General features: G+C 49.2%; 1 protein-coding gene across 1 annotated transcript; it reads right to left on the bottom strand.

The window, feature by feature from the left end:
• Window positions 1-487: 487 nt before the first annotated feature.
• MKI67 (marker of proliferation Ki-67) lies at window positions 488-27,414 on the bottom strand. Its single transcript, XM_080823431.1, has 14 exons — window positions 27,170-27,414; window positions 26,583-26,762; window positions 23,304-23,382; window positions 23,082-23,197; window positions 20,360-20,426; window positions 18,446-18,491; window positions 15,082-15,251; window positions 13,660-13,981; window positions 13,452-13,570; window positions 13,182-13,353; window positions 11,240-11,395; window positions 4,416-10,096; window positions 3,147-3,587; window positions 488-1,760 (listed from the first exon to the last, which is right to left on the bottom strand). The coding sequence occupies exons 2-14, from the start codon at window positions 26,672-26,674 to the stop codon at window positions 1,695-1,697; spliced, it is 7,527 nt and encodes a 2,508-aa protein (XP_080679557.1). The 5' UTR covers window positions 26,675-26,762; window positions 27,170-27,414; the 3' UTR covers window positions 488-1,694.
• Between the last annotated feature and the right edge of the window lie 33,534 nt (window positions 27,415-60,948).

Below are 60,948 nucleotides of genomic sequence, written 5' to 3'. Positions count from 1 at the left end.
GGCGAGGAGATGAGCCGGTGTACCGCAGTGAGGTTTTGGTTAGAACTGAACCCTAAAGGGTTTTTTAATTAACCAGTACGTCCCATTCCCCAGGCATGTGGCTAATTGAAATTTTTCTCTATGCAAGGTTCATAATTACTACGGAATCTGGAGTACTGGCAGAACGGCTTAATCATAGAAAAATCCCATTATTTTACGTTTTCTTGTATTTTGCTGCCACAAGGACACACTCGTGACTCACACCTTCACATAAAGAGCCTCTCCTCAGGGCTGCGCTTCCTCAACTCCCCTGCCCCTTCTGCTGCTGCCCAAGATCCCCCACCCTCCAGCCCGGCTCAGCCACCACCCGCCCCGCGGAGCCTGCCCCAGCGTCCTCCCCCCAGCCCCCCCGTGTGACCCCCGACAACGCTCTTCGGAACGTGATCGTGGCAGCCGGGTGGGCAAGGGCAACATCTGGGGACCCAGAGAAGCGCCTAGACTGAGGCATTCATCCAGCAGACATTTATTACGAGCACCTGGCTCCACACCACATACAACGGTGTCAGAGTGGACAGACGGGGACGCTGTAGGGGACAGCTCCCCTCCCTGGTCTTCCAACCCCACTTCGACCTGGTTGGACAGGGCGCCGGAGGGACGGCGTGCTGTCTTCTCATCCAGGGAACACGAGAGGAACAGGACAGTGGAACGTGGAGGTGGAGATGCCCGGCACGTGGCTGTCTGGGTCTGAGACCGAAGGGGCCGTGGCTCGCGTGGACGGCACAGGAATCACGGCCCTTCTTTTGGAAGAGGGTTTTGGTCATTTCCTGAACAAGGGGACGTGCTGGGAAGGCAGGTGGCCAGCAGGGGTAGTCCGAGAAAGCACTGGTAGGCGCAGATTCGGGAGAGCTCAGAAAACATAAAAGGAAAATGCAAGAAGCTAGGAGAGCTATGGCCGTTCAGAGCTGAGGGGCACCCTGGCCCACGGCCCTGGGACTCAGCCCCGGGTGCCTTCTCGGGTGTGAGCAGTCCCAGGTCGGACAGAGATGCTTGAAGCGGAAAAGGTAAGATGCCAGTGACCCCTACACCCTGCAGCTGGGGCCACCAGCCTCCTCCAGGCCCCACGTGTGTTCCCTTCCATGGCAAGAACCCTGAGAATGGGGCTGTCCCATACAGGGGACCAACAGCCCTTGTGAGTGGACCCAGTGTGTCCCTCCCCCACCGCCCGGTAAAAAAAAAAATAGCCGAGGAGTTTGTTCATCGGCCCATTCATTTGCATTTCCTGAGTGCCTGCCCAGGGCTGGGGACTAGGGACAGAAGCCCCTGCTTTCACATTCTGATGCGGGACATGGGCCAACAGAAAGCATTTGCGGAGCAGCGCGGCAAGTGCTGGCGTGTGGGGCCGACAAGGACGGGCGGGGGTGACAAACATCACAACTTCATTTCGCTGTATTATTCTGGGTCCCAACCCCCGCCCCCACCCGACCCCAAGCCGAGTTTGATATTTTTGTCACTTTATGAGACCAGCAGTCCTCTTCGTGACCTCCAGGTGGCCTTTATGAACGGACCACTCGGAAACAGAAAATTCTACGTTTTCTTTCCTTAAACACCCGAATAGCAATATTTACAAAATTCCCTTTCAAATTTACCCAAGTATTGTACTAGAATATATCACCGGACTGAACTTATTAGTTTTTTTTCCCTTTTCAACTTCTCAGCTAAATATGTTCATTGTCCCGACGACTTCTGGTTCTTAATTTCTTGATACACACATTATCATCATCCTGTTTGGGAAGAAAATAGAGCTCTTAAGTAATTGAAAAGAACAATTTTTCATAACCAACTCTGTGAAAACTCAAACCCTTACTAGGTGTGATGCAGGCTTTTAGTTTGAGGAAATTAATTTTAAGGCTGGAAATGAGTTTTGAGATGTGTCATGTGAAAGGTGCTTTGGTTCTTTAAAATGTTACTATTTGTTTTTTTTTTAATTTAAATAGGAAGCTTTGTAACTTACTTTTAAGTTAATACATAAGAAAAAAGAAAGAAAACTTCTACATAAATATATGCATTTTTTTCACTAATTAAAAAATACCACTCAAAAAAGTGAATTCAAATGTATAAACAGGACAGGACATTTTGGGTCTTCTAAAATAATCCGTGTGTGAAGTGGACAATCTGTCCATACTCGGTGGGTGTAGCCACCTGCTGGGCCTGTTCCAGAAGGAGCCTGGAGGAGGCTCACCCCTCTGGACAGTCAGGTAAAACGAGACCATCTGCTTTCTCAGAACCAGGGGGGCATCGGCTTCTACTTCAGCCCCTCCCCCAACCCAACAGCCCATCAGAGGCGGACCCCACCAGCGACTGCACCAACGATCTTCAACACCTGCTCTGTCCCTGCTCCCTCACAGGTTAAAAGGGGGTAGGGGAGCCCAAAGACACCCCAGACAGTGGCGTCACCCCCATTCCGGCACGCAGGAAACAGATCCCTTCTGCCTTCGCAGCCGACCCCAAACCAGATGTTGGAACAGAGCCGTGGCCCACAGCACTGGCCTCTCGGCTCGAAATGCGCGCTGAGAAATTTATACCACTAGGGAGCTGCAGAACCCCCTTCTTTTAAACTAAGAAAATCGAGTATTCCCCAGAAGAACCCCGACTGGATTTAATCTTGCTGTGGATTTATTCCGGTGGCAGACGGATTACGTGCTGCTCAAGGCGACAGGACATGAACAGGCCTGGCGTTCCACTTGCCGTGTAGACACTCGGCTTCCCTCCCTTCTAGCTTTTTCCACAGGAAATCCTGGGGAAGCCGGACAGGACCGCCTTTCTGCTTTAGGAAGTTTCGCTGAACTAACGGGGAGACTGAAGACCGCTATCTAGAATTTTCTTACTCGGTATGTTGTATGCAGCCAGAAAGTACTGACTACGTACGTTCCCTGCTCTTCCTGGATGGTGACTTCACAAGGTCAAGTTTCTACTGGAAGTAGAATTCCCAAGACAGAGACAGCTGAATACAGCTACGACAAAATACACGGTTTAGACTTACGCTTCCTACGCTAATATAACTAGGAGCCGACAATGTGTTATATTTTCTTTGCTTTGGCACATGGGGCAAAAATTAGATTGCAATACTCGTTGCTCATAAAAAAAAAGGAAAACAGTGAATTACTTGCCTTTTTAATATTTTCTGCACATCTCTTGGCATTCCGAGTTACCCTCTGCTGGGGTTCACTCTCCAAAGCCTTTCCTCGGGGAGGGACCGTGATTTTTCTAGATCTCAAACACATGGGGTCTGAAGGTTGCCTTACTTCTTCCTCCTGCTTCTTCTCCTGGACACCCAGTCTTTTCTCCCTTTGCTTCTCCTCGGCTACGTCCGGCGACGGCATCTTACTGGGTCTCGCAGACCTCAGACACATTCTGCTTTCCCGGGCTTTGCCCCGTGACGCCGCATGCTTGGCCCCGTCTTCTGGGCTTTGTAACGCTGTCTCTTGGGATGTCTTCAAGGGCTTGTCACTGCTTTTTGTTTTCGGCTTTTCTGCGGCTGTTACAACAGGCTCGGGGCTTTGCTCTTCTGCCTCGGTTTTATTTGGACGTCTAGAGCGCAGGGACCTTCCCTAAAAATGTCAAGACATCCGCAACGTGCCACTCATGAATAATGCAATTCTCATAATTCAGCATGGAGAGAGACACTCTCAAAGTGAGCTAAGAATCTGCCTGAAACGTTAACGGTTGTTTTCGAAGATGCCAGGAAGCACTTCGTCCCAGTGAGAAATCCTCTCCACTGGTAAACTGAGTAAGGAAGTCGGCCTCAGTTTCTATCACCGTATGTGAGTGTTGTGTATGTCAGATTGGATTAAAACAAGCACTGACAGCGCATTCTAGAAAAGTGCCCCTTTTTCAAGCTATAAACGATTTCCCAGTCCTTTACCAACCGTTGCTGGAGCAGGATGGGGGAATCGCAATTTCTGGAACCAAATTTACCAGCTTCGCTCCAAGCGGGAGTGTCCCTCCCCCGCCTCAGAAGCCTGACAGGTGGGCTGTTGTCAGGACGCAAATCCCTACGCAGATCGTCTGAGTCAAGACTGGGGCAGACACCACCCTAACCCAGGGCTCCTGCCTGTGGGGTCTGGAGTGACAACACGGGACTGAGCTGCCACCTTCTCTCGGCACCTCTCCCACCTCTGCAGAGGGGCATAACTCAGCCAGGTTCCGAGAAACTTGTCAAAATTCGCTGTGATAATTTTGACCACTTTTTCTCCCCAATTTCTCTATTCTCTCTGTATGTCCCCAAAGGATCCTTTACCTCGGTCTGCAGGTACTCAGTGTGGAATGCAGACCCCTTTGGGAAAAGATACTCATCTACATCTTCAAGGCGTGAACAGTTGATACCAGACATTAGCCCCACGAGCACCCGCCCAAGATGACACGTGCCCCAGCATCACCTGATGGCCCGAGGTCATGCCCGCCGCTTCTCCCGCCCGTGGCGTAGCCTCCCTGCTGCTCCTTGGCGGGTCTCCCGGGAGTCGCATCCGCTCTGCCACGACCCTCAGCCTCTTCTTCAGTGTCAGGGGCTCAGGTGGGTCACAGCCTTCGCGGGGAGCTGCCCTCCTCCTCTTCTGGGGCGGCTTCTCCTCCGCCGGGTCCTGGGCAGGGGTCGCGGAGCGCAGCCTCTTTGCTCCCGTTGAGACTTCCTTGGTTCCTCGTTCCCTCTTGGAGGGCGGGGAAGCGCCGCCTTCCCTCCCAGACCCGAGGGGCTCTCCGCGGCGCCCCGGGTCTTCCTCGGCTGCTGCCCGACGGGCCCTGAGGCTTCTCTGCAGGTTCACCGCTTTCCTCCCGCCCGGAGACTGCACGGGAGCCGCCTTACCGCCACCCCTGTCCTCTCCCGCTTCCTCGCTGTCATGGGGCACTGGGTACGGCTCCGGGGAACGGGCCAGGTCTTCCAAGGGTGGGGCCTTTTCCTTAGGCGCTCTTAGCCGACTTTTCCGGAGCAATCCGTTCTCTGCGGGGCTCAGGGTCTGCTTTGCGGTGTCACTCACGCATCTGACGTCTCCGTCGCTACCGGCGGGTTCTGGGCCGGAGCGGGCGCCTGCCCCCCGCCGTCGGGTGGACGTCCGCAGCGCTGACGGCTCTCGCCCCACGTCGGCCTGCTGGGGAAGGGTCTTGACTTGCCTCCTTCTACTTGGCTTGTGGACTGGATCGGCTAGTGGCGATTTGCTGGGGAGTGTGGCGGTTTTGTCGTCAGTCACTGGGTCCTGGGGGTGCTCCGTGAGGCCGGCCAGGTCTAAGGACGGGGCATTTCTCTTGGACGTTCTTGACATCCTCGACAGCCTCTTGCTTCGGGTTCCACTCTCGGCAGAGCGCACTTCCTGCCTCGCAGCCGGACCCAACAGTTCGACGTCTTCCTCAGGGCCTCCCGCTTCTCGGCCTGAGAGCGCCTTTGCCCCCCGCGTTCGGGTGGACTTCCTGGGAGCTGACGGCTCTGGCTTCATGTCCACTTTCCGGGGAGAGGTCTTGAGTCGCCTCCTTCTACTCATCGGCTTGTGGGCTGGGTCTGCTAGTGGCGACTTGCAGGGGGCTGTGGTTTTGTCGTCAGTCACTGGGTGCCGGGGGGGCTCTGGGCTTTGGAAGAGCTCCCTGAGGCCCGCCAGGTCTTCCAAGGACGGGGCATTTCTCTTGGGGGTTCTTGGCCGCCTCTTGCTTGCAGTGACATTTTCTGCAGCGGTCGTCTTCCGCGTTGGGGTTTCCTCGAAGGAGCGGATGCCTTCTTCACCCCCTCCCCGCTCTCCGTGCGTGCGCGTGGCTTCCGCTGGCGTTTGGATGGGCTCCCGGAGGGGTGCGAGCTCTCCCTCGGAGTCCGCCGTCCCCTGCGGCCTCTTCAGACACGTCTTCCTCTGGATTGCTGTGTTGACTGTCTCTGCCAGCGGAGATCTGCCCGGCGTCACTGTGCTTTTGACAAGAGCTGTTGGTGCCCGGGTGTGCTCCGGGGTTTGGAAGAGCTCTTCGAAACCAACCAGGTCTTCTAGGAACTGGGCCTTTGCCTCACCGGTTCTCCTCCACTTCTTGTTTCTGCCTACATTTTCTACGCGGTCGAGCTTCTTCCTTGGAGTTTCCTTAGACAACCTGATGTCTTCACCACCACCTCCCGGTTCTCCGTGGGAAGGAACGCTGTCCTCTGGCGCTCGGGTGGGCTTCCTGAGAGCTGAGGGCTCTTCGTCCACGTCCACTTTCTGGGGAGGGGTCCTGAGCCGACTCCTTTTACTCATTGGTGTGCTGACTGGATCTGCTAGTGGAGACTTGCCGGGGACTGTGGTGGTTCTGTCATCAGCCATTGGTTTAACTGTGTGGTTTGGTGTTTGGAAGAGCTCCCTGAGGCCGGCCAGGTCTTCTAAGGATGGGGCATTTCTCTTGGGGGTTCCTGGCCGACTCTTGCTTCCAGTGACATTTTCTGCAGGGGTCGTCTTCTGCTTCGGGGTTCTGTTAAACAACTTGATGTCTTCATCACCACCTCCTGGTTCTCCGTGCACAGGGATGTTTTCCCTTGGCGTTTGCGTGGACGTCCTAAGAGCTGAGGGCTCTTCGTCCAGGTCCACTTTCTGGGGAGGGGTCTTGAGCTGCCTCCTACTTGTTGGCTTGTGGACTGGATCTGCTAGTGGAGATTTGCCAGGGACTGTGGTGGTTCTGTCATCCGCCATTGGTTTTTCTGTGTGGTTTGGTGTTTGGAAGAGCTCTCTGAGGCCAGCCAGGTCTTCTAACGACGGGGCATTTCTCTTGGATGTTCCTGACCGCCTCTTCTTTCCAGTGACGTTTTCTGCAGGGGTCACCTTCTGCTTTGGGGTTTCCTTGAACAATCTGATGTCTTCATCACCACCTCCCGGTTCTCGCTGTGTGTGTGCGCTTTCCCCAGGTGTTTGGGTGGACTTCCTCAGATCTTTCTCTAGGTCTCCTTTCCGGGGAGGGGTCTCGAGCCGCCTCCTTTTACTTGTTGGTGTGTTGACTGGATCTGCTAGTGGAGATTTGCCGGGGACTGTGGTGGTCCTGTCATCAGCCATTGGTTTAACTGTGTGGTTTGGTGTTTGGAAGAGCTCCCTGAGGCCGGCCAGGTCTTCTAAGGACGGGGCATTTCTCTTGGGGGTTCCTGGCCGACTCTTGCTTCCAGTGACATTTTCTGCAGGGGTCGTCTTCTGCTTCGGGGTTCTGTTAAACAACTTGATGTCTTCATCACCACCTCCTGGTTCTCCGTGCACAGGGATGTTTTCCCTTGGCGTTTGCGTGGACGTCCTAAGAGCTGAGGGCTCTTCGTCCAGGTCCACTTTCTGGGGAGGGGTCTTGAGCAGCCTCCTACTTGTTGGCTTGTGGACTGGATCTGCTAGTGGAGATTTGCCAGGGACTGTGGTGGTTCTGTCATCCGCCATTGGTTTTTCTGTGTGGTTTGGTGTTTGGAAGAGCTCTCTGAGGCCAGCCAGGTCTTCTAACGACGGGGCATTTCTCTTGGATGTTCCTGACCGCCTCTTCTTTCCAGTGACATTTTCTGCAGGGGTCACCTTCTGCTTTGGGGTTTCCTTGAACAATCTGATGTCTTCATCACCACCTCCCGGTTCTCGCTGTGTGTGTGCGCTTTCCCCAGGTGTTTGGGTGGACTTCCTCAGATCTTTCTCTAGGTCTCCTTTCCGGGGAGGGGTCTTGAGCCGTCTCCTTTTACTTGTTGGTGTGTTGACTGGATCTGCTAGTGGAGATTTGCTGGGGACTGTGGTGGTCCTGTCATCAGCCATTGGTTTAACTGTGTGGTTTGGTGTTTGGAAGAGCTCCCTGAGGCCGGCCAGGTCTTCTAAGGATGGGGCATTTCTCTTGGGGGTTCCTGGCCGACTCTTGCTTCCAGTGACATTTTCTGCAGGGGTCGTCTTCTGCTTCGGGGTTCTGTTAAACAACTTGATGTCTTCATCACCACCTCCTGGTTCTCCGTGCACAGGGATGTTTTCCCTTGGCGTTTGCGTGGACGTCCTAAGAGCTGAGGGCTCTTCGTCCAGGTCCACTTTCTGGGGAGGGGTCTTGAGCTGCCTCCTACTTGTTGGCTTGTGGACTGGATCTGCTAGTGGAGATTTGCCAGGGACTGTGGTGGTTCTGTCATCCGCCATTGGTTTTTCTGTGTGGTTTGGTGTTTGGAAGAGCTCTCTGAGGCCAGCCAGGTCTTCTAACGACGGGGCATTTCTCTTGGATATTCCTGACCGCCTCTTCTTTCCAGTGATGTTTTCTGCAGGGGTCACCTTCTGCTTTGGGGTTTCCTTGAACAATCTGATGTCTTCATCACCACCTCCCGGTTCTCGCTGTGTGTGTGCGCTTTCCCCAGGTGTTTGGGTGGACTTCCTCAGATCTTTCTCTAGGTCTCCTTTCCGGGGAGGGGTCTCGAGCTGCCTCCTTTTACTTGTTGGTGTGTTGACTGGATCTGCTAGTGGAGATTTGCAGGGGACTTTGGTGGTTCTGTCATTAGTCATTGGTTTATCTGTGTGGTTTGGTGTTTGGAAGAGCTCTCTGAGGCCGGCCAGGTCTTCTAAGGACTGGACCATTTTCTTGGGGGTTCCTGACCGCCTCTTGTTTCCAGTGACATTTTCTGCAGAGCGCACTTCCTGCTTCGGGGTTCTGATAAACAATTTGATGTCTTCACCACCACCTTCTGGTTCTCCGTGGGAAGGAACGCTTTCCCCTGGCGCTCGGGTGGGCTTCCTGAGAGCTGAGGGCTCCTCCTCTAGGTCCACTTTCCGGGGAGGGGTCTTGAGCTGTCTTCTTCTACTTGTTGGTGTGTTGACTGGATCTGCTAGTGGAGATTTGCAGGGGAGTGTGGCGGTTCTGTCATCAGTCACTGGGTCCTGGGTGTGCTCTGGGGTTTGGAAGAGCTCTTGGAAGCCAACCAGGTCTTCTAAGGACTGGACCATTTTCTTGGGGGTTCTTGACCGCCTCTTGTTTCCAGTGACATTTTCTGCAGGGGTCATTTTCTGCTTCAGAGTTTCCTTGAGCAAGCAGATGTCTTCATCACCACCTCCCGGCTCTCCGTGCGAGGGCATGGCTTTCCTTGGCGCTCGGGTGGGCTTCCTGAGAGCTGAGGGCTCCTCCTCTAGGTCCACTTTCCGGGGAGGGGTCTCGAGCTGTCTTCTTCTACTTGTTGGTGTGTTGACTGGATCTGCTAGTGGAGATTTGCAGGGGACTTTGGTGGTTTTGCTGTCAGTCCTTGGTTTTTCTGTGTGGTTTGGTGTTTGGAAGAGCTCTCTGAGGCCAGCCAGGTCTTCTAACGACGGGGCATTTCTCTTGGGGGTTCTTGACCGCCTCTTGCTTCCAGCGACATTTTCTGCGGAGCGCACTTCCTGCTTCGGGGTTCTGTTAAACAACTTGATGTCTTCACCACCACCTCCTGGTTCTCCGTGGGAAGGAACGCTTTCCCCTGCTGCTCGGGTGGGCTTCCTGAGAGCTAAGGGCTCCTCCTCTAGGGGCACTTTCTGGGGAGGGGTCTTCAGCTCTATGTTCATCCTGGTTGGCACACCAACTAGTTCTGGTTTTGAAGATTTCTGGCACTTTCCTGCGGTTTCATTTCCCACGTCCACTGGTTCCTGGGCGTGAGTGGGGGCTTGGGGGAGATTTTGGATGCCCCCTTGGTCTTCCTTGGGTTCTGTGTCCCGCTGTCTCTTGACGGTGGTCAAGTTGGCTATTGGATCCCATCTTTGCTCTGAATATCTTCTCGATCTCCTCACAGCCACCATCTTTTCAGAACTATCTTCTGATTTGATAGCTTTCTCACATGTGTCCGAACAGCTCTCTCGTTCCTCAGTCGCTCCCTCTGGTTTCTGTCCTTGTTGTGGAGTTTTCCTCAGACGTCGCCCTGACGTGTTCTCAGCAGTGTCTGTGTTTGCTTCTTCGTCGCTGTACCCTGGGCCTGGCGTCTGTGTGTATCTGAGCTCCGTGGACCTTTGAAACCTGTTTGCGCTTGACGCCGCCTTCAGAGGCTCTGCCTCCGACCCTGGAGTCTTCTCGATGTTTGCGTTTACTCTAATAGCCGGTCTTCTGAGGGCAGGGCTGGCAGGACTGTGATCGGATGGCTCTTGCGGTTTACTCTGAGTCATGGGGAATACATTTTCTCCTACGGGAAACAAAAACAAACATAAGAAATAGATTCTCTTCCCCACATTGTGCCGATCTGGTATTTTATGTTTATCAGAACAATGTTATCTGGTGACCAACAGTAGGGTCGTACTGAGGTGATGATTCTACAGGGATCAGATATAAGAAAAAAAATCCTTTAGAAGGGTCTCCCGTAGGGGACCGCACCGCGTCTCGGGCACCGGAACATGGTCGTTCTTTTCCTCAAACATGAGAAGCAAACAGCTGTGTCACCTGACGCCATAACATGGTTTCCGTTCAGTGGGCTTGGGGTCCATACCGCCCAGGAAACACCTGCTTCTCAGCGGGGCAGGCACCGTTAAGGTGAGCTGTTCCCTCTCCCACAGGCGGTGGGTGCCCAGTATACCCAGTACTCAAGTGAGAGTGCAACATGGGCTCATTTCTCCCACCAGGGGCTCACAGTGCCCCACGGACCACCGAGAACAGCAGCAGCGATAATCACACAATGAGCACATTCTCTTTCCCTTTCGTTATTTACACTTATTTTGAGTTTGAGAAATTGACGTAACTATGACGAGAGGTCATTCTACTTCTGTGCTGCTTAACCTCTTTAAATTAAAAGAAGGCAGAAGCTGGGGTGCCTGGGGGCGTCTGCCTTCAGCTCAGGTTATGATCCCAGGGTCCTGGGATGAAGCCCCGCATCGGGCTCCCTGTTTGGCAGGAAGCCTGCTTCTTCCTCTCCCACTCCCCTGGCTTGTGTTCCCTCTCTTGCTGTCTCTCCCTCTGTCAAATAAATAAATAAATAAAAATGTTAAAAAAAAAAAAAGGCAGAAGTGCACACAGGTAGTTTATAATCGTTATACTACTGTATTAAAATTATTAATGCAATTATCAATTATAATTATTAAAAATTATTATTAAAATTATTCCTTTTTATGCCACTCGCTAAATACCAACATTAGTTCAATTGCTAATAGGAATTTCCCCTGAACATGATAGAATGGAGAAGCTACAAATGGTATTTTTTTGGGGAGTATCTATTGTAGAGAAGTAATGTAGCATCTGTTGTAAACCAAAAAAAAACCAAAAAAACCCCCAAATCTTTAATTCCTACTGAAAACATCAAAGTGCAAGGAAAAAAAAACAAAAAGCAGTAACCAACCAAAATTTGCTGAAGTGCACAGCGGAGGTTTTTCTCCTGAATTAGGTACTTGAAACTCCTTTCTGACGAGGTCCTCTGAATTTGAAAAAGCCTTGGGACATAGGCTCATTGTTTGTGGCTTCTCTTTGGCCGGAGTCTTGAACATTTCAGTTAACCCTGTGATGTGAGAATATTGGAAAAGCGATGAGCATATCGTTCCCCATGCCATCAGCCACGCCGGCCCTCAGACCCACCAGAGGAAGTGACAGAACGCGAACAGGGAATCCCTCCTCAGAATTCTTGGGAGACGGGCTCATGCATTAATAATGAACTCATTGTGTTGAGGAAGAGCGATGAGATGTTGGAATCGTATCTCTTCTTTGTCTTTCCTCTTGGTGAGAAAATCTAACGAAGGCAGTTGACAGCTCAGTCTTGGACGGTTGCCCTGATCCCGAGCACCGGCCTGGAGACAGAGCCCGGTTCCCCGTGCCTCCTGTCCCGACATCTGGAAACCTAGCGTCCTCATGCTGCCTTGAAAAATCCTAACTTATGTAGACCTGGGTTTTACGTACAAATAAAATGTCCCCAACTTTTAAAAAATGATGTCCATTGGGCTGTCCACAAACAGTATTTTCAAGTGATAATATCACTATATTTTCATTTTAACACCAAAACGTAGCACTGACATAATAGAAGAAAAGGAACATACAGTTCTTCAGATGGAAGATTTATCTTTCTGAAACACTCACTCGCATTTCCTCTTTTCTCACTCCGCCATCAATGGGTGGAAATGCTCTATCTGGTATGTTTGCAAATTGTGTTTGGGGAGCCTGTTCTCAGGGCCCCCAGATCAGCCAGTTCACTTAAAAATCTCAGCCCTCAGCCCCAGTTCTGGCCTTCCGTAAAATACCCCGGAGCCAGGCTTGTGCACAGATTGGTGTTTTGTCATGAAAGTCACTCACACCAAAGGGTGGAAGTTGTTTGACTTTCTAGGACAGTGTGTGGAAGGAAGCCTGGGGAGATCCGCTGTCCTGGGTACTGAGCATATAAATTTCTATTAATTAGATCCTTAAAAATATTTTTGAGAATTGATCTTCAAGGCCCCATGACACAGATATTAGTTACACTCGTATGTAATTTATAAGGACACACGTATGTGTGTACGTCTGCATATCGGGGGCATATATTCGAAACTTTTTCTCATTGAGCATGTTATCAAAACCAGCAACTGTTCTGCATTACTGTGGTTTGTTTTTTCAAAAGCTACATGCATTGATGCAACTATGACCGCAATCACAGTGTCTCTTATTTGGGTTCTACAGAGGAGTACAATGATTCCATCTTAAAATGTGCCCAGAAAGAAAAACAAGAACCCTGTAATGGGCGGTGGAATCAAGTGTCACCTCCCTCCAAAAATGTGCAAGGCAGAAACCAGTGGTCAAACCGTGTGGCATGAAATCCCAACCCCTGGACTCTTGCCTTGGTTCTAGCCTAGGACAACCACAAGGAAGTCCCGTCCCACTTCTGCTGCTTAAGGGAAACCTTTCCACAGGACTTTGTTTCAAGACACAGTTAAGCTTCACGCAAGGGAAGGAAAATATGAAGCAGAGAAACATAGCTCAAACCAGTGGCTCTAACTTTGGGGTGATGGATTAGTAGAGACGCAGGGAAGGGGCAATTTTAGGGGCAAGCCTGCTCTCTTCAGCACAAAGCAGCTTCCGGTTCTCCACACCCATGCTGCAGCCCGAGGCAACGGTGTGCATTGCCCACGCCCACCTACCCCCTGCAGGACACATGAGCCTCTTTATTATTGGGGACCCCTTCTTGTTCTCCAAATCCAGCCTTCTCTTGCGCCCATCACCACCCCAGGAGGTCGACTAGAATGTTTATCCTCCCCAAACCCACTCACAGTAGATACAACTGTAGCACCCCATCCGCATCCTCCCACGGAGGGAGAATTTACCTGAAAGATCTTCATTAAAGTCCATTTTCTTGTTGAATACAAGGTTGTTGAGCATTCTGTAGGGCCGAGCGGGCACGTGTACCTTCTCAATGTGAGCTTTCCCTATTATTATGGTACAAGGAGAGTTGGCATGGCCTGTGCTGAATTGACTGCGAACATCGCTAACAGGCTTCTGGAAAAAAAGATAACAAGACGAGCAAAATGTCAAAGCGTCAACGCACACACCGCGGAACCGGACCGCAGAGCGTGAGGGGAAAGGGCGCCCCCTACCTTTGGAGTGGTCGCTCTCTTGTGCCGTTTGCTGGGCTGCCTCTGGGGGCCGTGTTTAACCACTTTAGCTTGTGTTTGTTTGGCTCCGAGTTTTACCACGTCTGCCCACGATTTTGCCACTGTCAGAAGGAGAGGTGTTGAAACATTTCCAAACTCGTGTTCCTGAGGAAACGGCCCTGAGGCCCTTCTCCGCCAACCCCGCACTCACCGATCAAATCGGCTTCGGAAGCGCCGCTCCTTCTTCTGGAATAGATCCTCTGCAAGATCTCGTGCTGGCTCCGATCGACGGAAGCTCTCTTCGAAGGCAAGGTGCCGCTCTTCCTGCCTCCCCTCCTGGGAGTGTCTGTGGGATGAGGAGATGCGCTGCCCCTGGAGACCGAGGACACCTTGCACGACCGACGGCGGGTGTCACCTGCCGCCGGAGAAGTTCTCGTCGGATTCCGAGCCGGAGATCCCTTCCGCTGGTCTTGGGCGCTCACTTCCAAACGGGTTTCTGAAGAACCTTCTTTTCTTGATGGTTGAGGGTATTCCTGACGAGATTTCAATGTTCATAAGAAACCTTACCACAGATATAACATCTCTGTAGGGAACGTGAGAACTCGACTCAAATAAGAATTTTAGTTGTTTAAATCTTGAAGCACCAAAGCGTTTCATCCACTGTCAGGGGCCCGGTAGAAATGGGAGTCTGTCCCCCTCATTTTAGAAAAAATAAAAGGGGAATAAAACAACAGCTAAGTCTTAGTTGGGGTGTTACGGGTAGAAAGGCAAAAGGAACCTCCCAGGGTGAGCGTGCTCTGACCTGAACTGGAGAAAAGCACCATCCGTAGGTGTCTAATCTCCTTCGGTCTACACGGAAGGAGGGCTGCTCATTTCTGGGGGCCAGTAGTAAATGGAAAAGGAGTCAGGCATACCTTACGCTCCTTTTGGTATGAAAAAAATTAAAGACAGCCCAGGCCCTCTGACAGGGATGAGCCATGGGGCCCTACCTTTCTAGAGGCCTAAAATCAGGTAGGGTCATTGACTCAAAGTTCTATACAGTTGATGGTCAAAATCGTAGGTGTGTTGACCTCTAAGATTTCCCTTTTCACCTTATAATTGTAAAAAAAAAGCAAAAATGCCTTATGATTATGTCATGATGTCTCCAGATTCTTTGTAATTGCTAGTGTTGTTTTTTTTTTTTAAGATGTTATTTATTTATTTTGAGAGAGAGAGAGTCGGAGGGGAAGAGCAGAGGGAGAGACGGAATCTTCAGCAGACTCCCCAGCTGAGCGTGGAGCTGGACGCGGGGCTCGATCTCACGACCTTGAGCTCATGGCCTGAGTCGAAGGCAGACACAACCCATGGAGCCACCGGGGTGCCCCTGTAATTGCTAGTTTTCTGAACCCCCCGCGTGACACCCCATAAGCCTGGCTGGCAGGACAGCCCAGCAGAAGGCAACCCCCAGGGCTCGCCCCTGTTCAGCCGCCTTAGAGTCGTGTGTCGAAGCCCCGGGAAGGAGCTCAACTTTTGATTTTTTTATTTTCACTTTTTGATTAGAAAGAAAAAGGCCTTCATAGTAACTGTACTGGCGTGGGGAGTCTGGAAAGGATGTGTCATGGGCATGAGTGAGAAGACTGTCCGCCCAACATACCTTGATGATTTTCTTCAGGACAGCTGGAGTGTGGCTGACAAGAGACCTTCTCGGGGTCTCTCCTCTCTTGAGAGGTGTATTAGGAGGTAAGTTCTCATCAAATAACTCCGGCTTCAGACGACCACCGAAGGAGACCCGCCTTCTTTTCAGGGGCGTTCCCTCAATCTTATCTAAAGTAGGGAACACGAATGTGGAGAGGAATGAAAGATGCACACTTACGTAGACTCACTTCAGACTCCTGTTAAAGACAGGCCTCTGGTGAGGTTCACTGACACCCAACACCCCCTCACGCCGTCCCTTTGTCACTCTGAGGGCCTGGAGTGCTTCAAAAGCTCAGGAAAGATCCAGGGACAAACCAACAAGAGGTCAAGTACCAACAGGACAGGACAAAGACTTTCTACAAAAGGGTGAGAAATCCTGTATATTGATAAAGGGATCCGGACCGGTGGCGTCCACGCTGGAGCTGGGCAATGACAGAGATGGACGTTTCAACAGTGACCTGAGAAGGCTTTTTCGAAAGCCACGGATGGACTCGGGGCTCACCCAGATCGACCTAGTGAGAAGTCATGAACTTGACAACTTCTCCAGGTGATTCGAATCGGCAAATCCTGAGTCCCAACCCCACTGCACATCCTGGTGAACCAGCGCATGACAGAAATCCCTTGTTTGAGTGATACCTCTTCAGAGATCCCTGGGGACATCGTGACGGATGCGTACGGGTCACATTTCTGAGAGCCGCACACCTCGCCCAAGGGACCCTCTGCAGACGGAGCCCGACAGTAAGCTTGCTACTTCAGGACACGCTCAGAGCCCCGGGAAGTGCGGGAGGGTGCACAGGGGACGTGCCAAGCCTCCTCCAGAGGTCACAGCTGTGCCACTCGCTGTGTGACATGAGGCTATCAGTCCTATTTGCAAGAAGGAAATCACAGGAACGCCCGTTCCGGGGGCAGTCCTGCTGCCTGCTCAAAGGAGTAACAGTGTGAATGTGCGAAAAACACCTACGACTGCGCCTGACGCATAAACCCATGGGCAAAGTCCCCAGTTGTATAAAAAACAAAACACAAAACCCAAAACAGTAAAACTGCTAGTAAGAGACCTTGAGAAGAGTATGAATCCCGGAGAGACACCCTATATTTAAACATTTCCAAAGGGTTGAGTTCCCTGGATTTCACTTACGGAAGCAAACTCATAGGATACAACAGCTTACGGCTCAGAATTACAACTTTTGTGAAAAGCCATTACGCTTGGGCGCCTGGGTGGCTCAGTGGGTTAAGCAACTGCCTTCGGCTCAGGTCATGATCCTGGAGTCCGTCCGGGGATCGAGTCCCGCATCAGGCTCCCTGCTCAGTGGGGAGCCTCCTTCTCCCTCTGACCTCTCCCCTCCCATGCTCTCTCTCTCTCTCAAATAAATAAAATAAAATAAACCTTTAAAAAAAAAAAAAGGCAAGCCATTACGCTTATTGGGTTTATCTTCCTTCCTGTTTTCTCAGAGGTGCACCAGGAGACTCCCAACATGGTGTTGGACCCCCTTAAGGTCCCGGCGGTGTTCCTCGCTGAGAACCTGCACTCCGCCCAGAGCCCCTGGTTACGACTGTCCAGGACATGAGGACGCGTCTGTCAGAGCAGATGGTGCATATGGCTGTCACATGAGTAGACCGCCGTGCCTCAAGGACCCTCCCCTACACCAGGGCCATCGCTACCGAGGGAAGGAAAGACTCGAGACTTCCTACCTAGATACAAAGAAGGTGTGAGCCTGTGGGGGAAATGAACGCACAGGTAGTAAACTTACTAATGGAGTCACCAGAGCTGCTGCTATCAACTGAACTACGGCCCGGGAACCCAGAGCTCGAAGGCCCGGCGGTGGCGCCCGCTCTCTCAGGCTGGTGCACGGAAATGCTCTGAATCTTCCTTTCAACTTGAACGGGCAGTGGAGCTAAAACAGTGTGAGTCTGAGTTTCCGGTTCTGTGGCAAGAACGTCCACGCTGGTGGGAACACTCGCCCTCCTCTTGGAGAGGAGTTTTTCTGGTGTAGCTCCAAAATTATCAGCATTTTCAACTTTAGTGGGTGTTGGATTTCTGGTTAAGAACTTCCGAGGAGTGAATGTCTTGTTATCTGTCCCGAAGCTTTCCCTCTGAGCCGGATGCACGGGTTCACTTCTGCTGGGAACACGCAGGTCTTCACTCCGACGTTTTCGTGAGGAATTGTGCGGAGAGTGTTGGACCGGGGTCTTAGTTCTTGTCATCTCCTTAGGAGGGATGCTGGGACCCGTGGTCTCCTTGGGAGTCTGAAGGGCCTCCTCATCCTTTCTCCTGTCCTCTGTCTGGCTAATTCCTTGTTCTCCCAAAGCAGGGTCTGCCTTCACCGGGGTGAATTGACCTGACCTGGGTCTGGATTTAAGTGAGACCAGGACGTGTGTACCTTCTTGTAGTTCACCAGAACATTCGTTCTCTGATGCACGATGACTCCGTGACCCCGACTTTTTCCCACTCTGTGGAACATTTCCTTTTCCTGATTTCATGTCAAACTCTTCCTTCATTGACTCGTAAAGCTCCCTAAAGGGAGACTCATGGTTTTCACTATTCTCAGGACACCATGTAGAGGGGAAAGTCTTCAGTTCTCCATGACAGCTCACTAAGATAACGCCGGAATCTTCCTTAAAATCCCCGGCTGTAGGATCCATTGCATTTCTGAAGTTCTCTCCAGGAAGTTCTGAGGAACGGACAGCATTAAGGGATTTTCTAGCAGCGAGATCTTGGGGACCATCCAAGACGGCTGCTTTGCCATTCTTCACGTGTACCAGAGGACTTCCGGAAACATTTTCTTCACAGAGTTTTGAACGGGCATTGGAATCTTGAACTTTCCCATCTTGGCAATGAGTTATGAAATGAGAAACAGAAAGTTCAAGATTTTCTCAGTGATTAACACTGTGCAGTATTCAAATTTTACAACCTTTTCAAACGGTCTTGCAATCTAGTTTTTCACTTAGCTCACAAACTACTTAATGCCAAAATGCGTCACAGAAGTTTTCTGATCCTCGAATCACGATGCAGACAAATAAATCACATCGGGCTTCTGTAACCAGTACGAGGGGTCAATATGAGGGGTCACCGGCTATTATCTACTTGATGAAACTGACACCCGTGTTCAGTTTACACTTGGATGCTCTAATAAGTATTGTGCCCCATACATCTCTGGAGGAAAAATTAACTCAGGTGCCTGCCTGTTGTGTTACGTAACACAACCTCCTAACTTGTGTGAACCTAGCTGTAGAACGCTGGTGTTCTCGTTACCTCTTCCTTGCCCTAACCCTACACAGAGGGCTGATCGTGCAGGATCCCAGAATAAAATCAAAAAACTACTCACCAGGGTCGGAAGAGAAGCTAGACCTTGAGACACGATGCAGAGATTCCTGTGAATTGGAAAAATAGAAACAGTGAGTTAGGTGCTTGTTCAAATACCCACAGTCGCGTTTGTGAAAATGTTCAGGCTCCGGATGTTCTCTCTTACCAAACTGTTCTTGCAGGAATTTTAGAGACTTTGAGAAAGGAGCCAAAGACACTAGGGGGCGAGGGCTCATAATACACGTATTTCTTAGCCGATTGTAAAAAAAATTATAATGATAGAATAAGAAACAAACTTGAAGCTCAAACTGTTCAAATGGAACCTCATTTGAGTTTTGCTAACTTCCTCAAACTTCTTTCTCATCACCCTATGAAAGAACCGAGGCTAAAATTAAACATCACCTATGCTCAGCGTCTGTGAACCTACCAAGGGCACAGAATTACTGACTTAATACTTAGGTTTGTCAGAAAGAGGCCGCAGGAGCTGCGGGTGAGCTGGGGCCCCGCTCGACCTGGGTGCTCGGGTCGGCAGGTGCACCCGAGCCCGGATGTTTAGGAGAAAGTGAAACCGGCACATCACAGGCATCGTGCCCTCTGAGCCTAGCAATCAGATCCGACACTCCTACCTGGCCCCCACGGCTGCCTTCACAATCTGTCAGAAGATTTTTAGGGGGCGAGGAACAACCACAGAATAACAAGGACGTAAGGTACAAAAGTTCAATGTTGCTTCAGAGGACGAAAGTATCTCATCTGAATTACGATGGGGATTAAAGTCACAAAGTATAACCAAAGGCAAATAATTTAACTTCTCCCTTCAATCAATTTCAGATTTCTTGGCGTCTGAAACATTGCTTCTCTAACGTGCCAAGTGGGGGATCAGTTTCTTATTTCCAACTTGAAGTTGGCCACGGAGCTTAGGACCAAACAATAAAAATGAATTAAAATTAAAATATATGTACAAAATATAAGCATATAAGCCCATTTTTGTACTATTACATTCCACAGACATAAAAGTCACTGTCAAACGGCTATAACACATTCTCAGTATTCAGTTTCAACACTGACTCTATCACCGTCCAGACAACAAGCAGTTGGTAGGCCTTTGAGACCACTTGTAACTCAAAGTCCAGCTTTTTGCTTGGTTCCCTAATACCTACCGGCAAAGTGGTTAGAGAACCTCGAAAGCGAGCTTCCCCCCCATAGCCAATGAGGGGCGAGATCACTACGAGGGTCATTTCTCTAGGAAGGAAGCAGCACGTAGCCGGGGCAGAGATCTGCAGTTGAAGGCTTCCTGCTAATTTCAGGCATAGTATCTGATGGGATTTTTTAAGCCAGTGAATTACAACCTGGTCACAGAAGACCAGCTTGGCCAGCTTCAGCAAGCTTCCTAAATCTCAGGAGATGGGCCCAGGACCGTATCCCGACAGAGCCGCGCTGTCTGGATGGGCACAGGTGATGAGATTCCCTGGCTCTGATGCAGCGCAGTGAAGCTCTCGGGCGGCAGGGCTGTCTCTCCATCCAAGTCAGGAAGCATCTCTGGGACTCACAGCTCGGATGTGATCATTTCAGATGCAGACGATGGAAGAACACAGTAACTGGGAGACAACACGAGCCACTGATCTAGGTCCGAGATTTTAACTCTATGTGATGGGCTGTCCTAGCCAAAGGTTTTAAGAAGATCACATCGTGAGACAGTCCAGGAACCTTCAGGCCAAAGTGCAGGACTGACTCAGTCCTCTCATTGTGAAGGAAAAAAAAAATCATAGTTGTAAGTTTTTTCAGTACGTTTAAGATCTCAGGTGTCTGTCCCTCTCATAACCGGCAAGTCACCCTCCCTTGTGAGACGCCACTCCTCTGCATGCATATAAATGATTTCATAGTATTGTGCAGAAGAACCAGAGCCCACGGTTGGAGCATCTCTGCCCCCCACAATCACCTGTTTGCGCTTTTGTCCCGGGAAATCCGTTGACTCGCTTTCATTCCGATGACTTTCATTTTCATACCTGAAATGCATAGGATGACAGACACACATTCAGACTCCAGCTCTGTGACTGATGGAAAACCTCCTCATCTCGTTCACGTCCAAGGAGCGAGGAACAAACTTGAGGTTTTATTCAAGAGATTCACTGTATTCGTGGAAATACAGGTGGAGTTAGAAAAGATTTTACACTAAAAACTTGGCCAGGTCACCTCAAATTTCTTTTGGAACAGTGTGGTCAGAGATGCGGACCCAGACAAGCTATGGGATTTCAACAATATCTGAGCCCCTCCTCTGTGAAAACCTGCACAGGAGAGCCGGTCGGATTCCCACGGGTTTATATCCACAATCATCGGAGGGCTTGGAAGGTCACCCGGGAAGCCGAGGCCTGAGTCATTTGGTGATGTCACCCCTACTGCAAGGTCACCACGGAGCCACCCTGTATAGGAACGCTGTGACCTCCTGTTTCCTGACTACCGTGTCCGCATCCGAACAAAGACGGGCACATTTTTAAAGATGGAGACAGATTTAACAATATGCACTGTCCTTCGACCAGACCCCGGACATAATTCACAGAACTGTGGGTATCCTGAACTTGGCCTCTGTAAAGTGGCCTGATCCAAAACAGGCGGGTGTCTGGACTTACTTCTCGTGGCCGCAGAGTTCATGGTCAAGTCCCTCTTCCTAAGTCCCCTTCCCCATTCTTGTGTTGGAGGTATTTAATTATCTCAATTAACCTCAAATCTGAATGGCATCTCATTTGGGGGAAGAAGTCTAGTTTTCATTCTACATCAAATGCTTCCTACCTAGAAGTCTGTTTCCTGGAAGGCAAATTCACAAGAAGCCCCGGGAAGAAGATGACCAACCGAACACATAGGAAATATCTGCTCAAGACGAATGGAGGCAGTAAGGAGGTCAGCGTGCCATCTGGCGGCATGATGACCAACGTGACCCAGTGTGCACTGCCTCCCAGGGACCTGAGGCACAATCAAAGGCACCTGCAGGATGAACGTGGAGGATGGCAGGGGACACGCGGAGCCAACAGCAACCAGGAGCGAGCTGGAGGGGGCATTCGCTAATGTCAACAAAAGAGACTTCAAGATAAAAACTGCTCCTGGGGATGAAGAACATTTTATAATGATGAAAGGATCCATCTACCCAGAAGATAAACCGATTGTAAAGAAAAGCGCACCTAAGAGCTGGTTGTAAGAGACAACCTGAGCCTTAGGGATTATGACAAGTTGAAAGCCAAGTGCCAGAAAATAGGATAGTACACAATTACTGATAAAAAAGCAGGAGGGAAGGTACAGAGTATCTCAGAAAGATAAGCCACAGAGCTTCACCCACTAGGACAGGATTCTAAGTTTCAACACTCTCAACGGAGAGACTGCAGAAACGGAAGAACTAAAAAAACAGAAAGAAAGAAAAATCCTCAATGTGTGATTTCAACCTATGGGAGCCACAGGACACATATTCTTTTCAAACATGCAGGAGAGATTAGTAAAAAATTAACCACATCCGGTAATAAAGCAAGCCCTCGACTCACTTCAAAACCTGGAAGTTTCCCAAACTTCTGTCCAGAATGAACGAATTATGTATATACCCGGGATTTATTTCAGTGAAATAGTCCAACAGCAAGAAAGAACAAACAGGACATCCGCGCTTGGCTCTCCCAAGCACGGAGCAGAAGTCAGCTACACGGACGTCCGTCACTGTTTCAAATTTAGAGTTTAATAAAGACAGACGAAACCAGACGGTTAGAGACGCATGCTTCCGTAGCACAACTCCGAAGACTTTGTTATCAGAAAAGCCACGAGGGTGGTTTACTTGGTGAGGGAAAGAAGCAGTGATTAGAAGACCTTTCCAGAAGAAGGTTCTGGAAATATTCTGTCTACAGCTTGAGTGGTGTGTTAGTTTGCTAGGACTGCCATCCAAAACGCCACACGCAGGTGGCCTTGACACAGAAACGTATTCTCTCTCACAGTTCTGAAGGCTGGAAGTCCGAGATCAAGGTGTCGGCGGGACTGTTCTCTCCCTGAGGCCTCTGTCCTGGGCTGGCCAGGGCCGTCCCTGCTACCTTCACGCTGCCGTCCCTCTGAGTACCTGCTGCCCTTCTTCTGTGTCCTCAGCTCGTCTTCTTACAAGGACACCAGTCAAATTGATTAGGACCCACACTAATGGCCTCTTTTTAACTCAATCACCTCTTTCAAGACCCTGTCTCCAATACAGTCATATTCTGGCTGGCTGGGGGTGAACACTTCAACATAAGGATACTGATGGGGCACAGTTCAGCCCCTAACAGGTGACAGTCACCCAGGGGCTCATGTCATGATAAGCTGAGCTGGACAACTTGTCTTGTGTCTTTTCCCCAGGACTGTCTTTTAACTTTAAAATGAAACAGAAACTGAAAAATGCATGCAGCTTCACCCCGCCTGCACCAAAAATAAAACCCCAGGAGGCCCTGGTCACCAGTCTTGGGCCCAGCTGCCCGTGCTCAGATCCTCAAAGGGGGTCACAGGAGCCCCACGTGTCATCCCCGCTATGCCCACGTGACTGCAGACTGAGAACCAGTGGGGAGAGCGGCCGCTCCAAACGCTCTGACGTCATCCGCGGCACAGAAAAGTCACAGACGTCTGCCGAGCATCAGCCCTGAGAGCGACTAGATTCATCTTTCACCCACCTGAAAGATCGATCGACAATAGTGATCACATCGCCATGCTTAAGGTGTACGGGCTCTGCAATGACAGACCCGTTCACTTGGGTCGGATTGGTGGAACTGAAATTAAACAGTATCGCCTACAGAGTAAAAGAAAGGGGAAACTAAGTAATTGATGACTGGGTAAAAAGTGCAATGAAAAGGGAAAAAACAAAACAAAACAACAGACTTCAAACACCCACTTACCTCCTGCCCACTGACTTCAATTTTGCAATGCTGCTTTGACACCACAGGGAGCTGGATTCGAATGTCACATTCAATACCCCTTTGAGGGAAGAAATTAAGAGTTTGAGGCTGCCGCAACCTTTTTTTTTTTTTTTTAAGAAATCCCATGAATGCTTCAAAATAAAAAAGCTTTGACCATATGTTTGCTCCAAAAATGAAACGACAGAAAGGGGTAATCAGTTGGGCGATGTGGTGACCTGTGCATTTGGCAAATAATTTTGACAAGTCTTGTGTAAGCGACTATTTTAAATCTTTAAGACTTTGGGTACTTGAAAACAATTACAATGGAAAATATTAGAATACAAAACTGGATTGCTTTTACTGAAATGGCTATGTTTATGATACCCAAATAAGGGAGGACTTCCCATCAGTTTGGAGAACTGTAACGATTTCTGATACTCTGTGCTTTTTTTCCATAAAGAAAGGTTTATGTGTGTTGCTTTGTAACGTTCTGTATGTTCAAAGTTTTCATCATCGCTCCAGGTGCTGTATTTTATGCTAACACCTGTCTCTTCACATACAAAAAGACAATCACATCAGCACCTCTATCACGGTGTTGTTCAAATGATGAATGAATTATACATTTCTGCCCTTTACCCGGCAAACTGTCAATACCATTGACTCATGAACTTTTCATTGCTTTAGAACAACGCTATATTAACGGACAGATTCACAAGACTATTATTAAAAATACGAATGAAACAACAAATACGCATTATTAGATTCAAGTTCACTTTCCACACAAAGAACATGAGCAGGAAGCGCCAGCAAGGGGAATTTCCAAACCCACATGCAAACTAATCCAAATGATCCTTAGTGACGTTCCCTTGGGTCTCCGGGGGTCCCTTTATGCTAAGTTTGAATGGTTATACACTCTCCTCTCTGTTCTCGATACACTGTTCTGGAGCTGGGACGATCTCTCTCTAGAATGCATATAAAAGTTACAGGGGTATAAAATAATTGCAGAGCTGGAAGTCGACTCCCGAGGGCTGACAGACTTGGTTTGTGTGAGCGTGAGCATGAGCGTGTGCTGAGTTTCTTGTCCCTGCCTAGCTGCACGGTGTTCTTAGCCTTCGTGGGAAAACGTGGTTTAGTGGTTTCAGTCGTGTGGCAAATAGGTTGTAAAGGACAGAGCAGTTTGTCAGTAGCTGTGGAGAGAGCAGTGTTAGCTCTGTGTGTCCCTACAGAGAAATGGGTCAGCCACAGAGGTCTGTCTAAACTGTCTGGTTGTCCCACCGAGTAACACTAACCGGGGCTCGGATACACAGTTGTTTTATGTCTCATGGTCTCCTAGCCTTGCCAGCCCGGGCACTTTTGGACAAAACTTTGTTCTTGTTTAAGGTTTTGTTCTCGGGTTTCTGTGTTTGTTTTTGTGGGTATTTGCCTCATTCCATCCGTGAGCTTTGCAGGCAGACAGATGTGACGCAGGACTTACGTTCTAAGGTGTTTCTGGTAGTGGGGCCATTGGTTGGCAGGAATAAGTCGTGCTTTTTCTTTAAAGGGGGACGGGGGTGGGAATCCACGAGACAAGCTAAAGTTAAGTTGTTGGAAGAATTTCTCGATTGGAAATTTAGGCTTTGAGTTTTGTTGCTCTAGTTCCTAGAATAACTTAGAGATGCTGCTCATTTGTCCAGGGACCACTCTGACTCCTGGGAGTCAGAGTAATTGCAGCAGAGGTCTCTGTATTCTGCAGCGGTCCTTTTTTAAGAAGTACTTTTCCCAAACAAAGCAATTAAAAAAAAAAAAGATTATCTCTTTCTACCTATGTCATATGACCACTTTTGAACGGGTTTTAATTGATAAAATCCCACATAAAAAGACATTTAATCACTACTGTAGAATCACCGGAATTACTGACATTTGACACCAAAATGTTTATTCTTTTTCCTTCGAAGAGAAAAGAAGCTATGGAAAGTGAACAGCTACTTTAAACTAAAGAGAATTTGATTTTTAGACAATAGAATATTGCAGCGAGAGAGAGAGAGAGAGAGAGAGAGACTATCTCATTAGAACTGAGAATCTGGGTGGCTGCAAACTGCCAACTAGAATCCCTATGTGTCAGTGGCTGCTAACCTCAGCACGGTTGCCATTCTTTCCAGTAGGGGCTGTTCTGTACATTGTAGGGTCCTTAGCACCCCTGACCTCTGTTCACTGATGCTGCTGGTTTGAACCTCTCACACCGTGACACAGAAAATTGTCTCCAGACCTTGCCAGATGTCTCCTTGCAGGGCAAATGAACCCTAGGCTGAGAACCACGGGCCACTCATGTTTCCACATTCAGCCCACACATCTGCTAGACAGAAAATGTCACTGATCACCTCTCTCTCACCAGACCCCCACCAGGCACCGCGTGTGTAATTATGAACGACACAGTCTCTGTGCCTGCCCAGCTTAGTAGTGGGAGTCACAGCCAAAGACTGATCATGCTGCATGGTGTTAGGAAAGACCAGAGCTGTGTTCACTGAGCATTTAAAAGGATATCTGAAAGCTGGAAAGGAGTCACTCATATAGGGCGACAGAGAGAACATTCCAGTCATAAGAGTTTAAAGTGGCCAAAAGCACCTTGATGAGCATGAGCTCGGAAGGTCTGAGGTGAGGCAGAACAGGGTGGGGATGGGGCGGGTAGGACAGGACAGGGTGTGGGTAGAAGATGGTCGGGGCCCCACCTCACGGGACTCCACAGAGAGGGTGACTTATCATTTTATAAGAAATCCCTTGTCACAAACCCGGAGGAGTGTGCCTGTCATACAGGGACCGTATTATTTACCACCAACACAGGCCAACAAAAAGAAGAAAGTTCTTAAAATACTAGCAGGACTTCTGTTTTTATTTTTCAAAAAAAACAACAAGTCAAATACAGAGCCTCCTTCCCTCCTTTGCTCAGTAGAGTCCCCTCCAGCCAAGGCACACCAGGTTTGGGGGGGTTTCAGCTGAACGTACTGGTCATCTAAAGAAGGCCTGCAGGGAATCAGGATTTGAGAATAATCTACATTTTCCTCCATCTAAGGATTTTATGAAGTCAATTTTAAAACATGTTTGATTAAAAACAATACTTAACTGTATAAACATTGTTTTCAAAATTCCATTTCCTAATAAACAGCCATGTTACATTGACAATAAGTAGGAAAGTCCCAGCAAATTCAGGGGGGAACCACTCCAAGCGCATTTCTGGTATGTTGCTCTATGATTAGGAAGTTAATGTCTCTTAAACTAAATTGTCCACCCCTGCGCGGGGCTCACCTTCCAAACAAGCAGGTGCTGAGGCTCAGTGGGAAGTGGGGGCCGTCCACCCCACTCCTTTTGATGGTCACAAGGCGTCCTGTAGGACCCATTTTCTAAACAAGACTTTGAGTATAATCCGGATAGGAAGGTCAGGCATCAAAAGGTTTGCTGAAGCAAACTCACTGCAGGAACATGCCCCTGAATAAAACGAAAACAAAACGCGGGGGTTGGGGGCTGGGGGGCGGTTACTCTAAAAACAAAGAGCTAGTCACTTGTAGGTGACCAAATGGGCTAGCCTGTACAATTCGCCATGCTCCTGCCACCCCGACCGACACCCTACTTGACCTCCTTGGGGGAGCCCCAGCCAGGCCCCGCGTTGCACCCCAGGGCGCCCCCCAACACCCAGTGCCCCCAAAGACCCGCGGCCAGGACGCTGTCCATCAAGGTCGAGGCTCCCGAGACCGCCTCCTAGAGCCCCGGCCGCGTTGCAGGCGCGGTTCCCGCAGAGCAGGGGGTCCCCACGGCCCGGGCCCCCAGCACACCGCCCGCGCGCGCCCGCCCGCGCCCGCCCGCCGAGGCGCCCCGACGCCCCGACGCCGGCTTACCCAGGGCCCGTCGCCCGCACCGCCACCAGCCGGCCCAGCGCTCCGCCAGACGCAGCCCGAGTCCTCACCAGGAAAAGCCAGAGGTTCGCCCACCTGCTCCGCCCGCCGCTGGCTCCAAGGACGGGGGCTGCCTGCGGCCACCTCCGCCGCAGTCCTCACTGCCCCCCCGCCGTCGCCTCGCCGGCGACCAGAGAGCCCAGCCCAGCCGCCTCCGGGAGGCGCCCGGCGTTAGCAGCCCCGCGCGTAAAGCCCCCGCCGCGCCCGCCCGATTCAAATGAAAACAACCATTCGAATTTGGCGCTAAGCGCTGCGATTGGACGGGGCGGCGCGACAGCAGACCAATGGGCAGGGGCGAGGGCGGGGCGAGGGCGGGGAGAGGGCGGGGCGAAAGGGGAGGGCGCGGGCCCCGCGGGGCAGGAGAGCGGCTGGCCGGCTCCCTGTGCACCTGCGGAAGACGCGGGGCTCCCACCACGGACGGAGGGGAAAAGGCGGAAACGGAACATGGTCTTACTGCCGGGAAACCGCTCTTGCCTCCTTTTCTGTACGGACAAACACAGTTGTACACAGTATGTTACCCACTGCTGGAAGGTTTAAAAACTATGAGAACTGGGGTGCCTGGGTGGCTCAGTGGGTTGAGCCTCTGCCTTCAGCTCAGGTCATGATCTCGGGGTCCTGGGATCGAGCCCCGTATAGGGCTCTCTGCTCAGCGGGGGGCCTGCTTCCTCCTCTCTCTGTCTGCCTCCCTGCCTACTTGTGATCTCTGTCTGTCAAATAAACAAATAAAATATTTTTTAAAAAATTATGAGAACTTCCCATATCTCCTCAAAGATAACCAATTATAAGCAATATCTAGTGTCTTTGCCCAGTTATACATGTTATCAGTCCCCTTCGAAAATACACTAAAAAGATCATAATATGCACATTGTTCTATACTTCGTGTTCTCTGCTTAAGTAATCCTGTGGATATTACCACTGGGGACATCTCCCCCCTTTACTTTCTTTTGGATGGCTGCAGAGCACTGGGCTCCAGAAGGCATGATTTCCGTAATCACTACTGTTACTGTGCATTTAGCTTTACGGTATTTTCCTACTAGAAAAAAAAAAAAATCTCCAACTAAAAGAGCCTGTGCGATACAAAACTTATGGCTTCTAAAATAACCACAGGATTCCTTTCTAGAGCCACTTGCCTGGTTGGGAGGGAAGGGGAGGCTCCAGTGGAAAAAGGTGGTGTGAATTGTATGGGGCCAGAACATGCTACGCTGATGCCTATCCTCCTTGTCACCACCCTGCCCCCGCCCCAGCTCACCCTACAACCCATGGAGCTTGGCTTTCCTTGGTCAGCAGCTGCCTTTCTCATAGCATGGACTGGGGACCCCTGAGGAAGTCTGAGATCCTGGTGGGGGGGCGGGGGTCCTTGGGATCAAAACCACCTTAGTAAGAACACCAGACCTTCTTTGTCCTTTTTAGGCTCCTTTTTTCAGTAGGGTGGAGTTTCCTGAACACAGAAGTCGATGTGAAAAACCAGCTGTCTTACTCTATGAGGTATTACAGATTTTTGCAAAAACAGAAAATATTCCTGTTCGTCTCAGTATCTTAAGAAAAGTAGATGTATTTCATAAAAATATGATTTTATGTCCATACGAGACATTTCATCGTTGCTTTGAAATGAATGGACGAATGAAGTTTGAACCTTCCTGCTCCTGAGTGGAAACTCAGAGACAGAGCACCTTCAGGAATATGGAAAAGCTCCTCGGAGTGAAGCGTGCACGCATAGGACCTCCAACTCCTAATTGTCTGTGACAAGGCTGATGTAGGTAATTTAAATGCGTGGATGCTATTAACCTTCTTCAGAGGATTAATTTCCATCCCCCCCTTTCCACCACCGCAGAAAGCGCATCTCTGAACCACCCCATAAAATGCTACTTCTGTCACTCTAATGACTGCTTGTTATCAGGGAGGGCTCTGTGACCTTCCTGGGGCAGCCTAATTAGAACTGGGAGGTGCTAGACTTCCTGTCAAATAATCTTACAAACACGCCCCAGTACATGGAGCTGGTTCCCTAGACAGAGCAGGAGTTGCGGGAAGACTCGGGGGGTTGTTGGCAAAGTGGTGGGTCTTGGCGGGCCGCACTGCCCTCTTTAGACTGTTGGAGGGCGAACGTGAGCGGGGGAGCTTTCTGCTGGCTTCGAAGCTTGGCCCACCACCTAAGACTTCATCGAAAACACAGATCTCGGTCTTGCGAGAAGAATCCCAAGCCCCATTGGCAGGGTTGGCACCTGGACCCCAAGCTTCGCTCCAACACCATCGGAGTCTCGAATAGAATGTACAATGGGGACCCTGTTAGAGGGATAGTCACCAAGATGGGCGGGAAAAGGCTTTGGCCTGAAGAGTTTTTAGGGAATCGATTTCCAGGTCTTTAGAGCCCTCACACGCTTCTGTCCAAATCATTCAGGCCAGGAAAGTGTCTCTAGGGGGTTCCCTGCCCCTGTGCCCCCTCTCCCTGGCCCTGCACCTCCCCCTTGTCACTTTCGCTTGCCTGAAATTTACTTGGGGAATTGTCCCAGGCACCCAAGAAGGGACCATTCAACAATCCCCTTCAACTCTGTGCCCATCCCCTGATTGAAGAGCGTATTTCCAATAAATGGAGCATATGTTTAAAAATATTTATCAACTCTGAAACATGTACATTGTTTGCTCATCTGTGTTCCAGTAAATACTATATTCTGTAATCCCTGACATGTTGTCCAATAGAGAAGGTGGAGGGAGGGAGGCGAGGGGCGGGGACATCCAGGCTCCCGTCCTGGGCAGGCTATGCACCCACAAGTGAGGTCAGTCTGGGTTGAGTCCCACCCTGGCACTCTGCGAAACACCCTCGGTAGATGCTCCAAGCCCATGTGTGACCCCCAAGGCTGCAGGAAGGGGTCGTGGTGCCAGGCATCCCTGGAGCCCCTTGCTTCCCAACTTCCCTTCCATTCCAGATCTCTTAGTCACCTCTTCTCAGGCCAGCCTTCCAGTCTCCGGGTCAGAGGAGGGCCTCAAAGTGCGGGGTGGGGGACAGAGCAGGTGGCCAGCCCTAAGTCAGCACTCTCTTCCCTGGGGCCCCAAATCAGGTGGACCCTCTTCCCTGAGCAAGATCCCAATTGCCTCTCACCCAGCCCTTTAGCCAGCATTCCGTGGGAGGGCAGCCCGGTGGTCTTGAGGTTGTGGGTCCCCTGGGTTCCCAGCTGCTCCCCACACTGGGTGCCCTGGGCCTTTCTTCCTGGTTTGTCTGGGAGGTCAGGTCCACCTAGGTCCAAGCATGTATGAGACCACAGCTCTTCCCACCTTCAAATTCTGTCCGCACTTACCCATGCTCTACAAATCTGAAAGGGAGGTGACATAATCCTGCTGATCTCTGGGACCTCAGCTCTGGACCATCACCAGCTCTGGAGCCATCACCACGGACAGGGAGTGAGCGGCTGCACATGTTACCCCCAGATCATATGACTGGCTGGTCAACGCCCTTCAGAGGTTGTTCACTGCTTTTGGGATAGACTCCAAACTCCTGCCAGGACCTAAGAGGTCACAAGAGACCTTGGGCCTCCTGCCTCCTTGATCTCCTTGATACCAATCCACTTCAGTGCCCTAACCACCTGAGCCCTTTCTTCCTCAAAGACGCTCAGTTCCTTCTAGCCTGAGGGCTGCTGATTCTTGTCTTCTCTCTCCTGGACTCTCCTGTGGGCCAGGAAGAGGAGGTGAGCTTTGCAGAGTGACCAAGCCACTCCCAGAACAGGTAGTTGAAGACTCTGCCTGGAGAGGAAGCATCTGGTTGTGCCCAGACCCGTGAACACCTGCTCCAGCCAAGGTGGGTTTTCATGTCAACCGTGAGTACTCATCCTGGATTAACCTGGAGAAAAGGGGAATCAGAACCATGATCTCTCCTCTCTGAGTTAGGAAAAAAGAAAACAAAACAAAACTGGGACAGAACATGGCATTGAAAACCATGAAAGAAATTTTGAAAAACTTTTTTTTTTCTAATTTAAGAAGCTAATACTATATGCTGTCATTATAGAGTATTTGGAAAATATACACATGTGGAAGGAAGAAAAATTTACCCCGAGATGAACAGAAGAAAATCATGTTTTTGTCTGTGTAATGTTTCTTTTGCTTAATAAACATATTTGTGTATACACATTCCATTTTATTTCTTATGCTTTCACTTATCATTAAACATTATCTCTTTCATTCTTGGTGAATGTCAATCACCTTAAGGACCCTATTTCAGCTGTGTTTCAACATCTAGTTTTTTTCCCTAACATTTACTTATTACAAATAACGCTGCAATTAACATCAGAAACCTTGTTTTGATGTAACAGGTTATGTTCTTAGTTTCTAGCTCCTGAAGCCTATTTGCTGGTTCAAATAATATTTGCTTCATATTATCTAACTGCTTGCTTTTCAAAAAGGTTGTAACAATTTATCTACCCAGATCAATGCTTGAGAATGCCTGTCTTACTATAGGCTCTTTGCATTTACATTTTCTGTTAATTTCTCTGCTAACTTGATAAGCTGAAGGCATTCAGTTTGAATTTTAAAATTACTAGTTAAGTTGAACACTTTTCCTTACCTATTTAAACTTTTCATCTTTTTTACTTTGGGGCAAGAGTCTTTCTGTGTCCTTTGTCTAATTTTCTGGTCATGTTCTAAAGTTTTCCTTATTTATTTATTTCACAAATATATAAATCCTTGCTCAGCCAAGTTAGTGAAATTTTTAGAGTCGGTCATTTAGCCAAAGAATATTTAAAGCCATGCATTGGATTCCTTAGATAAATGTGTGTGAAGAATAAAACTCTCCAGCTGTCTGAGAGAGTTCTGTGTGTGGCTGACACATACGGTGGGGCACAGGGAGTTGGGATTCAATGAAACAGCCGTTGTCAGAGGAGCCCCCAAAGCTCACAGTGAACCCCAGTACTGTAGGAGAAGCCCTCTCGCCGAAGTAGCAGAGAGAGGAATTGCAGAGGAATGTACATGCATCATAACGGAAGAGAGAACAGTGAAAACACACCGGGAAGTCAGGTTCCTCAACTAAGCGCCCAGCAGGGGACGGGTGCAGAGACTTCCCTCCGGACCTGGAAGGACTCATGGCCGCGGTGTCTTAGCCTGACTTGGGGAAACTACTGGGGATACGCTTCAAACAACGAAAGACTGAGACGCATTTCATAAGTTTCAGTGTTGAGTATTAAATGTAGACTTAAATGCAGAACTAAGACTAGATGATCGTTTGAAGGAAGAGACTATTCCGTAGTGGGGATTTGCTGGCAATGGAGGCATAGCACAGGTGGGGAAGGGGAAGAGATACATGGGAAATAAAGTCAGTGCCCTGATTGCCCTTTCAGTATAAATGTGGAATAAAAGAATGTTACTTCAAATTAAATACTGTGACAGAGAAGACTTTAGCTAAGTTTCAAGACTGCCCATATTAGGGGAGCCTGGGAGGCTCAGTAGGTTAAGCATCTGCCTTCCACCAGGACTGTGATCCTGGGGTCCTGGGATCAAGCCCCACATTGGGCTCCCTGCTCAGCGGGGAGTCTGCTTCTCTCCCTGCCTGCTGCCTCCCCCTGCTTGTGCTCTCTTCTCTCTGACAAATAAACAAATAAAATCTTTAGAAAAATTAAATACATAAAAAGAAACCACTGGGAGACGAACCATATAATGTAAAAATGAGGGAGAGAGGACAGGAAAAGAAGCTAATTTCTTTGAACCCATCTGCTTTGATAGATTTGACTTTTGGATCACACTAGTATTTATATAAATATAAAACCAGTTAGGTCAAAGAAACAAAAAACCCTAAAAGTAGACATTAAGATGAAACTAACTGCATTATCAGGCAACAACACAGCCACACAGAAAACAATAATTTAAAGTCATTTAAATAATAATTTAGTGGTACAACCCTTGATAGTCATTCCCTAAGCATAAAATGAGCCGATAATAACAGCAAGTGGTTTTCAACAATTGCACTGGTGGTAATACTGAACCATTATTCTGAGCTTACATCTTGTAGTGGGATAAAGCAAAGAAGTCATTTTGTGAAGATCACTCGGAAGAAGGTTTTTCAGTTTAAGAATAAAGGGACATGAATATAAAACCCAAGAATGGAGTCTTCCGTGGCTACCCTACTAAAGCAGGAGGGCCCTCACCCCGAATCTGGTTTGTATGTAGAGACTGAAGATGCTATGTCCGCCCTTCAGAGGGTATGCAAACTTAGTGATGCACACACTCGAGGTCTCTGTAGGGAGCAGGGCAGATCTGAGGTGGCTTCAGAGAGCACGGAGAGGGCCTGGCTAGGTTTTTACCATCATCAGGAGTGGGCTGGTGGCAGGGCCTGGCTGCTTTGAAGGAGGGGAGAGGGGCTTGGATTTTCTCACCAGCTCCCCCCGATGGGGGGCCGATCAAGAGCCGGGGGTGAGACTCCACAGCTGTTAGCATTCAAACATCCATAAATTGAGCCTGATTCCTTATGACATTAAGTAAACTCTTTTGTTTTGTTTTGTTTTAGAGAAGGGGGGAGGGACAGAGGGAGAGGGAGTGAATCTGAAGCCGGGTCCATGGCCAGAGTGGAGCCTGGCATGGGGTTCCGTCTCAAAACCCTGAGATTATGACCTGAGCCGAAATCAAGAGTTGGATGTTAACTGAGTCACCCGGGTGCACCGTTAAGTAAATTTTGAGTGGGATATGTCAGTATGAATTCCTGGTGTATTATTGGGTGTTAATATGCAAACGATGAATCATGGAACGCTACATCAAAAACTAATGAGGTACCATATGGTGACTAACATAACACCATAAAAAAATTAACATTTAGAAGAGAAGGGGTGCCTGGCTGGCTCAATTGATAGAGCATGCGACCCTGGATCTCGGGCTTTTGAGTTTGAGCTCCATGTTGGGTGTCGAGATTACTTAAGAATAAAATCTTTAAAAAAATAAAAACAAATATAAAAGAAAAGTAAGATTTCCTGGTATAGTCCCTGAGAAGACCGTGAGCTTACCTAGTAGTTAGGAAAGTCCTTACCACCTAGACTGTGGCTGCTTGACACCATTTCCCACTAAAAGGAACCCAAGTTCTTATACAAATGCTAGCCTCCCCCATAGCAGCAGGGACCGGGCAGGATGATGTTGGGACATTTCATCACACGGAAGAGCGGGGATACTCTTTGACGACTACTGAGATCATATCTAAAGGCCCCCGGGGTCACTGGGACGGGTCCCCTTCGCTCCACAGATGGTAAACTTTGATCTTCAGTAGATAGGTAGATAGATAGATGGATAGATAGATAGATAACCACAGTGAATTGAAAAACCTAAAATACATTGAAATTCCTCCAGTTCACAATGACCACCGAACCAAAAGAAAGAAAAGAACATGGTTGGACTCCTTCAGAGGCTGGAAGGAAATGCCCATTCTGGCAAGGAAGGGGAGGAAATCACACTTTTTTCTGCCTTTCTTGTGTGAACCACACAGTTGATTATGGAAAGTCTCTCTTTAGAGATGCAAATGGTAAATGAATAAAAAAAGAAAACTCTAGTAGAAGATCACAGCTGTGCAAATCCGCAATGAAGACATAAATCCGGACAATGATCATCGACGGCAACTCATCACAAAGAAACACAGAGACTCACCTGCCATGTGGACCTTTGCATAGAGGGTTTGGGGAAAATACACTGGAGTGGGATTCGGTCCCCAGACGGAGCTACCCCGTGGGCCAGAGACATGCAGGACAGGGGAGCCCTGAAGCAGCACCGGGGGGTGCACTAGCAAAACCCAGCTTCAGGACAATGAACATGGCTTCTTCAGTGTAGGGCGAGGATACAGACGAAGAGCAGGAGGCGATCTACAGACTTAAGGAAAGGTCCTGGGCTTCAGCCAGGGCGGCAGCAACTGGTTTCAGATCTCTCACCGCCAACAACTGAAAAAAGGAACAAACCGCGTAAGGCAGCTCTTTGCTCGTTCCAGGCGGCACGGACTGCTGTCTTTGAGAGAGAAGGAAGCCCATGATGTGAGCTCCGTGGGTCCAGCCCCGGTCCCTGCAGGGGTGCGGGGAGGTGCCCCACAGCCGAAAGTAGTGACCTCACAGTGCTGACTGAACAGCAACTGCGGTTTGGGGAGGCCAAGGAAGGTGGATCTGTGGGGCACCGGGCTGCCCTGGGCTCTCAGCCAAAGGGCCGGACTGCACAAATTCAGGGCACTCTGCGGGGTGGGACGGGAAGCAGCCACCGTGGGCGTCTGTATCCAAGGAAAACATCCTGTGACAATAAGGCGCAGGAGACACTTGCAGAGAGATAGAAACCGAGAGAGCTGGAACTCATTGCCAGCACACCAGGGAAATGCAGTGTAAAACTGCGCTGAGACACCGTCACACGCCCACCGACAGCTAAAATTAAAAAGACCGAGCCGGCAAATGCTGGGGGCGGGGATGGGGGCGTGTGGGGGGCAAATGGAGCGCTCATTTCTGCTCATGGGAACTAAGAGGCACAACCATGCTGAAGGCTCCTGGATGGGTTCTTACAAAGCTAAACCGATGTCTTTCCCACAACCCGGCAATCCCACAACTCACCATCAGCCAAAGAAAAATGAAAGCAGATTGCTACAAAAGGACGTGTCTAAGCACTTTTTCATTATAGCCAGAACCTGGGAGCAATCCAACACTCATCAACAAGGTATTTCCTGGCAGCATATATCACAGTATGAGCTGTGCTGTATCCATGTGGCGAAATACTACAAAGGAACGAAAAAGGAGGAGGTGCGGGCATGTGGGCCGTTCCCACCCAATCTCAACAACACCGTCACCTTTCACACTCTGCACAGACACAGAGGACATACTGTATGTCCCTGGATGGGACTTTCTGGGACGTCATTATCTCTGCGGTGATAGAAGTCAGATCAGTGGCTTCCTGCGGGCTGGGGTGGTGGGGGGACTGGTGGGGGCAGGAGGGAACTTTCGGGGGTGCCGGAACCCTTTTATATATTGATTAATGTGTCGATCACACAGGTGGTTTTATCTGTCAGAACTCTGAAAGCCATAGCCTTAAGATCTGTACATTTCAGTATGTGGAAGTGCTTATCCCAATTAAAAAAAGCATTTTTAAAAATCAAATGCAATTTTGGGGTCTTTTTTGGGCCTGATTTAGAAAGATAAACTGTTAACAACACTTCTAGGAGGCCGTGGGAGGAATCAGAGCAGGCTGAATATTGGAAGACATTAAGGAACTATTTTTGCTGTGATAATAGTATTATTATCGTGGCCATGGTGTTATGCTCTGAGTCCTTATCGATTTGAGACCCACGCAGGAATATTTATGGAAGAAGAAATACGATATCTGGGATTTGCTCCGAAATAAACCAGTAGGAGTCAGAGGTGCCTGGGGGTATCCTGGGGGTGTAGAGGACACCCGATGGCCATGAAGATCCCAGCTGAAGCTTGCTGATAGGTGCTTGGGGATGCGTTATGTTACTATTACTACCTCTGCGTATGTTTAAACTCTCCCACAAGGGAAGGTTTTTAAAATCAAGTATTTCCAACAGGCAGACCATCAGGAAGCCTCTGGGCAGGGCCGGGGGGAGCAGAGGAGGTTCTTTGGCAGGAGTGCGTGAAGTCTTGAGAGGCCCGTGGAGACCCACCCCCTTCCTGAACAGGTAATTCCTGGGTCCTCCTTGCTAAATGTGGGCGCTGGGCTGCGGCGGGATGTAGGTCCCTGTGCTTTCCTGCACCTTGGCAGCCTCAGTCCCGCTGCGAGCACCCTCAGTCACACACGCCTGCGCAGCCAGACTCTGTGCCAAGCCACGTCCTCTATTTAAAAAATTAAAGGACATTAATTGCCAACATTTCAAACAAAAATTCAGCTTTTTTCCGCTTCTTTTAAAGGAGCAAAACATCAGGCCACCTCCATCAGGCCGGCCCCCACCATCTGCGGGAGCCCAGGGACACCGCCTGCCCACCAAGTCTAGCGTGTGCCCTGCACTGTCCCCGCCGCCCCCTGGGTGAGTCCCACACAGACCCCCGAGCGCGATGGCCCGGGCCGCAGCGCCACCTGGCGACCAGGCCGGGTCACCGCGCCCTTCGTGGGGAAATGCCCGCTCTTCGGGCGCGTGAGCAGGAGGTGAGCCCAGGGGCAGCCTTCGAGCCGAGCCCTGCGCGCTGGGACCGGTGCCACAGGCCTGGGTGGTACCAGATAGAGCTGCGTTCACGCGACTTTGGAAGCCGGACAGCTCCGTGTTTCCACCTCGCCTTTGTGCCAGACGGTGCAGACCCAGGGGGATGGAACAGGACAGCCTTGGTTCAGGCGCCGGCTGCCATGGGCTCCCTGCCAGGTGGTAGGGTGCCCGGGGAGGGTCCCAGAGACCCCGACGGTCCTGTCTGCGCCATTCCTGAAGTCACGGATCCTCCTTAAAGCACAACCCAAACCAAGGGCTTTTGGAATAGGAAGGACGGGGATACAAACCATCATCATCTGAAAATCTCTCAGTGAAGTTACGCCCTAGTCTGCTCCAAACTACCTTGGGAGAAACGTCTTCTCACTGACACCTGAGACCTTGGGATCAACATTTCACCATGGAACTAACTGCCTTAATCCATTTGCTGCTGCTTTAGTAGTAGTAGTAGTAGTCGTTGTAATAATAGTAATTTATTATTTGGAAATTTGAACCTTTCATTGTAAACTTACTATTTGACAACTTTAGACCTATCTGCCCGATTAGCCGTTCTGTGTTATAGCATTTGTTAAGTGTTGAGCAGCGTGTGAAAAAGATGAGTCGGACAGTCCGTATTGTCAGTAAGCGTGCGTCGTGCAGGGGAAAATACTCGAGAGGCTTCGTAAGACAGCGGCACGGGCCACGATCGCTCCTGAGTGCTATTCAGAGTGACAGAGGAGTCCCCATCTAGGGGAAGAGCTCAGTAGTCAGGCTTCCCCGTAGCCACCAGGAAGACATAGCCTTGGGATAGGGACAGGAACGGATCCCACGTTGGCTAAGCTCTACTTCTACGCTGCTGGAGATATTCTCCAGGTAAACTTTGCAGAAAGATTGAACTGAGAGAGATTTGTGGGATGTTACAATGTCTTTTCATGAGCTTACAGAGCTGACATAGTTACAATTTTATTGAGGGCCCTCCCTCTGTCAGGCCCTCTAGCCCTAGAGAGGCCGGGACTAGGGTAAGGGCACCTGGTGTGAAAATTTTAGGAAGTGCTCCCTCTCCGGGGCTGCTGACCCTCCATTCACACCAGCCTGAGAGTGAGCTCCTTCTTAAAGTTTGCACCCCACCCCCCCAACCTCCACATGTCCCTCTCTCATGTGGCCCCAGCGGCCATTTTACAAAGGAGGAAACCAGAGCACAGAGAGGTTAATTTCACTTCTGTGATGACACAGCCTGGCTGTTTCTGAGTTGGGAATTTTATGGCTTTCTTTGACTTTGGCACCCTTCCTCTTTTTTTTTTTTTTTTTTTTTAGTAGATTTTATTTATTTATTTGACAGACAGAGTAGGCAGAGAGGCAGGCAGAGAGAGAGGGGGAAGCAGGCTCCCCGCTGAGCAGAGAGCCCGATGCAGGGCTGGATTCCAGGACCCTGAGATCACGACCTGAGCCGAAGACAGAGGCTTAACCCACTGAGCCACCCAGGTGCCCCAACACCCTTACTCTTGACACCCAAGCTCTGTGCTTCCTTCTTGTGCCTCCCCTTGGCCCCCAGACTGTGCCCAGAGACTAGCCCAGAGTGTTGAATGGATGTTTTTAATTAGGACCCTTTTTAGTGAAAACAGAGGTAGCATCTGTGTGCCCAACCCTCTTCCTGGGCTCTTGCTCCCTTCCCCTAATTTTATGTCATTGATTCCTCACAATGGCCCACGCTCCTCACTCTTCCCACTCTCTGTATGTAAAGAATATATGTAAGCGGGGGCTAGTTGATTAAGACCTGTATGTGTAGTTAATATTTTGCACCACTGTTTTGATCCATTTTTCTCTTAACTTCAGGCTGACCATTTTCTGTTCCAGTTTAAAACCCTCCCCAGTCACTATTATTTTGACCAAAGACAAAGGAAGGCAAGATGTTGGGAACAGCCAGCAAGGAAACTTTCTAAAATCTGCCAACCGTGGGCCATGAAATGCCACTCGCAGTGGGGATGAGGAAGGACACCCACACGGGACAGCACGCGGGAGTCTTGCAAACGTGACCCTGAGCAGAAGGACCCGGATAGGAAAGAACACGTGCTGGGCGCTTCCTGTTTGTGAAATTCAAAACCAGACGAGGCCAGTCTATGGGTCCGTGGTCACCCTTGGGTGGACGGGATGCTGGGAAAGGGCAGGAGGGCCCTTGGGGGGCTGACAAAGCCCTCATCTTATTCTGGGTGCTGGGGGTAAGGCGGTATTTCATTTGTCGGAATTTACTGAGCTGAATTCTTGTGATTTGTGCCCATTCCCGTAAGTGTTTGATAGTCCAATAAAACATCTCTAACTGAAAAAAAGAAACACAAATGAAGCTGAGTTCTCATTTTATTTATTGGAGGAGATGCAGCTTCCTCAGTGAGCCTTTGATAATAGAACTGTTTCAGATTCAATAGTGACTTGAGACTCCCAGCGAAGGTCTTTAACAGACATTCTCAAGGCAATAGCTTCTACAGGATAGAAAAGGGCTCAGTCTTCTCTCTCCTCTGCTCCTCGTCCACCTCTGCCTCCCCCTCCCCCGCCCTGCCCCTTCCCAGCAGCTCAAGGCCAAGGGCAGAGGAGGGTCGGCTCTGGGAGTTTCCGTCGGGGGTCAGGAGAGGGCCTGGGCCTGCCGTGGAAGCCGATGGCCCCCGACTGGTTTGGTCCCGAAGCCTCGGGGCTCACCCAAAGCCAGCTCTGCTGTTTTGTTAGGAAATCTGTTTCCCAAAATCACGTTGGGCTTTCGTCTTCCTGAGGAAGGTGCCGGCTTTCCGAAGGAGGAAACGTTCTGATCGGGTTTGGTCAGTGTGTGTTTGGCCGGCATGCTCCGAGTCTGTGCTTGGGTGGGACCCGGGATGCGGTGGGGGGAGGCCTGGCCGTGGCCGCGGCGAGAGCGGGGGCATTCCCTGTGGGTCTTGGGGCGCCTCACTCCCAAGGGCAGCCTCTGGGGACCAGAGGGACACTTGGCAGTCACATGTGCACGCGAGACCCAAGAGCCTCTTCTGTTTAAAACAATGATTACGGGCATTTCAGGAACCGCAAGATTCACCGCTGCTGGTGGAACTTGACCATGGACGCCTCTGACAGCTTTTTTTTTTTTTTTTAACCCCCAGTTTGCTGGTGTTTTCTCAAAACCCACTCTCAACTGTATTGGCAATCTGGGCCATATGGACTTCCCCTGTTTTCCTTTCAAATCTCTTAGGGAGGCGATGTCATGACTTCGGCCCCAGATTGTATCACGTATATGTGCTTCATAAAATATCACGAGATTCACACGCCGCCGTGATAAAATGTTCTTACAAGAAAGTAATCCAGGGAGGCCTGGGTTCCTCAGTTGGTTAAGACTCCGACTCTTGGTTTGGCTCAGGTCACGATCTCAAGGTCATGAGCTCTCGACCCTTGTAGGGCTCTGCACTCAGATGGGAGTCTGCTTCCCATTCTCGCGCCCTCTTCCTCTGCCCTCCCCTGCCCCAGCTTGCACTCGCACTCTCACTCTCTCTTGCAAATAAATAAAATCTTAAAATAAAACTCTATTTTTAAAAAAAGGGAAGAATGTAACCTGTTGTTTGTCTCAGTTTGTGAGACAAACTGTTGTTTGTCTCAGTTTGTGAGACAAACTGTTTGTGGAAGATTCCTCTTTTTTCAGGGTGGAGAAATCCGACAGGTGGGGTTCAGGATTCTGTTGACTTCAGAACTCCAGGAATGTTTTATGGCCATTGCTAGGCATTATGTGTCATGGTCCAGCGCTGTCTCACTGGGTTTGGAACCCGGCACGGCTTGATTACAATTTCCCTTCTAAAGCGGCATAGATCTGTCCAGTTATCACTTCCACAAGACGGTGCTTCCAAATTTATGTTGCTATATGCCGAGCTTAAAGATTTGTGCTAATTACATTGGTAAGTTTTAATTAATCTAATTTTTTCTAAGAATAGTATTTTTCGTAATTAAGGCCAGCCAGTGGCCACCTCACACTCTAGCCTTACGTTCTTTTTAGAGGCAATTCACACTCCTGTTGGCATCGTCTCCCAGTGCAGCTGTGGCCGTGAGAGGTCTCTGTGTCTCTGGTTGGTAAACCATCAGGGAACCCATCACTGTGCTCTATTCCAGATAGTTGGGAATTCACCTGCTTGATGGTTGGAGGGCTTGGGACAGCTCACTTTGGGGGTTCCCACGAGTCAAAGCCCCGCAAGGGGAGCTCCCGAGGGGAGCGCGTCTGGAGAAGGGGCTCCAGAGATAGGGGACAGGAGGGGAGAAGCTTGGCTTTGAGCTTTCTTCCATCCCTGGGCTTCTTCAAGCATTTTCCTTCTCCTTTGTTGGCCTCCCGTCTGCCTATCGGATCCCTTCTTTCCCTTTTTCTTCAAAACCGGAAGAGGGCAAATGGCCATGGGGTGCCACTGGGAGCCGTCTCTGTGCGCGTCCCCCTCCTTGACCCCGCCTGGTCTGTCGCCCCTTCGAGGCCTTGTTCTGGCTTGGCTCCCGATTTCACGTGTCACAAGCAGACCCCACCGAGCACCGCAGCCGGGCGGCAGGCAGGATTACCACCTCAGGAGCCAGGCGGCCTGGCTCTCTGGTTCATAAAAGTTTACATTTCTTGGGCTCTGCAACCAGCTCCGACTTGCCCCTAATTGCGTGGGTAATGGGTGTCATCATCAAAGCCACGATAATGGGCGAGGCCGTTGCATGAGCGGCCACCTGCCGGCCACGCCGTGGGGGCCCGCGTCCCAGACGGGGCAAGAGGCTCCTCTCCCCCAGCAGGAGCCCCTTCGTTCTGCCGCAGAAGACCTCTGGGCCCCTGCCAACAGCACTCAGTGTGGACGGGGAGCCCCCCGGTGCGGAGCGGCTGAAGGTCGACGGCCAGGCTGGAGTCGTCTCCTCGTCATTAGATGCTTCTGCCGAGGCGAGCTCCTCGGGAAACACAGAAAGTGATTTTATCATTTGCTCTCAGGCAATGGGGGCTGTTGACTTCTGCATTTTCACCGAGGCTAAATCACCGCCTGGGCTTCTCAGAGCTCAGCAAACCGTCATAATTAAAAACAAAAGTTATTAGTTTCAACGCCAAACAGTAAATTGATGTGAAGACTTTACTGGCTCCGGGAAGGAAGGTCTCCCCACCCTGGGTCCTGGAGAGACCCGAGTGCCTTGGGCAGGGGTGGGCACGGGGCTCCCCGGGTGCATCCGGCGGCCTCCCCCTGGGCTGCACTAGCTGGCGTGTCTACAGGTTTCAAGGTGGGGAAGACGTGAGTGGGCTTCTTGGATTTGGCACCACGGTGCTTCGTCTCCCCTTCGGTTTCTGCAAAGTCATCGAGCTAAAGTCCCTCCCCTGCCCCCCACTTTCTTCCGGCATCCCCTCTTCCTAATTCTCCCGTTCCTGTTCTTGTTCCTGGTCTTCCTTACCTTTCTGCGGTCGTGGGTTTTGTGGATTATCCCTGTCTCAGGATATGCCCGGGGAGCCTCCTGTCAGCTCTGAGCCGCGGGGGGTGCCCGGCAGGCCCACAAACGGTGGTTAGTAAAGAGACGAGCAGGAACATTGGGCCCCGGATCTCCAAATGACCATGGGCCACACGCACTCGGGTGTTCTAGAACGATTCCAAACCAGCTGCGGTGGAGGGGAGGCAATCAGTGTTCTCTCTGGATCCCAGTTGCCATCTTTCAGCCTGGAAGTGGATTTCCATTTCTCCCATGTTTCCGTCAACTCCTTTACTCCGACGAATAAAAGCAGGCTGTGTTCGGAGTGGGGCGGCACGAGTGAGGGACAGGAAGCAGACCCTGCTGTCTCGGCCTTTCCCTGGGAGCCCCGTCCCACCTCTGAGGTCTTGGGGATGGGGATGGAATGTGTGCAAAAGGGCAGAAATCTGGATGTTTCCTAAGGGCCTTTTGCAGCTTTGCACTCCCTGGGCTTGTGAGTTCACACCCACGACCTAATGCATCAATGTCGCCTCAGGTCAGTCGCTTCCTTGGACAAGCTGTGTCCGTTTCGAGGTGCCGTGTCTTCCAGGCCAGGCCCTCTGTGACTCTATGAGGCCACCTTCACTGGGAAGGGTCCCCACGGGAGGGGCATGCAGCCATCCTGTGTGCTGGCGGCCAGGTCCGGCCATCAGTCCGCCCCCAGCCCCTTCCTCCTCTTCACCACTGTCCCCTGTCAGCGCCCGCCCTCGTGGTCAAAGATCGGGCAAGGCCAGTGCCTCCTCGCAGGCTCTTTTTCCCCTTCCAACCCGTTGCCTTCCCTCCGTGTCATGAGTCATGAATGTAGCTGCCAGAGTAGACTTCGGCCAACAGGACTTTTTGGGTGTCACGTCCCTCCTCAGAAACCCAAATGCCCCCTGGGATGCATGAAATTAAGTCCCCCATTCTGGGCACAGCACTCGGGGCTGAGCTCCTTTGAGTTTCTACTTGTCCTTCCAGATTTGCGTATCAGGCGGGCGGTCGCCACAGGCGGCTTGCCGGCTGCCTTCCACGCACGGAGGAGGAGGAGGATGAGATGAGCAGAAGGAAAAGCAGGAAAAGGAAGGAACCATGGAAAAATGGGAGACGTGGAGCTGCAGCCCCCTCTTCTCGTGCCGGCTCCCTCCTCTGCGGAGGGGCCTCCCAGGGTCCAACCTCCCTGCTGGACAGAGGCTGCCGACCTACACCTCCTTCCACTAAAGGTGCGGTCCCCGGAATTCAAAATTTCATAGAAAGAAAGAAAGAAAAAGAATAAGGAAGAAAGAAAGGAAGGAAGGAAAGGGGAGGGGAGGGGAGGGAAGGGATGGGAAGAAGGGAGGGAGGGAGGGAGGGAGGAAGAAGAAAGGAAGAAGGAGGGAGGCAAGCAGAGAGCAGTGGTCATGACCAAATAAGCCGCCTGGAACTTAATCATAATTTATTCAAACTCCCCACGTATTTCTCCATGTTTCTTGGTGTGTTCTACGTGAGCTGGAATGTGCCAGAACAGATGTGAACGCATACCCTTGCTCACCTAGCAAGCCGGACACGTGTCCCCCAGCGCCCACTAAGTCAGCGAGGTTGGCAGTCTTGTCACGTCTCCTGGGAACAGGCGACTCCGGCAGGCATTTCTTGTCCGCCTTTTATTCCCCAGTGCCACGCCGGGACCCGGGGGAGTACGACCTTGAACAGCACAGAGAGGTGCCGCCCTCTGGGGCCTCACTCCCCGGCTATTGGCCTGTGCCCCCAGCTTCACAGAAAGCACAACCCCCACCGGGTCTGCGGGAGGTGACTGGGGTTTGCAGGTGGAGTGGGCGGAGTGAGGCCGAGAGCATCGCACCTGCCGGCTGGTGATCTGAGCAGGGGGCTCGTGCTGGAGCGTGTCCTTGGGGGCGGCAGCTGGTGGAGAACAAGGAGCTCAGTCTGAGTTGGATGCCAGCTCCCCCACCCTTGGCAGCTGTTCGACCTCAGTTTTTCCATCCCTAAAATGGGATGGCACAGACTCTGCAGGGTTGCCAGAGCCTCAGGGGACTGGATGGTTTTCTAGAGGGGCTCCCAGCACAGCTGTCATTTCCGCTCAGGTGTTCTCAACTCCTACGAGAACCCGCCCTCGCTTAGTTATTTACCAGATCGCTGGAGGAGAGGGGGGCGGGCGGGCGCCTGTTGTTCTAACTTTGAGGGGCTGGTCCTTACCCACCAGCCGGCCTGCTGATGGCGTCTTGTATCAGGTTTGGGATCCTCAACGTGTCTGGCAGAAAGAACATTTCGATATCTGAGAACTTGGGCTGGAGGCTTGCTGGGAAGGACGGGATTAGGAACGGAGCTGCGTTGTCTGTTGCGAGTTTCTTAGCTTCATGGGGCCTCATTTTCTCCTCTGTGGAAGGAGCAATCGCTTCTCAGGGCGTCTCTGAGATGAAATAAGACAACCTAGGTGAGGCCACGGTGATTTCTACTTCCCACCTCCCTTAAACCAAAGGGTCCTCTGGGTCTCTGCCCACAGTGTCCCCCCGATGCTCTCTGGGACCCCACAGATTCCCAAACTCTAAGCCTGGATGCGGACGGCTGGCATCATGGAGGGAAAGTGGTGGTTCCAGAAAGAACAGTGGGTAAGAACGGGAATTAAAGCTGACCAGTGTCTCTCCGTGTCTCTCGGCTCGGGGCGACCTCAAGGAGGATGTGCGGTCACCCCCTGCAGCGTGAGGTTCCAGGAAACTTGTCCTTGCCAGCGTTTGAGGCAGCATTAGAATTTTATGTGAGGGAAAACTGCCAACCTTAGATCACTATTTTCTCATAATTTATAAGAAAGCATTATTCAGACTCAAAAGGAATGATTGCTTTTATTAATTTAAAAGCTGGGATGTGGCATAAGCAAATCAGGGAGTTCCTCGACATTTTTAAAATCTGGCTTAGAAAGTCTGCCTAAAACTCCAGATTATTTTGAGAAACTGCTCTCATAAAACGAAGAATTGGAAAGATTGCTCCTAACAGTTCAGTGATCTAACCAACAATGTATAAGGTCTTTGGTTAAGTGAAGAAAAGAGTTTCTAAAGCCAGACTGTGCAGTGTAATTCTACTTTGTGAAAACACAAGAAAGACAGATGCTGTATCTAGACAGCAAGACACATGGAAGGATATATCCTTTTGTGTTTCTTCTTTTGGATTATTTTTAGCGGTTATATTGAATATCCGTTTGGTAAGAGGAAACAAGTAAATTTTAAAAATCCTCCTTTCTTGTAACTCTTGAGGGAGGCACAAGCTCCTATGAAATTGTCCCACCAGAACAGTTCGACCCGAGCGTTGGTACGTGTGGAAGATGCAACAACTGATTTCCAAGACAAACCTTGGAGGTAGGTTTGCCTAATGGGAGTGGGAGGGTCCCCCCAGGGCCAGGATCAGCAAAATCCAGATGGAGGGAAACTGTTCGGGCAAGTGACCTGGCTTCTTCAATAGGTACACAAATGGAAGAATGACGGAGATAGTGACAGGAAGAAAAGAGAGATCGAGAGAGGGAGACGAAATGTGGAAATTAAATACCAGCCAATTAGAACACGGAAACTTGTTTGCATTTTGACTTGAACTATACATATATACATACATACATACACACACACACACACACACACACACACACACACACATATATATAAAAAGTCGTCCGGGACATTTGTGGGACAATCGGAAAGTAGAGCTTGACCTGGCTGCGCATTGTTGTTAAGGATTTCTTGTTAGTGTTCTTTAGGTATGATAATGATATTTTACAGGTTAAAATAAAATATTTTACTTCTCCGAGGTATATCCTAACTGTCTACAGTGGGCGTGACAAGCTGCCCAGAATGGGTGGGAAGGATGGAGGGAGGGAGGCGGCGGGAGCCCGAGGAAGCAGGGTCAGCTGTGAGCTGAGCAGGGAGCCTGGGAGGAGAGACCCAGGGGTCACGGCACTGTCCTCTGTACTTTTGCACGTGTTGCTATTTCCTGTGAAAGAGAAGTTTGAGGAAGCTGCTCTTGGTTCTCTGGAGTGACTCGGGCCAGCACCACGGATAGACATCTCTGCCCGCCTCTCCCCGGAGGCCCTTCCCCTACTCCTGTTTCCATTTATTCCTCATTATCTGGAGAATGCCCGGGGCAAGACCCACCGGAAGCCGGCCTTCTTGGCAAGGTGATGCGAGGGCTTTCCATTTCCAAAAGATTTGTCTCTTGAGCACGCGGGGACCGGAGCTTTCTGTGACGGAAGGTCCCTTGCCTCGGCAGCCGCGGCGGCCACGGCCTCTCACGGTGGGCAACGAGGCACCACCTCTGCGGTCCAGGTACGTTATGAGCGAAACCCAAATTATTAGTCTGAATACAATTTTAAAACAATTATTGAGCTAACCGGATGCAAATTAAACAAAATGAACCTATAAATATATGTGTTTTTCAAATTAGTAATTGGATTTTTTGATGATCTTTGGCGTGACATTGATAAGCTGCCTCTCATAACGGTCTAATTAGGCAGTATGTAAACTTTGGCATTCGGTTCTGTCCTGGTGGCTTTTTCAAATGATGTTTGTAAAATTTGCAATTTCATATTACAGATTAAAAATTAAAAACTGCAGGAGGCTAACATTAAAATGAGAATTCATTTCAGGGAAAGCCCTGTAGACAAAATTCACCCTAATAGAATTGTGCATAAGGGGCCGCAAATCACGGTGTATGGTTACACAGGGGAAGGCTTGTCAAAACCAGTATTGTTGGTCTGTAGTTCTATTCACAGTATTAAACCCATCAGCAAAGCCACTTTGGGGAAAATGTGAACATTATCAAAGAACAGTAAATTAGCAAGAAATTAAAGCATATACCCTTGCATTTCCAAAACAAAAGATCCCTTCATTAAAAACCTTTCATCAGTGGTTTAATATTCATAGCAGTAATTTGCATAACTAAATCAGTTTTCACTGATGAGAGACGACCAAAGTTTTTTCACTAATTTCTTTTTTGAATGAGCTCTCTAGTTTTTTGATTAAAATTTCACACCAGTAGTTGAACAGAATTGAATACACGGCTTAGCCATATTTGCAAGTGTCATCTTTTAAAACACCAGATTAAATGTTACTTCTTAGGAAGGAGCGTATTGTTCAAATAGCTTTGTTTACTTTAAATGCACGTGTTTTTCTCGCCTTGACATTCAGGCCTTGCGCACGCGGCTTCGTGAGGGCCAGAAGCCAGCGGATGGACTTCGGGCTTGGTTCTTGTTCTTTGGGAGCCCCGCGGGTAGGCATTGCTGTAAAGCAGATACCGTCGCCTACTAACTAGGGCAAAGGCATCAGCCTGCCCACAAGAGGAGTTCCCAGGTCTCCGACAAACGTGCAGCTATCTTCCGGGACATGCTGCTGGTCTTTAGAAAAGGCGGGTTCCTGGTGCCGAGGGGAGGGGAGGCTCGCTGTCTAGACCCCGGGGACGGCTCTAACTTGGACCTGGTGCTGTTACGCTTGTGATCTCCCCAGGGTGAAACACGGTGGCTACGACCTGGGGCTCCGGGCTTTCCCTGGGATCCACCCTCCCAGGTGTCCAACAACTTAATCGCAGCTAAAAATACACTGGCGGCCCATGTTCAGAGTCAGGTGGCCCGTGATGACTTGCTTTTCACCTCCCACCAGAGGGGCCCAGAGGTGAGGCCGAGCACATTTTGGGGAGGGAAGGTAGTTATGGGACTTTAATTAGTCGTGGGTGATTTTCGAACTTTAATAAAATGGGTGATTGAAATTCCGGTGGCTTACCTGAGTGGGCAGCATTGCTGCTCGCTTGCAAAGATGTGTGTGGAAAGACAGGTTGGCCCTTCTGCTGGGAGCAGTATCTCCCGCCTTTCTCTGTCCCAGATGACTCCAGCTACTCCCAGAAAGTGGTTGAACAGTCCTAACTCTGTAGAGAGGTGAACTCTACCTAAAAGCACTCTCTTCCCACATCAATCCAGCCCTTACTGGAGAATCAGTTTCTGGAAAGTCTTTTTTTTTTTTTTTTTTTTTTTTTTTGACTAGTTGTATTTTTTGATATCCAAACTAAGCAGCTCAACCACTGACATAAAAATGAAGTCCTATGGGAGTATATTTTTACAGGGCATTTATATTCCTTTTACCCATTCAGTTCTTTATGGGCGAGACTCTTGGACTCCCAGCAGTGGGCTTTTATCTCGCGGAGACCCTGGAACAAACATTCTTTGTGCTGTGAATTAAACACGCAGATATGTCGCCAACCTCTCGCCTGTGGTTGTCTGTGCACGTGGGGTGGCTGAGTGACTCTGAGGGACAGGAGATTATATAGACCAGGCAAAAGGCAAGTTAAATTTTTTCTCCTCAGATTAGGGAGTCAGTACATCAGCCTCTTGGCCTGGCATAGCCCGAGCCTGACCAGCAGCCCCATCTGAATACTTTAGGAATCAGTGGGAAGCATCCCGTTTCATGAGAACTTAAGGAAAAGCTTTTTTTCTTCCCTTTAACAGGCCTGTGTTTCTCATTTCATTTTCATTTCCCCTAAACAGGCATTGTCATGCACTGGTCACTCTGGCTGCCCCTTGTGGCCTCAGGAGCCCTGGCAGGTGGGGTCAGAGACAGGGGACATCTGCACTGTTCCGGGGCGGGAGAGGGGTCTGAAAGCAATAGTGGGAAATCGGGAGGGCCATGTCCTGGGCAGAGACTTGGCTGATGGAGGACAGGAGACGTGGCAGGGGTGTTGATGAAGGGTCTCCTGCTTGTGGGGTGGGCTATGTCCCTTAGGAGGGAGAGAAGACAGTGTGGTGAGACTCTGGCTTTCCCTCCATCAGACCTGGTCTTCGACAAGCCCATCTGAGCTCAGAGCATCCTTGTCCTCTGACCCTCCTGCACAGAGTGGTCATGACCAGCCAGAGAACACCGAGAAGACCGAGGGGGTCCAACCGAGGAGGTCTTCAGGTGGAGATGAGCCTGTGGGGCGTGGCGGTCATCCTGAAGGCCTCGAAGGTCTGCAGAGCACGGCTGCACATGCATATGGCTTGGGGGCTCTCCTCTCCATTCGGGTCCTGATTTCCTGGCTTTTGTGACGTTTCCATGCGGGTACATATCTACAGAAGTATATGAATTGGAGAATAACCCAAACTTCCTGATTGGCAGGTGGTAAGGTATTAAAGAGAATTTTTAGACAAGGTGCGGCATGGAGAGGACCATGACGAAACCGAGAGCAGAGCCGAGCGAGGAAACGTCTGAGGTGTGACTTCGGAGGCGAGCTGGGGGTTCGGCCACGAACGCTGACTTGGCGGTCAGGAACAGGTCTGCCTGCACGGGGCCCTGGCTCTGCACAGAGGCAAGGGTCCGTGATGGGCTGACTGCAGGAGCACCCTTGCAAAAGTCACATTTGCTTTTGGCATCAAACTTCTAGAGCAAGGTTGAGCACGCAGCACACGTTCCTGCACTGAGCTCCTCTGTGCTGAGGTCCACTTCCATTTTAGCGATGGGCATCGGCGCAGCCTGGGTCCCAGCCCGTGCCCGAGTTGATTTTCTGGTTGCCGGGAACCTTCAGATCTCAGCACCGTGGATGCCTGATGCTTCTAATCTCTGACACCCTGCTAGCTCAGGAAAGATTTCATAATTAAAAATGTAAAAATGTTAATTACCTGAAGATACTTCCTGATGGGTAGCACTGATCAGGAGGGAAATTGATGGTATTAAGACAGGGACAATTATTAGATTAAGCAATATTCATGGGAAATGTCTCTCCTAAGAACTCTGTGTGTGGTCATGCGTGTTTGGTGCTATTTTCGATGTTATGATCTGTCAGTAGGATAGAATGCACAGAACTAAGGAGAAAGAGATGAAATGAGGTGGAGAGAAAGGAGGTCAGTGAAACACTTGGTCAGTGAACCACTTGGAGACATGGGATGGTTTGGGGAGGAGAAAGAGCACGAGTCTGACAGCTTTGATATTCCTATGGCCCCAGTGTGAGGGGTCGACCGGTAGAACCTGGGACTGGGAACTGGGGGAGCTTCTGCTGGGGATCTGGCTGGGGTCTCGTGGGGGATAGTTGAGTTGTGTGAGGACCTGTCCCTGGAAGGCCTCTGGTCTGTGTTAGGGGGATGTTTCTCCAGCTGGTGTGGACCAAGCGCCCCAGCGGCCCGGGGCAACTTCTGCAAAGTATCGGAGAGCGAATGATGTCAGCCTTTGCGGGTCACACCTGCTCTCACGCCACCCAGCTCCGACTTGGGGACTCACAAGCAGCCACACACAGCTCATACACAAACAGGCACGGCTGTTCCCATCCAGCTTGATTTATGGACACCGAAGTTTGAATTTCATACACTTCTTACATATGATGAAATGCCTTGTTATTTTCTCCCCGTGACTGAAAAATGTAAAATTCGTTCTTAGCCGATGGCCTGGATTTGGCCTACAGACTGTGGTTTGCCAGTGCCTGGTGTGTGGGAATAGTTCAGAATTTTCCCTGGCAAACACACTGCTTGGTTGGTGTCATCTATTTTAAACCCTAGAAATTGCACACATGTATTATCTGGACAAAACCGCAGCATTCATAAGAAGGCAAGCATTGAGAGGTCTTCATGGTCACAGGTAATAATTCAAGTTGCCTAATAAGTCAAGTCTCTCCCAAAATTCTGGCGTATTAACTGTTTGGGACTATGTGCCACTCAGACAAGAGCTCATGTGAAGACTTTCATTCATTGACTCTTGGATTCGCTCATTGAGCAGTCACTAGTCCAAGGTCTCATCGTGTAGCTGACACTCCACCAGGCCCTTGGAGGCACAGCTGTGAGGCTGGACAAACCCGTTCCTTTCTTGGGGAGTTTGCTGCCTATGGGGACAGACATTTAACAGAGACGTACATAGATGCCTGTGTCACTAGGATTTTCCACTGTGGTCGTGACACCTCACCTCTGCCCCAACTTCCAGCTATGAGTGGAGTGTCTGCCTCCCTGTCTGCTCCCCTGCCTGTGGGACATTCTTCCGGCAGAACTGGGGTGTTAGTCCCTGAGCTGAAGTGTTCAGGGACTAATGTACTATCCTACCTGGACCCCAGACTTTAGGATCTGATGTACAAAGATCCAGCTCCCTGGCTCCTGGAGTAGGAAACACACAGAAGTCTCCGTTCCTGTTTTACATCATTTCCTGGAGTTTCCCCCAAGCGAGTCATCTCTCATCACCTACGCTGGTCCCTGACTGGACAACAGACATGCTGGCGTGTGATGTGTGACAGCTGTGGCAGCTTGTGATTCGTCTGTTGGGTCAGGAAGCGATATCAAAGCCACATGTTGGTGGAGGAAGTGGGAGCTGGCCAGGCAAGGAGGGAGCCAGGGTGTGTGTGTGTCTGTGTGTGTGCGCGCGTGCGTGTGTGAGTGTGGGAGGACCCTAGGAGGTGGAGAGGAGCTGGGGCGTCTGACCATTCTCCAAGCTCAGGTCCCGCACCAGATGAGGGGGATGCTGATGTCCCTGGAGTGAGGTCCGGGGTGGTATGAGTCCTAGAGGAAGAGTTTCTAGAATGTGTCTAGATCTTTTAATTCTCATATCATCTTCCAATTTCCTCCACCCATGAGGGTGAAGAGGGCAAGTGTTCTATACATGTAGAAAGGGAGTTGCAGAAAAATTGAATATACATGAAGCTGCTGGGCCCCTTGGCTCTCAGCTGCCTGGTGTCCCCCCCTCTGTAGAGCAGGAGGCTTGCTGACGCCCAGGAAGGGAACGCCTTCTGCAAAACCAGGGATGCCTGGACACTGTGCAAAATCTTTCAGGATGCTCCAAAGTGTACAAGAGTCAAAGTCGTCTGGGATCCTGTCCCATGCTGGTAAGACTTATGGGCAGTCTTCTGTGCTTTCTCTACCCAGGCAGGCTCCTGTGCACGCAGAGACACATGGGGCAATGCATATATGTGTTTTACAAAAACGGAATTCAATGCGATGTTATTCTTCTGGAATCTACCTTTTGGCTAGCATCATCTGAAACGATGTGTATGTCGATAATTAGACATCTGCAAAATAATTCTGGATGAGTGTGCTGTTCCATAGACATCCTGGGGGTTTTTATGTCAATATTTTTTTGCTATGATCAACAGGGCTGCGGTAAATATCCATGAATGTTGGGTTGGGCCCGTGTCCAACAGCGCCCCGGGGCTCTTCGTGGATTCCGAGCCGGCTCAAGAGCTGCGTCCTCATTGACTGGTCTCCTAGCTGCTGCTTCTCCACCACGTGTGTCTGAACGCTCCTTTCCCCATCATGATCGGTCCCAGATATCATACATTTTCTTGATTATTAACAATTCGTGGGGGAGCCTGGGTGGCTCAGTGGGTTAAAGCCTCTGCCTTCAGCTCAGGTCATGATCAAGCCCCACATCGGGCTCTCTTCTCAGGAGGGAGCCTGCTTCCTCCTCTCTCTCTGCCTGCCTCTCTGCCTACTTGTGATCTCTGTCTGTCAAATAAATAAATAAAATCTTAAAAAAAATAATTCGTGATAATAGCTAATGGTTTTTGAGTGCTTTGAATATTGTTTGCCAAGCTCTGAGGTTGATGCTTTTTTTTTTTTTTTTTGGCTTGATTCATTTAGTTCCTGGGTTGAGCAGGCAGAAGAATGCTCTCGAGAGCTGTCCACATCCTAATCCTGGAAAACGGTGAATGTGTCAGCTTAAACAGTAAAAGGGACTTTGTAGATGTGATTAAGTTAATGATTTTGAGAAGGAAAGATTATCCTGGGTCATCTGGTTGGACTCAGTGTAATCACAACGGTCCTTAAAAGATGGGAGAAGGAAGCAGAAAGTCAGAGTCGAAGAGAGACGGGTAGGTGCTATGCTGCCGATTTTGACAATGGAGGAAGGGCCGGGGAGGTCAGGTGCCTCTGGAAGTCGGAAAGGAGAAGGGAACAGAGTTTCCCCTGGAGCCTCCAGGAGGAACACAGCCCTGTTTATGTCTTGCCTTGAACCCGGTGAGGCTGATTTTGGACTTCTAACCTCTAGAACGTAAGATAATAAATCTGTGTCATTGTAAGTTGCTGAGTCTGTGGTAACTTGTTACAGCGGCCATAGGAAACTGATACATTCGCATGTGGTGAAAATTCTGTGTTGAACCCCATTTTATAGAGGTAACCGAGGTTTGTTTAGTGCAGTTAAGTAAGGGGCCTAGATTAAGATAATGAGATTCTTTGGGATTTGCAGCCACCAGGAGACAAAGCTGTGCTGGGACTCAGCTGTGTTTTTCTGAAATCTGTTACCATATAGGCCACTCTGTTCCCCGCTGCTGGCCTGAGAGGTCAGAAAATGTCATCTGGTCACTCAGGTTTGCGTTCCTTCCATTCTGTCTCTTTGTATGTTCACTGGCCTTTTCGATCATTTTCTACTCATGCCCGTTCTTATGGATTTGTTGGAACTTTTTATATTTTGAGGAGAAAACCATGGTCTGTCAGGCATGTTATGAGCATGTGTCTTTCTATTCTTGCTTCTTATCTTTGTTTTAAGTGTGTTTTTCTGTACCAAAGTTTTTGTTTGTTTCTTCGTTTTTATAGCAGAATCCACCTGCTCTGTCCCTTTGTGGTTTTTGTTGTGATGTGATGCTTTAAAAAGACATTTTCCACTCCAAGGTTATAAGAATATCTATTTACATTTTCTTCTGACTACGTAAAGATTTTTTTTTACATTTCAAATTTTAACTCATGTATGATTTTTTTTCGTTTAGAGTCGTAACTCAGCATCTAACTTTTCCTTTTCCTTTTTTGACTTCCCATGAGTTCTTGGATCCATATGTGTATTCTGTGTATGGCAATCTATCTTGCTCTGTCTTTCCTTGCACTAGGACACATAGCTTTAATATTGTCATTTAATAAGATGCCTCAATATACAGTAAGGCCATGGCCAAGGTTGGGGAGGCTTAAAGTAGTTTTTCTTTGATCTTATTTTTTATTTGATCTTATTTCCAGTTTACGAGTAGCTTACACTCACCCTCTCTGTATTATGTTTTGATGTTTCTTTTAATATAGATTTTTGTCTTATTTTTTTTCCCTATTTTTATTTCTTTGCTATCATGATTACATTTCCTTTGTTAATTAAAAAGATTATTCAGGTAATTTAAAAACTATGTATATTCATTTTCTGGGCAGTTAGTTGCCACTCTTACCATATACATATGTATGTGTGATATATATATACATATATATATATATATATGAATGACTATAAAACTATCAGAAAATATCTCAAAACATAAAAGAAGTGAGATTGTGGTATCAGAGTATCACCTAGAAAGGACTATTGTTAGCAGCTGGTGGTGTAATTTATAGACTGTCTGGGTGTCTACATAGGTAATTCTTTCTATTCATGCTCTTTGGGAGTGTTTCTTTGTTTGTTTAATGGATATCCCAGATATCTTTCCATGCAAATAAATTAAGCCATTTCATCACCCTTGAAAATGATATATTCTATTCTATTCTATTTATTGATCTATACTTTTACTGTTGAATATGAGTCTGTTTCTACCTTTTGCTATTAGGAATGGTACTGCAATAGATATTCTGGTTTGAGTATTTCTTTAACATGCGTTTCCAGCTGTTTGGTAGGCGGTGTTACTATTTTAATGGCTTGTATGGCAGGTTGCCGAATTACTGTCTCAAGAGACTGTACCGTTTTGTATTTCCACCAGAAATATAAAAGCATCTCATTTTTCCTATACCCTAGTCAATACCGGGCTTTATTAGTCACTTTGATCTCTGTCATGTTGGTAGTTAAAAGTGGTATCTCATTATTTTAATTTGTCTTTAATCGATTTTTAGGAAGGTTACGGAGATAAGCTGGTGAATCCATTCCTCGACTCCTTAGATCACCAGTTTAACTGGGCTTTGTGGCTGGTCAGCTGAGTCTTGTTCTAAATGGTGACTTGACTCTGGGTTGTTTTCTTGGCTCTGATTCGGAGCTTCCTGGAGATGCTATTTTTAGTAACATTAGCTTAGTTAGCTGTATCTGGCCATCAGAGAGTGGCTCCCCATGAGTTGTTTGGACAAAATCCAGAATGCCATGTTCTAGCCAAGACTGTCCAAAGCACAGGTTTTCATTCTCTTCCTCCTATGCCGTGGCATCTTACCTTGGAATGACCCATTTTCACTGCCTCTCATTAGCTCAAAGTCTGTATTCGTAGCTTCACCTCTCCATATTTCATTCATTCGCTCAATCACTCAACAAATATTTGCTGCACTCCTACCGTGTGCCGGGCCGTGTTGGGTGGAAGGCACACCAAGTGTTTCCTGATGAAAGCCGTGGTCTCCAAGACCCTCCAGCCCTAACATTTTCTAATCCTATAAAATCTGATCTCTGGTCTAAGCCGGTCCAATATTCAAGTTGTGGTTTACAAGTCTGGCGAATCCCTCTTGGATAAGTATGCACTAGAGCTTGCTTTCTTTGGTATTAAACATGGAAATTCTAGAGGAGCGAAGCAGCTGAGTTTGACTTTTAAATAAGTTCTACTACTTCTCTTTCTCCTGCTCTCCCCAGGCTCAGGGCCCACCCCACCTCCCCGCCTTTGTCCCGGGCGCCCACACACCTGAAAATCACAAGATGAGCTCCCTGTAATTCTGGCAGATCTGCCTTGATTGAAGACTTGTAGAAAAGCAGGGGTATCTGGGGTTTTGGAATAAAATTTCTTCTTCTTCTGCCTACAACAGATCTGCATCTAATCAAAACCCTTAATTAAAAAAAAAGCTCAGGTACTTAATTTGATTTGCTTATTTGCATAATATTGGAGGACAAAAGAAACCTGCTCCCCAGCCCCCGTTTCTGCTGCAGGCCAAGGACTGGCCCCCTGTGATCTGCCCCATAATCGGGGCTGGCCTTGGGGGAGACAGGGCTCACTCCTACAGTGCTGTTCGGCTGCTCTGGGCGGGAGGCGGGGTCGCTGCTCTGTGAGTGGGAAGATTCTGGAAATGCTTTTGTTGGAAAAAAGGATTTTGTCCCACATCTCAGCTGCTGGTTTAAATGCCAGAGTCTCTGAAAGTGGACTCCTTTCCCTCTACTGTGCCTGCGGGAAGAATGGAAAGTGAGGTCAGAAGCTTTAGGGAAAAACCTGGTAGGAAGAAGGTGGTGAAGATGGGGGGGGGGGTCGCTGGGAGCAAGCTGCCTTCCGCACATCCTCACCGGTCTTTGGGGACATTTGCTTCTCACATTGGTCCCTCAACTGCCCTCGCGGGAATGCCCGTAAGCATCCAAGGACAAATGTCCCACAGCACATTTGTCCCAAGGATCGACTATCAAAAGCGAATGGGATGAGAAGTTCCACTTATACAGTGTTGATTTCCAGCAGGGAAGCGAAATCCCACAGGGGATCTACCTGCCCTGGGCTGACTCTAGTCTTCGGTCAGACAACCGGCATGTGTGCTGACAGGCCAGGCCGGCCTGTGGCCAGTTTTCTGCAGAGAACAGAGAGAGGGGGCTGAGAAAACCACATCCCAGGGAAGAGACAGCTCTAGGAATCTGCACGGCTATTTATCATACAAGTTCAATGCTGTTCAGGGCAGGAGGTTACGCTGGGCTCTCCGAACTTTGAACAAATGTTTGTGTCCATTGTGGTGCAATGAAATTGCGTTTGATAAGAGCATTTTTTCCCTCAAATGGTCTAAGGGATGACTTTAGAAGAGCTCCATTTCAGGTCTTTTAATTTTGAATTATTCTCTTATCTGTAATAAAGTACCAGTCGAGCACAGAATTAGTATTCTGGAAGAAAGGGCTTAATGAGCTCAAACATTTCTATCTGGGGTAGGGAGAGCATCTTATCTTGCTTAAGTATTTGAGAAAGAATTTGTGAGGAAAGGTGCAGAATATTTGCTACGACTAAATGGGGGTAAAATAGGTTGGCCTCTTCTCTTCTCCCGTGTGCGCCATAAGCCAGTTCGCGAGGCAGCGCCTCCCTACGAGGAAGTTCAGCACGAAGCAGTAAGTACAAAAGTTCAGCTCTTCATTTCAGATATGCTGGCTTCTTTTATTAACCAGAGCTAAAGAAAAAATAGCCTTCTTTCCCCACTTACATTTCTGGCGTCAGATGTTCTATAATATATCATCATCTGCCCGCCGACGACTTTGGAAATAGCTGACTATTAGCAACTTAATTGCCCTTGAATATACAAGGCACACTTGTGCAGCGCGTTCGTGGAGAGGACTGCCAGCAGACAGTGAAATTAGAAAAAATGTCCCCTTGGGTTACATCTGTATTGAAGTTTTAAAGGAGGAATGAAAGGAGATGTGGCCATTAATGGAAGTTTCAGCAGGAGTTTTAACAACGGTTTGACACTGTTTTAGGCTCCCAAATTCTTGCTCTGGGTTAAAGGCTAATTGACATCTAGCATCTGGGTAAACAGGCAGGCCAAGTATCATCGTCCAAGTGTCCGGCTTTGTGAATAACAGAGGTAAGAAAGACCTTTACAGTATGCATCCAAGAGCAGCGGTTTCATAAAGAAAGCAGATCTCCTAGATGGGACTTTTGAAGTCCCGAGAAGGAGGTCTGGGATTTAACGTCAGCCCGCGTGGCAAGATCTTGATGACGCAGCCGGCCGGGGTTTGAAATCATCAAGCATCCAGAACAACACAAGTCAGAAAGGCCAACAGTCAGCTACGAGAAGCGCATCTGTACCTGTCGTTGCCCCAGACAGACTTCTCGGGTGTAGTGGCAAGCCTCTCCAGCAATGAGCCAATGGCAACGATTTGTCTGGGTAATCTACACAAAGCGTTCATTTAGAAAGCTGATGGGTATGCAGATTTTGACGTAAGACATCAAACGAGTTAATGAGATTAATGCGGTACTTAGTCTAATAAACGGTGTCAGTGTTGGATAGTTATGGGTGCAAATATGAAAGAATAGTTTGGATACTGATAAATACCAGAAGGCGCGGAAACTGATGCGCAGAGGTCGAATGTGTCGGACAAGGAGGCAGCCGAGCTAGCAACGGTTTCAATAGCTGAGTCTCTCTTTCATTTTGTAGAAGGAATCCTTGTTATATTTGCATTTCTTAAAAGAATATGTTTTTCAAATGAAATTGACGTTTGCCGGCATAATCCGATGAATGTTAGACATTGTAGAGGATCGGGGAGCCACCGCCACAGTCAGGATTCGCCACAGTTCCTCTACCCCCAAACCTGCTGCCTGCCACTCCTTTGCTGTCGTACCATGTTCTCGTCCGGCACCCTGGCAGCCGCTGGTCTGTTCTTGTCTTACGGCGAATGGCATTTAGAAGGAACGGAGAAGCGCGTAACCTTTGACACTGGCTTCCGTCGCTCTGCATAGCGCCTGGAGTGCTTTTGAGATTTATCCGAGACGCTACGAACACCAGCAACTTGTTTCTTCCTATTTATGGTCAGCGATGTGGTTGTGAATGTACCACGGCTTGTTACCCGTTCATTAGTAGGACTTTGGGGTTGTATCCAGTATTTCATAATTATGAATAGAACTGCTGTAGACATTTGTACACAGGTTTCCATGTGCACATCAATCTTCTCTTCTCTCTTCCTTCCTCCCTCCCTCCCTCCCTCTTTCTCCCTTCCTTTCCCTTCCCTTCCCTTTTGAAAGAATCAGAAGTGAACTGAGGGTATGCTTAAGTTGATAAGAAGTTTCTAGACTATTTTCCTGTGGACTATTTTGCATTCCCAGCAGCAAAGCAGGAGAAGTCTAGTTGCTCTGTACTTTTCCCAGCACTCGGTATTATGAGAGGTTTTCATTTTAGCCATCGTGAGAGGTGGGTAGTGATAGTACACTGGGTTTTAATTTACATTTGCTTAATAGCTCATGGTATTAATGTCTTCTTTGTCACTCACATACGCTCTCAGTAAAGCGTCTATTTAAGTCTTTCACCCACAGTCAGCTTGGGTTGTGTTTTCTTACTCTTGAGTCTTCCTCAAGACTTTTTTTTTTACACATTCTGGATCCAAACCTTTGTTGCTTATTATCTGCTTTGTAAATATTCCTCCCAACTCTCTGCTGTCTCTTTTTACAAAGACATGAATCCTGCCGGATCAGGATCCGACCTTTATGACTTCATTTAGCCTAATCCCTTCCTTGGAGACTCCGCCATTCCACCTCACCACCGCGACCAGGACTTCCAGTAAGATGTTGAAGAGCGGGGCGGAGAGCGGGCGGCCCCCTCCTTCACGACCTTAGGGGAAATACTACGTCTGTCCCCATTAAGTGCAACCTACAGAGGTATTTCTGTATGTGCCACACATTGGGTTGGGGAAATCCTTTTTATTTCTAGTTCAGAGAGGTTCTTTTTAAATTTTTTTTATTTGTATAATTTTTTAAAGATTTTATTTATTTATTGGACAGACAGAGATCACAAGTAGGCAGAGAGGCAGGCAGAGAGAGAGGGGGAAGCAGGCTCCCCGCTGAGCAGAGAGCCCGATGCGGGGCTCGATCCCAGGACCCTGAGATCATGACCTGAGCTGAAGGCAGAGGCTTTAACCCACTGAGCCACCCAGGCACCTGAGGTTCTTCTTTTTTTTTTTAAATCATGAATGAATGTTGAATTTTGTCATTTTTTTTGCAACAATTGATATGATCATGTGGTTTTTCTTCTTTATATTCTTTTTTTAAAGGTCTTTCTTTCTTTCTTTCTAGAGCAGGAGTGGGGGGAAGGGCAGAAGAAGAGGGACGGAAAAAATCTCAAGCAGACTCCCCTCTGCCTGTTGTGGGGCTGGATCCTAGAGTCCTGAGACCATGACCTGAGCCTAAACCAAGAGTTGGACACTAAGCTGACTGAGCCACCCAGGTGCCCTTCTTCTTTCTACTCTTAACGTACTCTTAACTGGTCGACTTCAAATACTGGAGCCGTCTTGCATTCCACAGGGCACAGTCGCCTTGCAGAGGACAAACTCCATTTGGTTACAGTCTCGTATTTACTTTACATCTGCTGATTTGATCTGATAACCTTTTGTTGAGGATTTTTGCATCTGTGTTCATGAGGGACATTAGTTAGTATTTGTATTTTCTCATCGTGTTTGTCTGGTTTAGTTACTAGGATCTCATAAAAACGATGTGGAGAAGCATTCTCTTGCCTTCCGTTCCTGAAAAAAGTTCTGTAGAGCTAGTGTTATTTCCTTTTCAATGTTTAGCAGAGATCACCTGTGAAACCATCTCGATCTGAGGGTTTCCTTTGTGAAAGTTTTAAACTACAAATTCAAATTATGTAATGTAGGATTATTGTTTTTCTGTTTCTTCTTGAATGAGT

The sequence above is a fragment of the Martes martes genome (assembly GCF_963455335.1).
Source record: "Martes martes genome assembly, chromosome: 14".
NCBI classification, from domain to species: domain Eukaryota; kingdom Metazoa; phylum Chordata; class Mammalia; order Carnivora; family Mustelidae; genus Martes; species Martes martes.
The sequence above is the reverse complement of the archived record's forward strand: the minus strand, read 5'-3'. Positions and strand labels throughout refer to the sequence as shown.

What these genes read in the sequence shown, in the direction of transcription:
- MKI67 (XM_080823431.1), bottom strand. Translation starts at nt 26,674, where the DNA reads ATGGGTCCTACAGGACGCCTTGTGACCATCAAAAGGAGTGGGGTGGAC. An exon ending in TTGAAGTCAGTGGGCAGGAG is followed by an intron (nt 23,198 to 23,303) that starts GTAAGTGGGTGT and finishes TTTACTCTGTAG; the next exon opens with GCGATACTGTTTAATTTCAG. An exon ending in CTTTAATGAAGATCTTTCAG is followed by an intron (nt 11,396 to 13,181) that starts GTAAATTCTCCC and finishes CTCACATCACAG; the next exon opens with GGTTAACTGAAATGTTCAAG.